This window comes from Oncorhynchus nerka, linkage group LG10 (genome assembly GCF_034236695.1).
Source record: "Oncorhynchus nerka isolate Pitt River linkage group LG10, Oner_Uvic_2.0, whole genome shotgun sequence".
Taxonomy (NCBI): domain Eukaryota; kingdom Metazoa; phylum Chordata; class Actinopteri; order Salmoniformes; family Salmonidae; genus Oncorhynchus; species Oncorhynchus nerka.
The window spans coordinates 91,024,663-91,096,751 of NC_088405.1; the positions used below are offsets into that span (position 1 = coordinate 91,024,663).

The 72,089-nt window shown below is 44.1% G+C and overlaps 1 protein-coding gene and 1 pseudogene across 2 annotated transcripts; both read left to right on the top strand.

Annotated features, from left to right (window-relative positions):
- Positions 1-31,652: 31,652 nt before the first annotated feature.
- On the top strand, positions 31,653-34,989 carry LOC115121177 (beta-2 adrenergic receptor-like). Of its 2 annotated transcripts, none has more exons than XM_029650215.2 (2): positions 31,653-31,816; positions 32,027-34,989. In XM_029650215.2, exon 2 carries the CDS (start codon positions 32,040-32,042, stop codon positions 33,267-33,269), a length of 1,230 nt encoding a protein of 409 aa, XP_029506075.1. In that variant the 5' UTR covers positions 31,653-31,816; positions 32,027-32,039; the 3' UTR covers positions 33,270-34,989. The 2 variants fall into 2 exon arrangements, with proteins under 2 accessions (XP_029506075.1, XP_029506074.1); XM_029650214.2 differs by having other exon boundaries at positions 32,030-34,989.
- Positions 34,990-58,876: 23,887 nt separating this feature from the next.
- The window catches only part of LOC115117996 (actin-binding LIM protein 3-like), a 183,982-nt pseudogene continuing 170,769 nt past the window's right edge, over positions 58,877-72,089 (top strand).

Consider the following 72,089-nt stretch of genomic DNA (forward strand, 5'->3'; position numbering starts at 1 on the left):
AACGAACAGCGTGGCAGGTAGGCATTGAGCGAACCTGGGTCGCTGGCGTGAAAAGCCAACACCCTACACATCGCACCAATAGGGTTTGCCCACTTGGTGGGAATTGTAACGTTGCTCATATAGCGAGGGTCTTTATAATATTCTGCCTAGAACAAGATCATTTAACGGTATCTCTGAGGGACCATTGAATGAATCTGTGGTGCCCTTGAACCACATATTTCAACCACAACTGTTGTTCTAAGGCTCTTCTGTTCTCAATTATACAGCAACTCAGACAAATAACTGCCTCTGTAAGAGAAAGTCTATACAACGCTGTACTGTTGTCCCTCCAAACAAGACAACAGTGTTTGGCAGAACAAAAACATGTTGGTTAGAGCAGAGACAGATAGCCCCCTGAGTGTACTTATTGATTAAATAGCTAATGATATTTGCATTAGCATTTAAAAGAGAATAAGTCATGTCAAGACTGGGTGTGGGAAACCACACTGAGATGGCTGAGAATCCAAAACTATTCAACTGTTTTATGAACTTAATGTGACATTAAATAAACCCATTAACCTCTTGGTCTCTGCTGAATTAGCACAGCTGTTCCTCCAACCAGCCTGACTGCACAACCTTTCCAGTGTTGACATTTCATAGGTAACCATCAGCCACAAAAGACAACTCCACTGGGAAAGAGACAAGCCAGGGAAAACACTATGAAAAAACGATTTCTTAAGGACAGTAATTTACTTATCTCCTTCCTCAACCCCCTCGGAGCAGGGTTAATAAGAGGAGGGTAATTGGTTGCCTAACAAATCAGACTGTGGTACCTGTAGTTACACAGTCTGAGATGAATGCCATTCATTTGTTTGGAATATTTACTCTCATAAGCTCTGCCAGTTATCTGTGCTGTTGATTCTTTTTGTGGGTGGGAATTGGAGAGAGAAAATATTATTAAACCGATTTTTCCGTTACTGAAAGCCTTTGGTTAGTTATATCTTGAAGATACATACTGAGACATGCATTTTAAAGTCAGTTTAATAATACTTACGTGTGGATATTTCGTCTCAAATTTCGAACCACAAAAGGACGAAATCAGAGGACAACGTGTAGAATAAGTAAAATTCCAATTTAATTTTATTCAAAATTTGCGACAGACAGTTGACATATAGGTTTTTGTCAACATAAATGTACGTGATTCACAGTCAGCTCCAAAAGTATTAGGTGACACAACTAGTGACACATTTGTTGTTGTTTTGGCTCTATACTGCAGCACTTTGGATTTGAAATGGTAAAGTACAGAGTGTCATCTTTAATTTGAGGTTATTTTCATTCATATCGGGTTAACTGTTTAGAAATCAGAGCACTTTTTTGTACATAGTCACCTCATTGTAGAGGACCAAAAGTATTGGGACAAATTCATACATGTTCTAAAGCAGTCAAAAGTGTAGTATTTGGTCCCATATTCCTAGCATGCAATGATTACATCAAGCTTGTGACTCTACAGACTTGTTGGATGCATTTGCTGTATGTTTTGTTTCAGATTATTTTCTGCTCGATTGAAATTAATCTTAAATAATGTATTGTGTCATTTTGGAGTCACTTTTATTGTAAATAAGAATAGAATATGCTTCTAAACATTTCTACATTACTGTGGATGCTACCATTGATTACGGATAGTCCTGAATGAATTGTGAATAATAATGTGTGAGAAAATTACAGACACACAAATATCATAGCCCCAAGACATGTTGACCTCTCACCATTACAATAACAGGGGAGGTTAGCATTTTTTTTGGGGGGTATGACATTTATGGGGGGACTATGTGCTGTCATTTCTAAATGATTTAGCCAATATGGATGAAAATACGCTGAAATTAAACGGCCAGTCTACACTTGAACTTTATTGTATATTTCAAATTCAAAGTGTTTGGAGTACAAAGCCAAAACATCTGAAAAATTGTTTTGGAGCTCACTGTATGTTGTCCACGGGACAGCATAGGAAGGTTGGGGCTACTTCTGCTGCCATGTGTTAAAACATGACAACCAGAGAGTCTACAGACCACAACAACAAGCCTCTGGGCCGGATGAGCATTGGGGCCACAGAATGGAACAGTCTTTTCTTCAACATAGCTGTTACGGATACAAGTATCCTGTGTGTGTATCCTGTGTGTGTGTGTTTCTTTTCTCTCCTTCTCCCCTCACAGGTGAAAATCATCACTCCCCAATCAGTCACCAATCATCAATCAGAAGACACACCTCCTCCTGTTTCCTACCCAATCACCATTCCTTTCCCTTTGTTTAAAAACCCTATCAGTTGTTTTGCTGTGGAGCTCAATCTCTCTGTAAATGCCATGTCTGTAGGTCTCGCTGTTGCGCTCTCTCTTTGTGTATTAACCTCTCTTTTGTTTGAGCACCTCCATAGCATTTTGTCATCACATGTGAGTATTGTTTTGGTTATGGTGTGTGTTTGTTTGCTGGTGGGAAAAGGGGGAACAAGACAAGTCGCCCATGGGCATACACTACCCGTAGGTAAACTTTGTTAAATACACTAGTTAGAACTGGGCGGACCACCCACTGTATTTTTGGTTAGTTAGCTGTTGTTAAAGTAGGCTAGTCTAGCTTAGGGGTGTTTTTGAATACTTATTGTTTCTTTCCTTGGGTCCAGCTCAGCCCCTTTTCCTGCCCCCCCCCCCCCATTACCGTGTGTTTTACAATAGATCCTGAGTTTGACGGTAGATTTCAGTTGTCGTGGTTATTTCGTTCTCACTTTGTCACTGTTATAAATTGCATGAGTTATGTTATGGGTCTCATTACCATCCCCCCCTAGACTGTCGGGCCAAAAGGGATTCGTAACATAAGTGGGGTGGTGGGGTTATGGTATGGGTAGGCTTACGTTACGGACAATGAACACATTTGCAATTTGAATGCACAGAGATACTGCGACGAGAACCTGAGGCCCATTGTCGTGCCATTCATATTCTGCCTTCACCTCATGTTTCAGAATGATAATGCACGCCATGTCGCAAGGATCTGGACACAATTCCTGGAAGCTGAAAATATCCCAGTTCTTCCATGGCCTGCAAACTCAGACAATGCACCCATTGAGCATGTTTGGGATGCTCCGGATCTACGTGTACGACAGCGTGTTCCAGTTCCCGCCAATATCTAGCGACTTCGCACAGCAATTGAAGGTGGTGTAGGACAACATTCCACGATCAACAGCCTGATCAACTCTATGTGAAGGAAATGTCTCGATGCATGAGGCAAATGGTGGTCACACCAGATACTGACTGGTTTTCTGATCCACGCCCCTACCTTTTTTTTGGGGTATCTGTGACCAACCGATGCATATCTATATTACCAGTCCTGTGAAATCCATAGATTAGGGCCTACTTATTTCAATTGACTGATTTCCGTCTATGAACTGTAACTCAGCAAATTGTTGCATGTTGCATTTATATTTTTGTTCAGTGTAGTATTTTGTGTCAGGGTTGCTGATGGGATCAAACAGCTTTCATCATTTGGGGTGACAAGGTAGCCTAGTGGTTAGAGCGTTGGATTAGTAACCGGAAGGTTGCAAGTTCAAACCCCGGAGCTGACAAGATATCAATCTGTCGTTCTGCCCTTGAACAGGCAGTTAACCCACTGTTCCTAGGCTGTCATTGAAAATAAGAATTTGTTCTTAACTGACTTGCCTAGTTAAATAAATGTCAAAAAAAAATTGGGCTGTGATAGCCATTGATAACAGACTGCTATTTTGCTATTTAGCCATAAGCAGCAGATTACGTGGCAATACTTTCATTCTTTACTTTCTTAGTTCTCGACTTGGAAGTCGCCTGTATCTCCTAAACTCACATTGCATAATGGGGCAGTCCAAAAGTGATTTTCCAGTTGTTTTGTAGGACATTCCCACACTGAGGTCAAAATAACACTCTGAAATTGTAAAAAAAAATGATGTTAATGCCCTTTTAGTGTAAAAGCTTTTTGAAAAGAAGTGGAATTTCAACCTGTTCAAGTGGGATGGTGTTTTTGACCCACAGCATGACATCACCATCTGATCTGACTATTCTGACCAATGACCAGTCATTTATTTGCATATGTATCTTCCTACTTTGAATGGGTAAGCGGGGTAGGCTCTAGAGTGTAGCTAAGTGATAATGCCCGAGAAGACGGTTGTTTGGAGGATATATTGGCATTCGGAAAGTATTCAGACCCCTTTCACTCTTTCCACATTTTGTTACGTTACAGCCTTATTCTAAAATTGAATAAATTGTGTTTTTTCTATCCCCTCATCAATCTACACACAATGACCCATAATGACAGAGCAAAAACAGTTTTTTAGAAATGTATGCAAATAACAAAAAAACAGAAATGTCACATTTACATAAGTATTCAGACCCTTTACTTAGTACTTTGTTGAAGCACCTTTGGCAGTGATTACAGCCTTGAGTCTTCTTGGGTATGATGCTACAAGCTTAGCACACTCTGTATTTGGGGAGTTTCTCCAATTCTTCTCTGCAGATCTCAAGCTCTGTCAGGTTGGATGGGCAGTGTCTCTGCACAGCTATTTTCAGGTCTTTCCAGAGATGTTTAATCAGGGTTTAAGTCCGGGCTCTGGCTGGGCCACTCAAGGACATTCAGAGACATGTCCCAAAGCCACTCCTGCATTGTCTTGGCTGTGTGCTTAGGGTCGATGTCCTGTTGGAAGGTGAACCTTCTTCCCAGTCTGAGGTCCTGAGTGCTCTGGAGCAGGTTTTCAACAAGGATCTCTCTGTACATTGCTCTGTTCATCTTTCCCTCGATCATGACTAGTCTCCCAGTCCCTGCCATTGAAAAACATCCCCACAGGATGATGCTTCCACCACCATTCTTCACTATAGGGATGGTGCCAAGTTTCCTCCAGATGTGACGCTTGGCATTCACGCCAAAGATTTCAAACTTGGTTCCATCAGAATCACTATATAATATTATTTATCATGGTCTGAGAGTCCTTTAGGTGCCCTTTGTCAAAAAACTGAGCAAGAGAAAAAGTACATTAGTGTCTAGTTTGAGAAACGGAAGCCTCACAAGTCCTCAACTGGTAGCTTCATTAAACAGGACCCGCAAAACACCAGTCTCAACGTCAGCACCTCCCTCTGCAACTGAATCCTGGACTTTCTGACTGGCCGCTCCCAGGTTGCAATGGTAAGCAACAACACGACTGCCACGCTGATCCTCAACATTGGGGCCCCTCAGGGGTGTGTACTTAGTCCCCTAGCTGTACTCCCTGTTAACCCACGACTGCGTGGCCAAACACGACTCCAACACCATAAAGTTTTCTGACGTCACCGACAACGATGAGACAGTCTATAGGGAGGCGGTCGGAGACCTGGCAGTGTGGTGCCAGGACAACAACCTCTCCCTCAATGTGAGCAAGACAAAGTGGTTAGTGTTGGGCCAGTAACCGAAAGGTTGCTAGATTGAATCCCCATGCTGACAAGGTACAAATCTGTCGTTCTGCCCCCGAACAAAGCAGTTAACCCACTGTTCCGCGGTAGGCCTTCATTGTAAATAAGAATTTGTTCTTAACCTTTATTTAACAAGGCAAGTCAGTTAACTTAAACAATGTGCTGCTGCTCTACATGCATCCACTATGGACTAACAGGCATCAGGGGAGTGTGTCAATGCTCTGAAACAATGAGGAATACTTTCTAGTAATACTGGTTTTATCACTGTAGTATACCAGAGCACATTTTGTTTTGAAAGATCAGTACGCTAGGAACATAAGCATGGCTCCTCAGGCTATTCCTAAACTTCACTGCTAGCGTATATTCTTTCCTATTCGCCCAATCATCACATCTACTTGTGCATAAATCACCACGCGTTCTGTTTAATGTTACATGTCACAAATATTTCCATTCCTTGGTGTCCTTTAAAGAAAGGCCACCTGAACACAGTGTAAACTCTACTACATCTTGAATCGGGATTTCACCATGGGAAGCCCCACCTAATGTGAGGAAATAACAGTATAAACAGTGTGTACTTTACATTTTTCATCCGATGTTTACAGTTCACCTCCTTTAAAATATGTCCCATTGTGGTGTTATCCTGAGTCTATTGTAGGCATAGTTGGTTAGTCATATCATCCACTCAATGCAAACGTCTGGCAACATTTTGCCAAGAGCAAAGTGCTATTAAAACTGCCACCACTACTGATTTGTTGATCATCCAAACTAGACCAAGATATGATGAACAAATACTTAGAAAGTTGGCTCATCTTTTTATGGTCTGAGTTGTCTGTAAACCATGACAGTGGTCGGTAAAACCTCCCCACTCCCCAGTTAACCCCCTCCCAAACCCTCCCAAAACAAACAGCATGATTTATTTCTATATGGTGACTACTGTGTGGTATACCTGCTGGGTCAAGGATAGCACCTGACCTTTGATGTTCTCCCTCAGTGCTTTGGAGGCAGCGAAGCATGTGGTAATAAAAAATGGTAATTTATCTCTAAGGTGTGCTAGGTGATAAGGAGATGGTAGACTGTGTGTGTGTCAGAGCTGCTGTGAGGGGGGGGGGGGGCAGTGGAATGTGCTGAGCCAGATTAGGGAGGAGAGGAATAGTCTTCTGACAGGTGGAATTGCTCTGTGATGTTCTATCCCCAGATAGAGAGATGAGACCAATAACAATGCTAATCCTTTTGGGTTTTATAAACTGGAATAATGTATTAAATATGTGGGGGAAATAAAAACAAAAAACTGAAATAAACAATGGTGGCACGGAGATGGACTTTAATATCATATTAAAAACGCATACAGATTTAGCATATTTCTAAAAGTTTGGAAAAGTACTTTGTGTTGAACACAACAGTTTGGAAAAGTACTTTGTGTTGAACAAAGGTTAGTTTGGTAACACAACAAAGCATGATTGTGGTGACGCAAGGTTGTGAGAATTCAAAAATAGCTATTTCAATTTCTATTCAAATTCCATAGGTATCAGAATGGGTCAAACACAGCAATTTACTGAGGCTTGTTACTTGAGTAATCAGTGTCATCCAGAGGGGTGAAAATGATTAGGGTACTAAAGCCTCTCTGCCTGGACCAGAGGGCTGGAGCACAGAGGGAAACACAGACTGGATCAAGTAGCAGCTAATTAATTAATTAATTAACAGCTCACGAATTGATCCAAAATGGCGTGGCAGTCAGACATCTTTGTCTTCGTGTCCCTTTTTTTTCTTTGCATATTTTTTATATTATTCTTAACCTCAACTTCAACATACTCTCCTACAATCAGCTAGCGGTCATCAGTTAACCTTAAGCCCGGACATCTCTAGCCAGTCTGCACACCGCGATTCAAATCAGAGCATATCGGACTTATTTTTCTCCGGATTCCTACCGCAAGAGCTGAACCTTTTCACCTGGATCATCGCAGCTAGCTAGCTGCTATCCGAGTGGCCACTCCTGGCTAACGTCTCTGTCCCGAAGCACAAACCAATTAGCCTGGAGCTAGCCTTTGCTAGGATCATCTCCCGGCTAGCCGAAGAGGTCCATCAGCCACTCCTTGGGCTACAATACCTATTTTGCCAATTGGCCTGGACCCCTTTTACTGCCGACACGGAGCCTCGCCGATCCATCACGACTGGACTACCAACGTAATCTGCCCGAGGGGGGTTTTCAACTGGCTCCTCCGTCGCGACGTCTCGAATGCCCATGTGCTAGCCATGTGCTAGCCGCTAGCTGTCTGAATCGTTGTCTCCAGCCCGCCAAGCTACTCACTGGACCCCTATGATCACTCTGCTACGCATGCCTCTCCCTAATGTCAATATGCCTTGTCCATTGCTGTTTTGATTAGTGATTATTGCCTTATTTCACTGTAGAGCCTCTAGCACCGCTCAATACACCTTAGCTAACCCTTTAGTTCCACCTCCCACACATGCTGTGACCTCACTTGATTTAAATTATGTTTCTAGAGACAATATCTCTCTCATCGTCACTCAATGCATAGGTTTACCTCCACTGTATTCACATCCTACCATGCCTTTGTCTGTACATTATGCCTTGAATCTATTCTACCATGCCCAGAAACCTGCTCCTTTTACTCTCTGTCCCGAACGTACTAGACAACCAGTTCTTATAGCCTTTAGCCGTACCCTTTCCTACTCCTCCTCTATTCCTCTGGTGATGTAGAGGTTAATCCAGGCCCTGCAGTGCCTAGCTCCACTCCCATTCCCCAGGCGCTCTCATTTGATGATTTCTGTAACTGTAAAAGCTTTGGTTTCATGCATGTTAACATTAGAAGCCTCCTCCCTAAGTTTGTTTTATTCACTGCTTTAGCACACTCTGCCAACCCGGATGTCCTAGCCGTGTCTGAATCCTGGCTTAGGAAGACCACCAAAAACCCTGAAATATCCATCCCTAACTATAACATTTTCTGACAAGATAGAACTGCCAAAGGGGGTGGAGTTAGCCTGCAGAGTTCTGTCTTACTATCCAGGTCTGTGCCCAAACAATTTGAGCTTCTACTTTTAAAAATCCACCTTTCCAGAAAGAAGTCTCACCGATGCCGCTTGCTATAGACCACCTTCTGCCCCCAGCTGTGCCCTGGACACCATATGTGAATTGATTGCCCCCCATCTATCGTCAGAGCTCGTACTGTTAGGTGACCTAAACTGGGACATGCTTAATAACACCCCGGCCATCCTACAATCTAAGCTTGATGCCCTCAATCGCACACAAATTATCAATGAACCTACCAGGTACAACCCTACATCTGTAAACAAGGGCACCCTCATAGATATCATCCTAACCAACCTGCCCTTCAACCAACCAACCTGCCCTTCAATCAGGATCTCAGCGATCACTTCCTCATTGCCTGTGTCCGTAATGGGTCTGTGGTCAAACGACCACCCCTCATCACTGTCAAAAGCTCCCAAAAATACTTCAGCGAGCAGGCCTTTCTAATCGACCTGGCCCGGATATCCTGGAAGGATATTGACCTCATTCCGTCAGTAGAGGATCCCTGGTTTTTCTTTAAAAGGTCTTTCCTCACCATCTTAAATAAGCATGCCCCATTCAAAAAATGTAGAACCAGGAACAGATATAGCCCTTGGTTCACTCCATACCTGACTGCCCTTTACCAGCAAGGAGAGCTACAGTCCTGTAGGTTTTCACTCCAAACCTGTTCCTAGAGAGCTAGTTAGTTACAACTGGGGTTGGAGCGAAAACCTACAGGAGGGTAGCTCTCTAGGAACAGGGTTGGAGCGAAAACCTACAGGGGGGTAGCTCTCTAGGAACAGGGTTGGAGTGAACCTACAGGAGGAGAGCCCTGTTCTATACTGATTTGAGTTCACATGCATTATCAGGTGAGGTAGGAGGGGATGAAACATAATTACATTTACATTTAAGTCATTTAGCAGACGCTCTTATCCAGAGCGACTTACAAATTGGTGCGTTCACCTTAAGACATCCAGTGGAACAGCCACTTTACAATAGTGCATCTAAATCTTTCAAGGGGGGTGAGAAGGATTACTTTATCCTATCCTAGGTATTCCTGAAAGAGGTGGGGTTTCAGGTGTCTCCGGAAGGTGGTGATTGACTCCGCTGTCCTGGCGTCGTGAGGGAGTTTGTTCCACCATTGGGGGGCCAGAGCAGCGAACAGTTTTGACTGGGCTGAGCGGGAACTGTACTTCCTCAGTGGTAGGGAGGCGAGCAGGCCAGAGGTGGATGAACGCAGTGCCCTTGTTTGGGTGTAGGGCCTGATCAGAGCCTGGAGGTACTGAGGTGCCGTTCCCCTCACAGCTCCGTAGGCAAGCACCATGGTCTTGTAGCGGATGCGAGCTTCAACTGGAAGCCAGTGGAGAGAGCGGAGGAGCGGGGTGACGTGAGAGAACTTGGGAAGGTTGAACACCAGACGGGCTGCGGCGTTCTGGATGAGTTGTATGGGTTTAATGGCACAGGCAGGGAGCCCAGCCAACAGCGAGTTGCAGTAATCCAGACGGGAGATGACAAGTGCCTGGATTAGGACCTGCGCCGCTTCCTGTGTGAGGCAGGGTCGTACTCTGCGGATGTTGTAGAGCATGAACCTACAAGAACGGGCCACCGCCTTGATGTTAGTTGAGAACGACAGGGTGTTGTCCAGGATCACGCCAAGGTTCTTAGCGCTCTGGGAGGAGGACACAATGGAGTTGTCAACCGTGATGGCGAGATCATGGAACGGGCAGTCCTTCCCCGGGAGGAAGAGCAGCTCCGTCTTGCCGAGGTTCAGCTTGAGGTGGTGATCCGTCATCCACACTGATATGTCTGCCAGACATGCAGAGATGCGATTCGCCACCTGGTCATCAGAAGGGGGAAAGGAGAAGATTAATTGTGTGTCGTCTGCATAGCAATGATAGGAGAGACCATGTGAGGTTATGACAGAGCCAAGTGACTTGGTGTATAGCGAGAATAGGAGAGGGCCTAGAACAGAGCCCTGGGGGACGCCAGTGGTGAGAGCGCGTGGTGAGGAGACAGATTCTCGCCACGCCACCTGGTAGGAGCGACCTGTCAGGTAGGACGCAATCCAAGCGTGGGCCGCGCCGGAGATGCCCAACTCGGAGAGGGTGGAGAGGAGGATCTGATGGTTCACAGTATCGAAGGCAGCCGATAGGTCTAGAAGGATGAGAGCAGAGGAGAGAGAGTTAGCTTTAGCAGTGCGGAGGGCCTCCGTGATACAGAGAAGAGCAGTCTCAGTTGAATGACTAGTCTTGAAACCTGACTGATTTGGATCAAGAAGGTCATTCTGAGAGAGATAGCGGGAGAGCTGGCCAAGGACGGCACGTTCAAGAGTTTTGGAGAGAAAAGAAAGAAGGGATACTGATAATTAAACATGAACAACTATGGTGTGGTGTTATATTATGTATTATAAACTGGGTGGTTCTAGCCCTGAATGCTGATTGGCTGACAGCCGTAGTATATCAGAGTATTTTCACTACAGTGAAAATGGTTAACTTTGTTAAAGCAAGGCCCCTGAATTCTCGTGTATTTTCTGCACTATAGGCAATGATATGGGCAGCGACCATGTAACGGTTTTATAACATACAGATGTGCGCTGGTTATCAAGGGTGTCAAAGTCTTGACGTGTTTTTAAAAATGTATTTAGAGACGAGTTTAAAGTTTTCTTTACTGACCATAATTTTCACTTGCCTGACCGCTTGCATGATGAGGAGTTTCTCACACGACTGGCCTGTCTGGGTGATGTTTTTTCTCGCCTGAATGATCTGAATCAAGGATTATATTCAATGTGCGAGACAAAATTGAGGCAATGATTAAGAAGTTGGAGCTCTTCTCTGTCTGCATTAACAAGGACAACACACAGGTCTTTCCATCATTCTATGATTTTTTGTGTGCAAATGAACTCAAGCTTACGGACAATGTAAAATGTGATATAGCGAAGCACCTGAGTGAGTCGGGTGCGCAATTACGCAGGTACTTTCCCCAAACGGATAACACAAACAACTGGATTCGTTATCCCTTTCATGCCTCCAGTCCACATAACGATATCTGAACAAGACATCCTCATCGAAATTTCAACAAGTGGTTCTGTGAAAATTTGATTTAATCAGAAGCCACTGCCAGATTTCTGGATTGGGCTGCGCTCAGAGTATCCTGCCTTGGTAAATCGCTCTAAGACACTGATGCCCTTTGCAACCACATACCTATGTGAGAGTGAAAACTAAATACATGCGCAGACTGTGTGTGAAAAATGATGTAAGACTGAGACTCTCTCCAATACAACCCAACATTGCAGAGTTATTTGCATCCTTTCAATCACACCCTTCTCATTAACCTGTGGTGAGTTATTCACAATTTTCAATGAACAAATAAAGTTTCATATGTAAGATGGCGAAATAAAGAGCAAAATGTTGTGACAAAAACTCACACTCATTCTTATGTTTAATAAATGTATTGTATAGAGTGTGTGTGGCAGGCTTACAATAATGTCAAAAAACAACATTTGAGAGTGCGCTGACCCTGGTGCTAGAGGGGGTACGCAACTGGAGGTCGAATGTTTGAAGGGGTACGGGACTATACAAAGTTTGGGAACCACTGCTACAGACCATAACACTATTTAGCCTTGTGAAACTAAGCGTGAGAGCAGTGATCAGTCAGATTGGCCAGCCCTGTGGCTACTATAGATGACCCACACAGTATCTATATGTTATTAAGAATGATATTTTCTGATGATTATTCCCTATTGGAATTTGGCCTCTAGGTACTCTCTGTAAGACCAGAGTTCACCTTAAAGCAGGTCTCAGTAACGGGTATCTGGGCCTCTGATCCATAAAATCGTCCATGGTTGTCCTTAAGCGATTATGATTTTTCAAATTTATAGTCTATTCAACCCCAAGGTCAACACCTTGATTTAATGTTTTGGCACCGGGGCACGGAAGGCTGAAACAGCGAACAGATAAGGCAATAGGTCAGCCCTCTCCGCTGGAGGCTGGGAGATTAGCTGTGAACCTCTTAGAGTAACGTGTCTGTTTTCCCATTCGTCTGAGTATGTATGTCTGTCTATTAAACCTTTAAATATAGAAGCTGTTCATCTTATATTTCCCATGAAGCATTTCTCCACACCTTGACCAGTTGTCAATTCCTGCTGCGAGTAGGGTGGGCTTCTCATCGCCTGAGGACACGTGACTGAAGAGGTGAGTGCTTTTTTCATATTTATTTAGAATGATATGAATTTGATATAGTCGCGTCATCTCACATGCAAGAGAACATTTCGCCACAGCTTAACCATTTTCTTTGATAAAGAGAAAACAATAGCTTTAAAAATCCATAAATGTATAATTATTGTGCAACTTATAGGCTTCATTGAGGTTGTTTTCATTATTTTAGGCGATCTGGCATGAGTATATAAATACAAGCTTTATGGCCTAACTGTACACAAATAGCCTACACATCAATTGCCAAAATGGATTTGGGAACGGGCAGAAAAAGTTAAAAGTCGATCCACGGAGGCAAAAAGGACTACGTCTGAATTGAATTCAATAAGAGAAAGGCTGTGAGATGGAGAATTTAAAGTAAAGAGAAACGAGGTCCAGAACAGTAATGTCTGGGAAAGATTAGGTGAAGTGGTGAAAGAGGATTATAGTAGTGCTGGATATGTTGAGTGTGATGATTGTGAGGCGCTATACAAATTCTACAGTCACAAGATGGGGACTTCAAATAGGCCTTGGCACATCAAGGGGACTGTATCCTACTGTTCAGATCTGTTAAATGGAAACTGAAATCTGGACACCGACTCTAGGTTTATAACCTCCCACATAGCCTTAATATTAACTCCTGCACAATTAACCATTTATTTATTTAAGCATTTATTTCAGTAAAATGATACACCGATTGTACAGTTCTTGCAGTAAAATGATACACCGATTGTACAGTTCTTGCAGTAAAATGATACACCGATTGTACAGTTCTTGCAGTAAAATGATACAACAAATGGAAGCCAACGTTTGACTCACAAATAGGAGTGGAGAAATAGGATTGATTTCTTTCAGCATCTTGATAGAATGAGAATGCTCAGTCAGATACCGTCTGTAGAGGTGCTGTCTTTATCAGCATCATAAAAGCTGAAAGTATTTCAACCACATAAAATGTGCATCCAAGCCAAACTGAAATCTTGTTGGGTCGTTTGTTGGGTCATTTTCACAACTGACATCATTTGGAAATGTTCACTTCGTCACATATAGTTGGCTGGTTGCGGACGGGTTAGTAGCAGGTGAACTAACAACTAACAGACCCGCACACCCATATAAGGCCCTAAATATTGTCAAAGACTCCAGCCACCCAAGTCATGGACTTTTCAGCACGGCAAGCGGTGCTGATGTACCCAGTCTGGAACCAACAGGTTCCAAAACAGCTTCTATCCTCAAGCCATAAGACTGCTTGCTAAATAGTTAACCAAACAGTTTCCAGGACTATCTGCATTGATACTTTTGCACTAACTCTTCTGACTCATCACATATACTGCTTCTACTGTTTATTATCTACCTTTATTATCTACCTAGACACTATATATACAAATGTATGTGGACACCCCTTCAAATGAGTGGATTCAGCTATTTTAGCCACACCCGTTGCTGACAGGTGTATATAATCGAGCACACAGCCATGCAATCTCCATAGACAAACATTTGCAGTAGAATGGCCTGACTGAAGAGTTCAGTGACTTTCAAAGTGGCAACGTCATAGTATTCCATCTTTCCAACAAGTCAATTCATCAAATTTCTGCCCTGCTAGAGTTTCTACAGTCAACTGTGTTATTGTGAAATGGAAATGTCTAGGAGCAGCAACGGCTCAGCCACGAAGTGGTAGGCCACACAAGCTCACAGAACAGGACCGCTGAGTGCTGAAGCACATCTGTCCTCTGTTGCAACGCTCACTACCGAGTTCCAAATTGCCTCAGGAAACAATGTCAGCACAACAACTGTTCATCGGGAGCTTCATGAAATGGGTTTCCATGGCAGAGCAGCCGCACACAAGCCTAAGATCACTGCGCGCAATGCCAAGCGTCGGCTGGAGTGTAAAGCTCGCCGTCATTGGACTCTGGAGCAGTGGTAACGAGGAGTGATGAATCACACATCACCATCTGGCAGTCCGACAGAAGAATCTGGGTTTGGCGGATGCCAGGAGAACGCTACCTGCCCCAATGTATAGTGCCAACTGTAAAGTTTGGTGGAGGAGGAATAATGGTCTGGGGCTGTTTTTCATTGTTTGGGCTAGGCTCCTTAGTTCCAGTGAAGGGAAATCTTAATGCTACAGCATACAATGACATTCTAGACGATTCTGTGCTTCCAACTTTGTGGTAAGGCCATACATATCCTGTTGCAGCATGACAATGGCCCCGTGCACAAAGCGAGGTCCATGGAGAAATGGTTGGTCGAGATCGGTGTGGAAGAACTTGACTGGCCTGCACAAAGCGAGGTCCATACAGAAATGGTTTGTCGAGATCGGTGTGGAAGAACTTGACTGGCCTGCACAAAGCCCTGACCTCAAACAAATTTGTGATGAATTGGAATGCCGACTGCGAGCCAGGCCTAATCGTCCATTGGAACGCCGACTGCGAGCCAGGCCTAATCGTCCATTGGAACGCCGACTGCGAGCCAGGCCTAATCATCCATTGGAACGCCGACTGTGAGCCAGGTCTAATCGCCCAACATCAGTGCCCGACCTCACTAATGCTCTTGTGGCTGAATGGAAGCAAGTCCCCGCAGAAATGTTCCAACATCTAGTGGAAAGCCTTCCCAGAGGAGTGGAGGCTGTTATAGCAGCAAAGGGCGAGGACCAACTCCATATTAATGTCCATGATTTTGGAATGAGATGTTTGACGAGCAGGTGTCCACATACTGTTGTGTATGTACATACAGTATCTACATCACTTCCCTCTTACCCCTGCACATCGACTCAGTACTGGTACCTCATGTATTTATTTATTTAGAGCAACTTACAGTAGTGAATGCATACATTGTCATATTTGTTAATACTGGTCCCCTGTGGGAATCAAACCCACAACCCGGGCATTTCAAGTGCCATGCTTTACCAACTGAGCCACACGGGACAATACTTAGTCAAGTTATCGTTACAATTATTTTCTATTGTTTTTCTATTTTTCTCTTTGCATTGTGTAGCCCGTAAGTTAGCGTTTCACTGTTTAGTCTACACCTGTTGTTTATGACGCATGTGACAAATACAATTTAATTTGACATATTGAGCATCAAAGTTTTCACATCTCAGATCTCAGAAATGTTTTGTAGTGAATTCTTCTTTCATAACCAAGTAAGGTTCTCATCTCAAAGGTAGCTAAAGTATGAATATCCTCAGACGTTTGTAAATCAGTTTTTTTGGGGGGGGGGGGGGGGGGTGCAATCACAGAGAGAACTTTATGGTTCTGAAGATATCAATCTGGGTTCAGCTATAAAGTTCTATCACACGCTACTGAATACGACATGTTCAATTTTTAAGACAACTGTAGCTGTTTGAATACATACATGATAGAATAACACTATTTTACCAACAAAGAGTCAGAACACATCATCAAATACATTAAGAAATATATTGTTGGTTAAGGGCTTGTAAGTAAAGCATTTCACAGTAATGCCATTTACCTGTTGTATTCAGCGCATGTGACAAATTCCATTTTGATTATGATCATCAGACCAATTACTGTCATCGCTGAACAACAATGTGACAACATCATTTACTCAGACATTTTCTGACAGTGTTGATTTTTTTGGCTTGCCAGCCATTATTGCTGCCTAGACAAGCCTAGACCATACCTAGAGGGAGATTGCAAAGACGTGTTCTGATTGGTCCGTCTGTATTTGTCCAGGCTTGTGATTGGATTGCAGATAGAAAACCTTTCAGTTTAAAAAATGTTTCACTTAAATGTATTTTTTATAAAAATGTAAAGATTAAATGAGATCTAGTCCCAAGGTCTCTAAACGCTAAATCACCTTGTGCTTTAGTTTGTCTGCTTTCTGTTATGCATGCCTATACAATACAATACAATAGGGCAGGGTGTAATGTGATCTCAATTCCTCTCGTCGTTTCCCCAATTCCTCTCGTCGTTTCCCCATGTGATTGTGTGTGTGTGACAAGGGGAAGATGGCGAGAGGGACTGGGTGTGGTGGCTCTCAGGCCTCTCTCTAGGAAGTGTGACTCTCCTCCCAGCTGGCCCTGACCTGTAGGGAGCAGAGGAATACCAGAGGAAAACAGATGTCACTTGACCTCACCTTCAACTGTTTTACATCCTATTTATGTCCTCCGTGACTGGTGATGGCCCACACCAGACCCCACATCTGCTAGATCACAGCTTTACAATATATTAGGCATTACATTTCCATGTTTGACAGATTTATTGAGTGTTTTCATAGATGCGTTCGTTTGTATACAGTCAAATGTGTTATGTTTTGTCAATATATATATATATATATTTTTTTTTGTCAAGAGTGGTCGTATATTTTAAGTTTGGAGAGAAATGTTTTCCTATTTGAGAACCTTGTTTAGCCATACTCTTTCCTGCTTCAGCACTGAAATCCACCACCTTCTGGCATTTGTGATACAACTTTGCTGTGTGTGCTTTATATTTGATGATATTTGCACCAAAATGCATATTTTCTATTCATTTCCTGGAACCGATAGTGTTTTGTTTTATAGGGCTTATTAACAGAGGAAACTATCATGAAATTGTAAGGAAAAAAATACATATTATTGAAGATCATTGAAGTAGGTCTGATAACAATACGGAGCATAATCCAATTAAACATTTTCCCAAAGACTATATTACTACCTAAATGTACGCTTGTATTGACAGAAAAACATGTGAGAACACTGAAACATTTCACAGTTCAACAACCTTGGGGGCTGTTTTTCGGGATCGATTTTCAAAGAAAAACAGTGTGTGAACAGAAAGATCTCCTCCCGGTGGTGGACTGCCCAGAACAGAATGATGGAGAGGAGTCGTGGATGGCCTCTGCTCCCAAAAGGAGTAATGGTAAGTAAGTATTGACAGAGTGGAGAACAGACATATGAATGGAGACAGAGAGACTGAAGAAAGACAGAGAGCTCATTCCGCAGGTCATGTCTGTGTCATCTATGTGAATGATGTGGTAATTTACTGATTCCCACTGATAGATAACCCCACCGCACAGAGATGTCAGTCAGTTCAACGTATGGTTTTGTTTTACATTTCATTGAGTTGTCAACTGACGTGAATTCAATGTGAAATCAACTAAGCATTTCACCATGTCATTGGATTTAGGTGGAACAAAAATGTGATGAAAAACCCTGAAAAGCTGTGATGTTGATGACTTTTTTTCAAATACGTTTTGATTCAATGTCATCACATAGATTTTTTTGGGGGGATAAAATTACGTGGAAACAACATTTATTTAACCAGTTTTTGCCCAGTGGGAAGTGAGGAAAGGCGCTGGAAATTGCATGGACAGAGGTAGACAGAAAGCCCCTCACTTCCTAATAAATGCCTCGATCACACCAACAGCGTCATTGCGCAAAATGGTACGCAGCATCATCTGGATATGTGTGAAGCAAAAGTCCAACATTCACCTTCTGTTACCATTTCTGTCGAGCCGTCTACGCATACAATTTGACGCATATGTTCAATAAATGCAATGCTGCAAGGCAAACGTAGCGTTCCACTGGTAATGAATGTACTTCCTGGTGTACCAAAACGCAACGACGCTATTGGTCTAATCGAGGCGTTTACTGTCAGTCACAGAATAAGCAGTGTGTCTCAGCCTGTGGCTTGATCATTTTTTATTTATACTATTAATTTAGTCAATCGGACAAGTATGCATCTCACGCTCTGATGCATTAATAATTCATGTTCCAATACGGCAGTCTTAGACGGACAGAGAGCTGCGACTGATTGAGAATGGAGTTCTCTCTGCCTCAGGGTTATTCGCACAGGGACTGTAAGCACTCACGTACCAAGGGGGAGGGGGGTAATAGAGAGAGGGCAGAAAAGAGAGCGAGGGGGGCAGAGAGGGAGAGAGAGGGGGCAGAAACGAGAGAGAGGGGGGCGGAGAGGGAGAGAGAGGGAGAGGGAGGAGAGAGAGGAGAGGGAGAGAGAGAGGGGAGAGGGAGAGAGCTATTGAGAGAGCTCTACTACCAGTGTTCAGAATGGCAGCTCAGAGATCACACTTCCATTCTTGACGTTCTCTGGGTAAACATAAAAAATAAGTAGTGTAATGTCCAGATGACATTGAGGAAGAGGTACTAAACTCAGCAAAAAAAGAAACGTCCTCTCACTGTCAAATGCGTTTATTTTCAGCAAACTTAACATGTGTAAATATTTTTATGAACATAACAAGATTCAACAACTGAGACCTAAACTGAATAAGTTCCACAGACATGTGACTAACAGAAATGGAATAATGTGTCCCTGAACAAAGGGGGGGTCAAAATCAAAAGTAACAGTCGGTATCTGGTGTGTCCACCAGCTGCATTAAGTACTGCAGTGCATCTCCTTCTCATGGACTGCACCAGATGTGCCAGTTCTTGCTGTGAGATGTTACCCCACTCTTCCACCAAAGCACCTGCAAGTTCCCAGACATTCCTGGGAATGTCCTGTAAAAGGGACATTTCTTTTGTTGCTGAGTTTATAATGCAGTGTGCCAGTATTGACCAATGTATGTGGCACAAGGGACATTTCTTTTGTTGCTGAGTTTATAATGCAGTGTGCCAGTATTGACCAATGTATGTGGCACAAGGGACACATTTGTTTGTTACTGTGGGGATAGTAATTACCCTCTGATCCAACAGGTCCCAGATGTGCTCAATGGGATTGAGATCTGGGCTCTTCGCTGGCCATGGCAGAACACTGACATTCCTGTCTTGCAGGAAATCACGCACAGAATGAGCAGTATGGCTGGTGGCATTGTCATGCTGGAGGGTCATGTTAGGATGAGCCTGCAGGAAGGGTAGCACATGAGGGAGGAGGACGTCTTCCCTGTAATGCACAGCGTTGAGATTGCCTTCAATGACAAGCTCAGTCCGATGATGCTGTGACACACCGCCCCAGACCATGATGGACCCTCCACCTCCAAATCGATCCCGCACCAGAGTACAGGCCTCGGTGTAACACTCATTTCTTCGATGATAAACCTGAATCCGACCATCGCCCCTAGTGAGACAAAACCGCGACTCGTCAGTGAAGAGCGTTTTTTGCCAGAACTGTCTGGTCCAGTGACGGTGGGTTTGTGCCCATAGGCGACATTGTTGCCGGTGATGTCTGGTGAGGACCTGTCATACAACAGGCCTACAAACCCTCAGTACAGCCTCTCTCAGCCTATTGTGGACAGTCTGAGCACTGATAGAGGGATTGTGTGTTCCTGGTGTAACTCGGGCAGTTGTTGTTGCCATCCTGTACCTGTATCTCAGGTGTGATGTTCAGATGTACTGATCCTGTGCAGGTGTCGTTACACGTGGTCTGCCACTGTGAGGATGATCAGCTGTCCGTCCTGTCTCCCTGTAGCACTGTCTTAGGCGTCTCACAGTACGGACATTGCAATTTATTGCCCTGGCCACATCTGCAGTCCTCATGCCTCCGTGCAGCATGCCTAAGGCAATTTCACGCAGATGAGCAGGGACCCTGGGCATCTTTCTTTTGGTGTTTTTCAGAGTCAGTAGAAAGGCCTCTTTAGTGTCCTAAGTTTTCATAACTGTGACCTTAATTGCCTACCGTCTGTAAGATGTTAGTGTCTTAATGACCGTTCCACAGGTGCATGTTGATGTTCATTAATTGTGGGAAACCGTGTTTAAACCCTTTACAATGAACATCTGTGAAGTTATTCGGATTTTTACGAATTATCTTTGAAAGACAGGGTCCTGAAAAAGGGATGAGTAAGATGGATAAATAAAGAGCAAATGATTGATTATTATAATATTATTATTTGTGCCCTGGTCCTATAAGAGATCTTTGACACTTCCCACTAGTTGGGTTGTGACAAAAACAAATTCTTAAGTTTAATAAATGTATAGTTTAGTGTGTGTGTGTGTGTGGCAGGCTTACAATTATGGCACAAAACAACATTTGAGTGTGCGGTGACCCTGGTGCCAGAGGGGGGTACGCAGCTGGAGGTTGAATGCTTGAAGGGGACTATAAAAAGTTTGGGAACCATTGCAACAAGCCTGTCTCTTTGAATCTACTGCAGCACTAACCGCTCAACTGGAGTGACTCAGATGGCATCAAAGGAAGGCCATACTCCAGAGCTAATCGCACAAGGTTCATGAAAATCTCCTTCTTTGGTAACATGGCATTCACATAAATGTAATGTCCATTCCGTCACCTACTGTACGGGTAGTCAACTGTAGACAAATGACATCATACAAAGTGCAAAAATGTATAATGATAAATCAAAAAAACATCCCATTACTTTGGTCACTGTCCAATCCAAATCAAATCTCAGGGGCCTGGGGGGACAGACGACATCTTCTTTCAGTATTCCCTGCAGTGCTTCGGCTGTTAATTCCTGAAGACCAAAAACCTTTCACCCACACCTTCAATTAAGTCCAGTTTTTTAGACTTCTTGTTTGTTTGGGCAATTAATCACATCTGCAATAAATGCCACAAAATCCACATTCTTTCCAATCAATGTATCATCCCTCAACTTTTGAGCGAAATTCTGAACTGGCTGCGGGTCATCCACTGCCATAGCTTTCTCATCTCCACTTGCTGTGGGAAATGTTTGTAACAGGTGTCTTTCAGCGCCAGGTGTCTGTAATTGCCAAATTAAGGGAATGGCTTTTGGTATAAAAGCTGTGTGTGGTCTCTCATTCGGGAGATCTAGTTTTCTGTGTGCAGACTGGCGGGCCATGGGAAGATGGCATGTGTTTTAGGGTTGTAATATTTGTATTGCTTTGGCCAGAAGATCTGAAACATAGTATCATTGTGATACCTAGTGGAATATTATGAGGCTGTAACGACATAACCATGTTTATCAAACGACAATCTTCAGAGCGCTAGGTGTTTGATGTTGTGGAGACCGACGTGCCCAAGAACAAGCTTGCATTCAATTGCTGAGCTAACAAAATGTTTTGTCGTATTATTTCTGGCCTGATTATTCCCGTGATGTAAAGAACCTGTGCATTTTTTAGTTTATCCCTGAGGACCTCGAGTATGAAAAAAGTGGCTTATTATTGGCTACAGGAATGGTTCTTTATGTGTAAATCCCCCATATTCCACATTGATGGAGGACCAGGTCTCATGATTACAAACTTCACTTCGCTCTTTTGAATCTGAGTTTCCCATGGTTACATAACTGTAACTGCCTTGAGTAATTGAGGTCTGGAGATCTACAATGGTCCTGGAGTAGTGTAACGGATGTGAAACGGCTAGCTTAGTTAGCGGTGTTCGCGCTAAATAGCGTTTCAATCGGTGACGTCACTTGCTCTGAGACCTTGAAGTAGTGGGTCCCCCTTTGCTCTGCAAGGGCCGCGGCTTTTGTGGAGCGATGGGTAACGATGCTTCGTGGGTGACTGTTGTTGATGTGTGCAGAGGGTCCCTGGTTCGCGCCCGGGTGTGGGCGAGGGGACGGTCTAAAGTTATACTGTTACAGTAGCCTACAGTAGGAAGTCATAACCTGAAAAGGGTTCTAAGAGCTTAGAAACACGTCTTCTACTGATAAAACATTGCTTATGGATAATGTTTCTGACAGATTTTGCCTGATCCATAGATGGTGATGCTTAGCAGCTGCTTTGTAAATGACGTTTTCTCAGCGGCATTAGGATGAATCCAAGTAAGTCATGGAAGTTAAACCTTTCTGCTCTCTTTGACTATCTATTTAAAAATCATCCACATTTTCCATATCACTTCTTCAACGTTACGTGCTAGTTCTCTAAACGTTGTTATTCAGGATTGTAAAATATTTGTCTAACAAACTATCCTCTCTACCTATCTTTTGCACATAGCGGTGGTACTAACTGGAAGGAAATGACTCTGTCCGTTTACTGCCTGGTCCACTCTGGAAATATCAGAGATCATTCATAAGAGACGATGCTTGGGTCAAGGCCAGGAACCCAGGCTTGGGCCCGGACTAGGAAGCTTTTAAGCAACTGAGGTATCATTGTGTAAGACGAATCAGAAAGGCTGAATCTGATTATGATGTAACCGCTCTATAAATTCTGTCACAGGATTGGTTAACTCTTGAGGTTCCTAGGATCTACACCAAGCAAGGTCAATTTGATTTTAATTTGAATGCACCGTATTGCTGGAACAAAACTCGAAATACATTTCATCTTGATGTTCTGATGCCGTTCGGCAGTTTAAAGTATTGATCAGGGACTTATTTGTGGAGAAATGTAACTGTTTTCCTGGGTGATTTGAGATGTTTTATTTGCGCTTTCCATTACTGCATTTTAGAATGTGTGGCACATTTGTAAATGAGACCTAAGTCTCAATATGTCTTCGCTGTTAAAATACAAAAAATACATATCTTGTCTCTATAGATATTAGGTATTTTATTATAGCTAACCTGACTTCACCTGCGTCATGGCAACAGACCCGCTCAGCATACACTGTGCATTCTCCTTAGCCCCGGCCGGATTTGAACCCTGCAACACAACCCGAAACACAAATGAAAGTCAGTGTAGTTGGAAATGAACCAACATTCCCCACATCCTTCATGTAAACACTTAGTGTGAACATCTAACATTTCTACAGACCAACTGTTTACGGAAGTGCCGTCCTGACGTACCACATCCAGGACTGCGGCTTAACAAGCCAGTGTTAAACCCTGATGGCCTTTCAATGAAGAGCCGGATTCAAAATCAACAACATCCGTGTCACTTTGTCTCCGATGTGTTAAAAGCTTGTTTTCATCACCATGTGGTCCATTACTGCTTTTGTTTTTCTGGGCTGGTGGTTTTTCTTGTTTTGTCAAATGGATACAAAAGTGTCATCTTCCTACAGGCCATATTCATAATATTTGAATAATGAAAGTAAAATATGTAAAAGGGGATGTTTGGAGGCAGTTGTTTACCTGGTTAGCTTTGATGATTATAGGATAGAGATGGACTACTGAGTATCTACCAAGAAAATAACTAACCCTATATTGATCCAAATATACCTTTGTGAAAAACAGATCCAAAGCAGTTGTGAAGATTCTCAGTGAATTTGTCTGACTTGGATGATGGCGCCGGAGGAGAAGGCTGCCGTCTTGTAGGCTCTTACCAACCATGCTATTTTGTTTTTTTGCGTTGTTCGTAACATACTTTGTACATAATATTGCTGCTACAGTTTCTTATGACAGAAAATAGCTTTTGGGCATCAGAACTGGGATTACTCACCTCAGATTAGACAAAGAGTTTTTATTCAATGAGTCGGATGGGAGGAGATACTACAGACACCCGGCCAGGCCCATTTCCCCGTCATTCGCTGGAGAAGGAAACTGAGATTTTGCGGAAAAAGTTCAGGGTGCCTTGTGAGGATCAGGCGACGAGTGGCTAGTCTGCCTTTGCCTTCTGTCCTGTTAGCTAATGTTCAATCACTGGAAAATAAATGGGATGAACTGAAAGCACAAATATCCTACCAACGGGACATTAAAAACTGTAATATCTTACGTTTCACTGAGTTGTGACTGAACGACGACATTAAGAACAGACAGCTGGTGGGTTAAACACTCTATCGGCAGGATAGAACAGCGGCCTCTGGTAAGACATGGGTCCTGAGATCATCAAAATGTTTTACAGCTGCACCATTGAGAGCATCCTGACGGGTTGCAACACTGCCAGGTACGGCAATTGCTCGACCTCTGACCGCAAGGTACTACAGAGGGTAGTACGAACGGCCCAGTACATCACTGGGGCCAAGCTTCCTGCCATCCAGGACCTCTGCCACCGCCTGGTATAGAGGAAGGCCCTAAAAATGATCAAAGACCCGCCTAGTCATAGACTGTTTTCTCTGCTACAGCACTGCAAGTGGTACCGGAGCACCAAGTCTAGGTCCAAGAGGCTACTAAATAGCTCCTGAACAGGCCCGCTATTGTTTATTTTTACTGCTGCTATTTTATTTCTTATTTTTGGGGGGGAGTATTTTCTTGGTGAAGGGCTTGTAACTGTATCCTGTTGTATTCGGCAAGTGACAAATAAAATTGCATTTGATTTGAGTTTCAGTGAAGGCTCTTATCCTCCATCCTTTCTACATAAAAGTCATTCGGCTCAAATCGGTCCTGAAATGGTTATCTGGAAGGAGCAAGTCCATCATTTCATTTGTTAAGTGGACCAGTCTTCCTGATTTGCTTTGGAGCACAGAAGGCTTTTATCTATAATTGACTGGAGTGCGTCTGACTATTTTCATCACTTCATCGCTTTTGAAACCACGTCTCCACTGTACCAATAAGAAATGAATCAGGTGGGAGCAAATGTTACCTTCCTTCCATGGGGACAAAGCAGATGTATGTCCATCACTGCTACTGTGGAGACGGAGACGGTCTGAACAGGATTTCCTCCCTCGCGTTGTTTCCTTCATCTCGCCACATACAGCCTCTAAAGTTAGTCTGCGATTTGTTCTCCAACAAAACGGCAGCTCAGCCACTTGTTTTAGTTGGGGAAATGTTTTAGTATACAGCTGGGGAAATGTTTTAGTATACAGCTGGGGAAATGTTTTAGTATACAGCTGGGGAAATGTAACCCCTGACATGCTCTAAATGCAAGGACTTACAGTGTGTAGATATTTTTTCTCCCCAATTTCAATCTTGTCTCATTGCTGTAACTCCCTGAAGGCCACGCATCCTCTGAAACCTGCCAAACTGTGCGTCTTAACACCCGCCCGCTTAACCCAGAAGCCCCACCAATATGTCTGAGGAAACACACTGTTCAACTGACGACCAGGGTCAGTCAGCCCGCCACAAGGAATTGCTAGAGTCCAAAGAGCCAAGTAAAGCCCCCTGGCCAAACCCTCCGCTAACCCGGACCATGCTGGAACAATGCTGCGCTGCCCTATGGGACTCCTGATCATGGCCGGTTGTGATACGGCCTGGGATCGAACCCAGGTATGTAGTGAGGCCTCTAGCACTGCGATGAAGTGCATTAGACCGCTGTGCCACTCGGAAGGCCCTCACAAGATGGCTTCATGTTATTGTTTTAACGTTGGAGGGAAAAAACCTTATTTAACACGCTGTTTGGAGGATTCAAAGTGGAGCATTCAATTAAATTATGAGGAGAAGGAAGACTAAACTGAGGCAGCTCATAAATTAACTTCATTCTCTAGAAGCAACTACCATCTCAATCAGCTCACATGACATACAGGAATTTATAGACGCTCATCAGGCATTACTAATCAACTCCAATTTCCGTAATCAGTTTCCGTTGCAAGACACAATGAATACACCCCCGAATCAAATCAAATCAACTGTATTTATATAGCCCTTCGTACATCAGCTGATATCTCAAAGTGCTGTACAGAAACCCAGCCTTAAACCCCAAACAGCAAGCAATGCAGGTGTAGAAGCACAGTGGCTAGGAAAAACTCCCTAGAAAGGCCAAAACCTAGGAAAGAAACCTAGAGAGGAACCAGGCTATGAGGGGTGGCCAGTCCTCTTCTGGCTGTGCCGGGTGGAGATTATAACAGAACATGGCCAAGATGTTCAAATGTTCATAAATGACCAGCATGGTCAAATAATAAAAATCACAGTAGTTGTCGAGGGTGCAGCAAGTCAGCACCTCAGGAGTAAATGTCAGTTGGATTTTCATAGCCGATCATTAAGAGTGTCTCTACCACTCCTGCTGTTTCTAGAGAGTTGAAAACAGCAGGTCTGGGACAGGTCCGGTGAACAGGTCAGGATTCCATAGCCACAGGCAGAACAGTTGAAACTGGAGCAGCAGCACGGCCAGGTGGACTGGGGACAGCAAGGAGTCATCATGCCAGGTAGTCCTGAGGCATGGTCCGAGGGCTCAGGTCCTTAGAGAGAAAGAGAGAATTAGAGAGAGCATACTTAAATTCACACAGGACACCGGATAAGACAGGAGAAGTACTCCAGATATAACAAACTGACCCTAGCCCCCCGACACATAAACTACTGCAGCATAAATACTGGAGGCTGAGACAGGAGGGGTCAGGAGACACTGTGGCCCCATCCGATGATACCCCCGGACAGGGCCAAATAGGAAGGATATAACCCCACCCACTTTGCCAAAGCACAGCCCCCACACCACTAGAGGGATATCTTCAACCACCAACTTACCATCCTGAGACAAGGCCGAGTATAGCCCACAAAGATCTCCGCCACTGAACAACCCAAGGGGGTCGCCAACCCAGACAGGAAGATGCCGTCAGTGACTCAACCCATTCAAGTGACGCACCCCTCCTAAGAGCACCAGTAAGCCAGTGATTCAGCCCCTGTAATAGGGTTATGGGTTATTATGAATCCATTATGAATACACCCCTGAATCCCAAATCCCAGATCAAGCCAAGCCAAGCTTACCTTGGCTTGGCTAAGTGAAAATAAAAGGGGGAAAAATACAACAAAATATAGCTAGCTCTTTGTCTTGCTGCTCTTTTCATTTTGAAGGAATTAATCTGTTAGCTATTATATTTCTCTGAGTCAACTACTCACCACCTTTTATGCACTACAGTGCTAGCTAGCTCTAGCTTATGATTTTAGTACTAGATTAATTCTCTGACCCTTTGATTGGATGGACAACATGTCAGTTGTCCTAGGTTTTGTATTGAAGTCAATGTACGGAAACTAGCTGTACTCCGTGGTACCCTTCAGAGTGCTGTTGAGGCTACTGTAGACCTTCATTGCAAAACAGTATGTTTTAAACTATTTATTTGGTGATGTGAATATATTTAGTATAGTTTTATTTAAAAAATAATAACTTTCATTATTTTTATTTTAGCGAAATTCACTGAGGAGGATGGTCCTCCCCTTCCTCCTTTGAGGAGACTCCACTGCCAACCACCCTCCTTTAGTATGAGATATATGCCTGAGAAAACAGGCAGGCTCTCCCTCTCTCCCTCAGCAGGAACCAGGGTTAAGCTGCACCACTTCCCCTGGACAATAACAGTCCCTCCACGTCTCATCACTCTGACCTTACACGGAGGTTGTGTCCAAATTGGCACACTCTTCACTATATAATGTTCTACTTCGACCTGGGCCCATAGGGTTCTGATCAAAATAAATGCACTGTGTAGGGAATAGGGTTCCATTTGGAACCAGCTGACAGTCTATCAGAGTGCATGTGCCCTGCTGTCTGCTGGGTGTCTCCTTCCTGTGGAAAGGACCTCAGTAAACCCTTTCATTTCCTCTTTGCCGCCTAATGAACCTTTCCAGAAGCTGCTGCTAACGTGCAACACTGGTGGAGTTGTTTTGAGAATGGGGATGAAGCCTTAGCCTCATCGTTACACTGGATGTTGTAGATGTGTCTCCTGGGTTAGATCACAGAGCTCATGCCACTTGGCTCTTAGTCACAGTAAAAATGTCTCTCATAGGCAGGATGCAGTTATACAGGGGTGCAGATACTGCAAAAACTGTGCTGTCACTTCACGAGAAACTGCATCTGGTGCGATATTTACAGTAAACTGTGCTGTCACTTCACGAGAAACTGCATCTGGTGCGATATTTACAGTAAACTGTGCTGTCACTTCACGAGAAACTGCATCTGGCTCGATATTTACAGTAAACTGTGCTGTCACTTCACGAGAAACTGTATCTGGAGTGATATTTACAGTAAACTGTGCTGTCACTTCACGAGAAACTGTATCTGGAGTGATATTTACAGTAAACTGTGCTGTCACTTCACGAGAAACTGTATCTGGAGTGATATTTACAGTAAACTGTGCCGTCACTTCACGAGAAATTGCATCTGGCGCGATATTTACAGTAAAGGCAGGTTATTGTAGTACTACATAAATAAGTGAATTCACTGTGTTTATTGTGTTGTCTACAAAGTGGTTGACACAATCTATGCATTTTTGCATATGACGTATAATGAAGTGCTTATGTTCAATTGCATGTATTTTCTTCATTACTGGTTCCATCTGAGCGTGAACAGGATATAATGAAAGAGAATGTAGTTCCATGATCAGAAGAAAGTGCCTCTAAACACTAACGTCACTAAATACTGAATGAGGTGTAGATCCATGTAGCCTGTTCTCTCTCTCCCCTGTCACAGTTCTTCTCTCTCCACGGTCACAGTTCTTCTCTCTCCACGGTCACAGTTCTTCTCTCTCCACGGTCACAGTTCTTCTCTCTCCACGGTCACAGTTCTTCTCTCTCCACGGTCACAGTTCTTCTCTCTCCACGGTCACAGTTCTTCTCTCTCCACGGTCACAGCTCTTCTCTCTCCCCGGTCACAGCTCTTCTCTCTCCACGGTCACAGCTCTTCTCTCTCCACGGTCACAGCTCTTCTCTCTCCACGGTCACAGCTCTTCTCTCTCCACGGTCACAGTTCTTCTCTCTCCACGGTCACAGCTCTTCTCTCTCCACGGTCACAGCTCTTCTCTCTCCACGGTCACAGCTCTTCTCTCTGCACGGTCACAGTTCTTCTCTCTCCACGGTCACAGCTCTTCTCTCTCCACGGTCACAGCTCTTCTCTCTCCACGGTCACAGTTCTTCTCTCTCCACGGTCACAGTTCTTCTCTCTCCCGGTCACAGTTCTTCTCTCTCCCCGGTCACAGCTCTTCTCTCTCCACGGTCACAGCTCTTCTCTCTCTCCCGGTCACAGCTCTTCTCTCTCTCCCGGTCACAGCTCTTCTCTCTCCCCGGTCACAGCTCTTCTCTCTCTCCCGGTCACAGCTCTTCTCTCTCCCCGGTCACAGCTCTTCTCTCTCCACGGTCACAGCTCTTCTCTCTCCACGGTCACAGCTCTTCTCTCTCCACGGTCACAGTTCTTCTCTCTCCACGGTCACAGCTCTTCTCTCTCCACGGTCACAGCTCTTCTCTCTCCACGGTCACAGCTCTTCTCTCTCCACGGTCACAGTTCTTCTCTCTGCACGGTCACAGCTCTTCTCTCTCCACGGTCACAGCTCTTCTCTCTCCACGGTCACATCTCTTCTCTCTCCACGGTCACAGTTCTTCTCTCTCCACGGTCACAGTTCTTCTCTCTCCCCGGTCACAGTTCTTCTCTCTCCCCGGTCACAGCTCTTCTCTCTCCACGGTCACAGCTCTTCTCTCTCTCCCGGTCACAGCTCTTCTCTCTCTCCCGGTCACAGCTCTTCTCTCTCCCCGGTCACAGCTCTTCTCTCTCTCCCGGTCACAGCTCTTCTCTCTCCCCGGTCACAGCTCTTCTCTCTCCACGGTCACAGTTCTTCTCTCTCCACGGTCACAGTTCTTCTCTCTCCACGGTCACAGTTCTTCTCTCTCCACGGTCACAGTTCTTCTCTCTCCACGGTCACAGCTCTTCTCTCTCCACGGTCACAGCTCTTCTCTCTCCACGGTCACAGTTCTTCTCTCTCCACGGTCACAGTTCTTCTCTCTCCACGGTCACAGTTCTTCTCTCTCCCCGGTCACAGTTCTTCTCTCTCCCCGGTCACAGCTCTTCTCTCTCCACGGTCACAGCTCTTCTCTCTCCACGGTCACAGCTCTTCTCTCTCCACGGTCACAGTTCTTCTCTCTCCACGGTCACAGCTCTTCTCTCTCCACGGTCACAGTTCTTCTCTCTCCACGGTCACAGCTCTTCTCTCTCCACGGTCACAGCTCTTCTCTCTCCACGGTCACAGCTCTTCTCTCTCCACGGTCACAGCTCTTCTCTCTCCACGGTCACAGCTCTTCTCTCCCCGGTCACAGTTCTTCTCTCTCCCGGTCACAGTTCTTCTCTCTCCCCGGTCACAGTTCTTCTCTCTCCACGGTCACAGCTCTTCTCTCTCCACGGTCACAGCTCTTCTCGCTCCACGGTCACAGCTCTTCTCTCTCCACGGTCACAGCTCTTCTCTCTCCACGGTCACAGCTCTTCTCTCTCCACGGTCACAGTTCTTCTCTCTCCACGGTCACAGCTCTTCTCTCTCCACGGTCACAGTTCTTCTCTCTCCACGGTCACAGCTCTTCTCTCTCCACGGTCACAGTTCTTCTCTCTCCACGGTCACAGCTCTTCTCTCTCCACGGTCACAGCTCTTCTCTCTCCACGGTCACAGCTCTTCTCTCTCCACGGTCACAGCTCTTCTCTCTCCACGGTCACAGTTCTTCTCTCTCCACGGTCACAGTTCTGTACTGTATGTCCTGAGACACAATGCAAATCAAACAACTATTTTTGGGGGGTAGGGTATGTAAAACACAAATATGCTACTGTGTTCATTTGTTTAAGTGTGTTTCTACATAAAACCAGATCTATGTGGTGGAGCTAGCCATGCAGTCAGTTAATGATAATATAATATATGCCATTTAGTAGACGCTTTTATCCAAATTGACTGACAGTAGCGCGTGCGTACGTTTTCATATGGGTGGTCCCAGCGGGAATCAAACCCACAATCTTGGCAGTGCAAGTGTTCCACCAACTGAGACACAGACAACCACAGATAATCTACTATAGCTTATGTCTCTGTTTTCAGTTGGAATATGGTTGAGATTCAGGTCAGGAAGTGTGAAAGAGGTCTATTGACATCACATGACATAATTATGCTCTGCATGACAACCCTATAGAACAGTATGTAACTGTAGGTTGTCCATATACGTTGCTCTGTTTGTTGTGTTTGTCTCCAGCAGAGTTATCTGCAGAACTATTATGTTGCTAGGTGAACAACCCTTTCCTTTTCAAAGCATTTTCAAAACAAAGGCCAGGATGCAGAATTTGGAGTGAAAGTTCAATTACTTAATTTCTAATCACCTTGTCCAGTGTGTTGTTGCCAAGAGTGAAGGTAGATTTTTAGATTTTTTTGGAACAAAATAATAATCTAGTATGGTTGATTTAATGACGTACAGCTTTTATCACGATCACAACAGCAGTTTCTTTGATTTATCTGATTACATTTTTACAAATATTTTCCTTTACAAATATTACAGATAAAAACAAAGTTACATAATGTTAATTTGACTTGATTCTGTGGAAAAACATGACTGTGTTTAAAGGGAACTGTTATTCACTTCTCCTGTGGTCTGCCTGCCTGCTGATTGGCTGCTGCCAGAGTGTGATGTCATTCTTGCCTGCTATAAGAGCACTGACTAGGTCGGGAACAACATTCAACAGTGACAGAGTGGTGTTAGAACACAGAGCCAGTGGGACTGTTAATGTGTGTCACACGGTAAAAGAGGAAGGGAGAACATTTCTAATGAAGTATAAACACCTAATTGGAGCTGCAACGTATTTTTATCCAAAAAAGGAATACTTTTAGATTTATGGGAGACCAGGAGAACATTTGGAGGTTGGTAAACTACTTCAAGATTAAGTATTCAATTAAATTGCCTCTAAGAAATCTTGGATGAAATTACTCAGAATTGATCGATCCTCACTCATGCTTCCTACCTTGACTTTATACACATTACATTTACACTAGCTTATAAACCTATATGGTTTATTCTTTGTTTTATGGGTATCTTCGACAATACGTTTCTTCTTATCTAATCTCTTCAAGCAGCCCATAGATCATGGAGAATGTGAGCACGTCTGCCTTGTTCAACCTATCGGACCTACCAGTGGAGATGAACTCGTCGTCTCACCAGTGGTCTTACTCGGAGTACAGCGAGGCCGAGGCAGTGCTGCTGGGCATCATCATGGCCCTGCTGGTTTTGGCCATCGTCTTTGGCAACGTGCTGGTCATCACCGCCATCGTGCGCTTCCAGCGGCTGCAGACCGTCACCAACATGTTCATCACGTCTCTGGCCTGTGCTGATCTGGTCATGGGCCTGCTGGTGGTGCCCTTCGGTGCCTGCTACATCCTCCTCAACACCTGGCACTTTGGCAGCTTCCTGTGCGAGTTCTGGACGGCGGCAGACGTCTTGTGTGTGACGGCCAGCATTGAGACGCTGTGTGTGATCGCGCTGGACCGTTATCTGGCCATCACATCGCCGCTGCGCTACCCATCCCTGCTGACCAAGCACAAGGCATGCGTGGTGGTTGTGACGGTGTGGGGCGTGGCCGCCCTAATCTCCTTCCTGCCAATCCACATGAAATGGTGGGTGTCTGACGAGCCCGAGGCGCTCAGCTGCCTGGAGAACGCCCACTGCTGTGACTTCAACACCAACGCAGCCTACGCCGTTGCCTCCTCCGTCGTCTCCTTCTACATCCCACTGGCGGTCATGGCCTTCGTCTACGGACGCGTCTTCCAGGAGGCCAGGAAGCAGCTGCAGAAGATACGTGGCAGCGAGGGACGGTTCCACGCCCAGATTATCAACAACAACAAGGGGCAGGATGGTGGGGGAGGAGGAGGAGGTGGGAACGGGAAGAGGCCAAAGTTCTGTCTGAAGGAACACAAAGCCCTGAAGACGTTGGGGATCATCATGGGAACCTTTACTCTCTGCTGGCTGCCATTCTTCGTGCTCAACGTGGCGGTGACCATCTGGAAGGTGGACAACATTAAAATGCCATTCAGGATATTGAACTGGATAGGATACGCCAACTCAGCGTTCAACCCCCTCATATACTGCAGGAGCCCTGAGTTCAGGTACGCCTTCCAGGAGATTCTGTGCCTAAGAGGGACTGCTTTCCCCACTAATGAATACATATACAGAGGACACAGTTTGCAGGTTAGCCCTAAGGATAAGCCAGGCAGCTCTATACATGATACTGGGACCATGGAGCTGAGTATTGGCTCTCGGTCTAGTGTCCCCAACACAAAAAGGAATTGCAATAAACCTTCACTTGCCTCCATTGTCTGAATCGCAGGTTGTTACCAGTGGACTGGTCTTTCTCGTTTAGTCAGACCTGGTGAGCAGACATGGGATAGGAAAAGACATGTGAATCTATTTCCATACTTAAATGTGTTACTATAAGAATATTGTTCTAGTAATGTGTAGGTTATTACATGTCTGTTATATGTTTCATCTTAATATTGAACAGTCTGAAAAAGACTTAGGAAGTATTGTTTGTGTACGTGATCATGTGTACGTGTGGTTTGTAGACATGAGTATGTACACATGTCATGTACTCTAGTGCTTGTGTCTGTGTGTATTTCAACACCAGGGTTCAGGTACTAAGTTCATGTCTCCAGTTTGGTTGCACAAAAAAAAAAAAAAAATCTACCTCATTAGCATTGTTTTTGATTCACCTCCATCTCAAAGAGCTTCAAGAACAAATCATTATAATCTGTTTGTATGAAAATGAATAATGTTGTCTGTCAGTTGAACTGGCTGTTCTTTGCTGGGAGTGGTCTGAAAGACATGGAAAGGCCAGGGTAGGAAAGGTCCAGAGAATTAAGAGATCAAATTAGGGTTCTACAGTAATATATGTCCCTCCCACTTGTGCCAGCCCTCTGTCTGTAACACATTCCATATTGATCTGGGTCTCTCCCAGGGGCTTCTGTCTGTCTGTGGGATTCTGAACGCTCCCTCGGCCACGGCCCACAAATCCAAATCTCTGACGAGTGACGGCAGGTGCATATCATCACAGGCAGGCACTATTACCAGCTGCACCGCACCCAAAAACATTTAAACAAACGCTCACGCTGCTCTGTCCCACTCCCTCCAACCACCACCTTCAATACCTCAACCTTCACCTTCTCTACAACACCATTTAATAAGTGTGGTTACATACGCATGTCCTGCCGCCCCAGAGACGGTGTGTAAGGACACACAGACAGACAAGCCTCAATAACCCTTGCAAGCACGGTATAGGTCAGAGCAGCAGTACCTTAATGCTGGGTAGTATGACCACCATTGTACGTCATTCTGACACCAATACCCAGCCAGTACATTTAGACTGTAAAGTTATATTTAGTGATTGCTTTTACACTCTACCTTGCTGCTTCTCTGTGTTATTAGTTGTTAATGGCGACCGTGGGAACGGGTTGGTTGTTGTTGTTGTGCTGTTCTCCGCTGTTGCTCTAGTGTTTCAAGTTGTATTTTTGAGGAGGTTTTATTTATTTATTTATTTGCTGTTGTGAAGCTACAGTGTTTACAGAGATTCCTGGACAAGCTGTCTGATTTGGGAGACAAACAGAATGTAGTAATAGATATACGCAATGTACTAACATAGCGAAAATATAAGGAAATGAACCACTACAGTAAGGGAGAGTGGGGGAAGTTGAGCCACCCTTCGTTTCTAGGAAACACAACATTAATCATGTGAGCAGATATTTAGGTGGAGGTCATCATTTCATGGAGTCTGTGAAGGAAGAAACCACAGAGAAAAAGAAAGTTAGTTCCCCCCAAAAAAACGATTTTCACAAAGTCAAATATATTGTCTTAAAGGTTTCATGATGCTTTTATCTAAACCAAGGTTTTAAGACTTTTATACATCTGTTGGGGTCTCTATAGGTTTCAATATGAGGTCCTAAACCTAGCATTAAAGTGCATCCTTGTAGCTGTGGGGGCTAATAAAGACTAAATGTTTGCCTCGGGGTACATTGAGCCAATGGCCACTATACCCCCATTCAAATGATGATTGCATTTGGTCAGTTTTATGCGTAGTATTTCTGCAGTGTGTCTTACGTTTGAACTCAACATTGTTACAGAGCAGACATTATCATGCCCCGTTTATACAAACAGAAAACAGGCTCTGGAGAGCAGCCAAGAAAATGAGAGAAGGGATGAAGTCCATTTGAACAGCAGCAAGGGATGAACAAATAGACGGAATAACACTGAAGAGGTACATTAACAAAAAAGACTATTAACATGTATCTGTGTGAAAGGGAGGCTATGATAGAGTAGCAGAGACACACCAGGTCCTATCTGATGACATGGAGTCTGAGCTTGATAAAGAGAGGCTTTGACAGAGTAGCAGAGACACACCAGGTCCTATCTGATGACATGGAGACATAAAGAGAGGCTAGTCTCAGCAGGTCCTATCTGATAAAGAGAGGCTATGATAGAGTAGCAGAGACACACCAGGTCCTATCTGATGACATGGAGTCTCAGCTTGATTAACATATCAAGAATCTCACAGACCAGTTTCATGGGCTTTAGTAGCCTTTAATGTAGAGAACTGCCTACGAAACAACCTCCCTTTCCCAAACAACTGGTCGACAAATGGAAGGGTAAGTGATATTGAAAAGATAGATCTATATCTTAATGTACACCCCCATTCCATGAATTAAACTTTGACCTACCAGCACTATCACCCACTGTCACAGGATACCATCACCCACTGTCACAGGACACCATCACCCACTGTCACAGGATACCATCACCCACTGTCACAGGATACCATCACCCACTGTCACAGGACACCATCACCCACTGTCACAGGACACCAACGCCCACTGTCACAGGACACCAACGCCCACTGTCACAGGACACCATCACCCACTGTCACAGGACACCATCACCCACTGTCACAGGACACCAACACCCACTGTCACAGGACACCATCACCCACTGTCACAGGACACCAACACCCACTGTCACAGGACACCAACACCCACTGTCACAGGGCACCAACACCCACTGTCACAGGACACCAACACCCACTGTCACAGGACACCATCACCCACTGTCACAGGACACCAACACCCCCTGTCACAGGACACCAACACCCACTGTCACAGGGCACCATCACCCACTGTCACAGGACACCAACACCCACTGTCACAGGACACCAACAGGACACCAACACCCACTGTCACAGGACACCAACACCCACTGTCACAGGACACCAACACCCACTGTCACAGGACACCATCACCCACTGTCACAGGACACCAACACCCACTGTCACAGGACACCAACAGGACACCAACACCCACTGTCACAGGACACCAACACCCACTGTCACAGGACACCAACACCCACTGTCACAGGACACCATCACTCACTGTCACAGGACACCAACACCCACTGTCACAGGACACCAACACCCACTTACCCCAATGCGGCTTAACTTACTCTGTCCCTATTTTCAATTTACAACTTGCCCCATAGCCAGGAATCCACTTTTTTTGGACAAGCTATGTTTTCAAAACTCTATGTAGATATCTTTTTTTTTAGAAAGAATACTACATTTCTCTTGAGGTGTGATGCTGAATGTAAAAAAAATGTCTCAACTTACCCCACTCTCCCCTATATCTTTTGCAGAATTTGCACATATTCTTGTCGAAGAATGATCAAATGTAAGATTGGAACTTGCAGATGTTCTAGGTAGGTAGGTAGGTGGTTGGGTGGGTGGGTAGGTAGGTAGGTGGTTGGGGTAGGTAGGTAGGTAGGTAGGTAGGTAGGTGGTTGGTTGGGTGGCTAGGTAGGTAGGTAGGTAAGTAGGTAGGTAGGTAGGTGGTTGGTTGGGTGGCTAGGTAGGTAGGTAGGTAGGTAGGTAGGTAGGTAGGTAGGTAGGTAGGTGGTTGGGTAGGTAGGTAGGTGGTTGGGTGGGTGGGGTAGGTAGGTAGGTAAGTAGGTAGGTAGGTGGTTGGGTGGGTAGGTAGGTAAGTAGGTAGGTAGGTGGTTGGGTAGGTAGGTAGGTGGTTGGGTAGGTAGGTAGGTAGGTGGTTGGGTAGGTAGGTGGGTAGGTAGGTAGGTGGGTGGGTAGGTGGTTGGGTGGGTAGGTAGGTAGGCAGGTAGGTAGGTGGTTGGGTAGGTAGGTAGGTGGTTGGGTAGGTAGGTAGGTAGGTGGTTGGGTAGGTAGGTGGGTAGGTAGGTAGGTGGGTGGGTAGGTGGTTGGGTGGGTAGGTAGGTAGGTAGGTAGGTAGGTGGTTGGGTAGGTAGGTAGGTGGTTGGGTAGGTGGTTGGTTGGGTGGGTGGGTAGGTAGGTAGGTAAGTAGGTAGGTAGGTGGTTGGGTGGGTAGGCAGGTAGGCAGGTAGGTAGGTAGGTAGGTAGGTAGGTAGGTAGGTAGGTAGGTGGTTGGGTAGGTAGGTAGGTGGTTGGGTAGGTAGGTAGGTAGGTAGGTGGTTGGGTAGGTAGGTAGGTAGGTAAGTAGGTAGGTAGGTGGTTGGGTGGGTAGGTAGGTAGGTAGGTAGGTAGGTGGTTGGGTAGGTAGGTAGGTGGTTGGGTAGGTAGGTAGGTGGTTGGGTAGGTAGGTGGGTAGGTGGGTAGGTAGGTAGGTAGGTAGGTGGTTGGGTAGGTGGTGGGTAGGTAGGTAGGTGGGTTGGGTAGGTAGGTAGGTGGTTGGGTAGGTAGGTGGTTGGGTAGGTAGGTAGGTGGTTGGGTAGGTAGGTAGGTGGGTAGGTAGGTGGTTGGGTAGGTAGGTAGGTAGGTAGGTGGTTGGGTAGGTAGGTGGTTGGGTAGGTAGGTAGGTAAGTAGGTAGGTAGGTGGTTGGTTGGGTGGCTAGGTAGGTAGGTGGGTAGGTGCTCTCAGTGATGATGAACGCTGTAGGTGTCCTCAATTTTTTGCAGATTTTGTCCAGGTGTTACTGAAAAGAAACCTCTAAAGCACGCGATTCAGCCTGTAATGAACACCGCTAATGGTGTAGCTCACTTTTAGTGAAACATTAAAAAAATATTTTTACCTTTATTTAACTAGGCAAGTCAGTTAAGAACAAATTCTTACTTTCAATGACGGCCTCGGAACAGTGGGTTAACTGCCTTGTTCAGGGGTAGAACCACAGATTTGTACCTTGTCAGCTCAGGGGTTTGAACTTGCAACCTTCCGGTTACTAAAATGGTCTCATCATGCACTGACTGTAAATATTTAGAATGCTTCAAATGATTTGTTAGTGTATAGGTCTATACTAAACCCTGTTACTTTACAACTACTTAGATAACTAGTGATGTGTGTGTAGGTGTCAACTACTTAGATAACTAGTGATGTGTGTGTAGGTGACAACTACTTAGATAACTAGTGATGTGTGTGTAGGTGTCAACTACTTAGATAACTAGTGATGTCAACTAATTAGATAACTAGTGATGTGTGTGTAGGTGTCAACTACTTAGATAACTAGTGATGTGTGTGTAGGTGTCAACTACTTAGATAACTAGTGATGTGTGTGTAGGTGTCTGTCTGCTTAGATAACTAGTGATGTGTGTGTAGGTGTCAACTACTTAGATAACTAGTGATGTGTGTGTAGGTGTCAACTACTTAGATAACTAGTGATGTGTGTGTAGGTGTCAACTACTTAGATAACTAGTGATGTGTGTGTAGGTGTCAACTACTTAGATAACTAGTGATGTGTGTGTGTGTGTGTGTGTGTGTAGGTGTCTGTCTGCTTGTGCTGACTGTCTGAATATTTATTTATCCTTTATTTTGACAGGGAGTCATGCTGAGACCAAGGTCTCTTGTACAGATGAGCCCTGTACACACATCAATATACACATCAATATACACATCAATATTCACATCAATATTCACATCAATATTCACATCAATACATGAAAAGCAGAACACAATCATAGAAAACAAACACATTCTTCAGTACAAAGGTCCTCAACCAGCATTTTGAATTGCTTTAGAGGCACCAATTCATCGTGCCTCCCTTTAGATCGAAGGGATCCCCAGAGATAACCATCCATGAGCCCGCGTCTGGTATCTTGTAAGTTAACAATGAAGATAGGTATGGCGGACGTTTGTGCAAGAGGGCTTTATAAACAAAAAGAGTGCAATGCATCGATCTATGAGACTTCTACTTTCTGATACAGAATACAGTGATGTGTACTGAACCTATTGCCCATAATAAAACGTAGTGTGTCCAATAGCTTCTATACTGGCAGCTGCATTTATATGGACAATATCTTCATAGTCTATAACCGGTATGAATGTTGACTGAATAAATTTGTTTTCTCATATCTAATGAAAGGCATAACCTATTCCTATAAAATTCATGACCTATTCCATTTTAATTCTTCATTTCTTAACTAATTTGTCAACATACTTTTTGAAAGATAGCTTTTTCGTCCATCCAGATGCCCAGATATTTACAAGTTTTTTCGTCCATCCAGATGCCCAGATATTTACAAGCGGGGACACGGTCAATGAGGGCATCAACCAATGTACATATCCTGTATATTCGTGAATCATCATATCCATTATTACGTGGTTATGGAGAATAACATATACTTGGTTTTGCCTGCATTAAGTATGTAAGTACATACTTAGGTCAGAGTTCAGACAATGGTGCTTTGGAGGTCTGATTTCATAGGAAAACATGAGGTACTGTATGTGTTAACTCACTAACTCACCCTCTTTGTTATGGACACAAGGACACTTTTGATGTATGTACTGTAAATGTGAATAACGTATTATCCTTGCGTTGCAAAATGCTACCATGAATATATTGTGTATAACTTCAGACACGTAGCTACAAAAGTACGAGACATGGTCTTAGATATTTACATATCAAAATGATTTACTTCCACTGAAAACTTGTCATTTGCCAAATGAAATTACTGTACATTCTCAGAGTTAACAAAGGCAGAATATTTTACAGCTGGAAATGTTTTATTAGAAATAATATTTGCTAGAAATATCAGCAGTCAATTTTATTTAGTTAAATATTTATTTTCATGTCTGACATGCTAGGTCTGAGATGAAAGCCATTTGTGTCTGTTACGTTCTAAGACCTGGTTCTGTGTAGTGAGAGAGCACACTGCCCCCCTCTGGTGAGGCTGTTAACTGGAGCAGACAGGAGGATCCGGCAACACTGTTTAGAACCATATTTTACAGTCCAACGCTTATTCTCACCTCTGCTGCTCCCCAGCCCTTTTATAAAGACATCCTGTTGCTAAGGCCAGTGTCCTACATTACAGGACAGGACATTGCGCCTGGATTCCATGAACAACATGACATTTCATATGCCCACAGCTGTTGTGCACTGGGAAGCACTGAGGCAGGCGTGAGAAGGACTGACTGGTGGAGTTCGTCTACAGGGGGTTTCACACATCTCTTCTGACAAGGAGACGAGAAAGATGCAATGGAAACAGCTGTGTCCATGTTGGACAATAACACTCAATGGACTGAAGGGCAGCTCTTCTCTTTTGAACAGATGTAGATCTCTGTGGGAAGGAATGGTGCCTCTGGCCACTGATCAAAGAAACTGAGTTTACATTTCTCAATCTCTGCTGGCCTGATATGAGTCCCAATCTAATGCTCCAGGGAACGTGGCATTGCAGGTTCCACACTGTAGCTGTTGCCATGATGGTAAAACGATGTACAGTTTCAATTGCATACCTTCTAGTCATGTGAATCAATTCTGCAAGTGTAATGTATTTCAAACATTCTGTATGTGCTATTACCTTATAGAGCAGGGGTATTCAACCGGGGGTTCACGGACCCCTAGGGGCCCACAGAGGTGCTGCTGGGGGTCTGCAAAATATATATACAATTATATATATATTTGTAAAAATATTTTAATGAATGTCGTTAGCAACAACAGAATAAATAAAATTAGCATGTCATACCTACAGTAGAAATAGGAGAATATCTTATTTCTTATGAGGGTAATTGTATTTCTTAACTCCTAATATTGAGCGAATTACATTCATTAGAGCCAATTATACTCATGCACCTGCAAATGAATTAAATCAAAAATGTATTTGTCATATGCTTCGTATTTGACAGGTGTAAACTAACTGTGAAATGCTTACTTACTGACACCTTCCCAGCATAGCAGATAGAAACAAACAGAACATAATAACACAATGAATAAATAGACAACCAGTGTTGCTGGCTGCTGCTAAGTTTTCTTGACTTGGACATAAATGTTTTGCCATCACATGGCTAACCCTTGTTTAACCAGCTAACCAGCTGCTCTTAGTAAAGATGTGTTTGGAGTTACCTTTCTAACTAATAGGCTAGAGTTTACACTTCCTCTTCTAATTATAATGTGGGAAGGTCAAAATAATGAAACCATCTACCAAATGTATTAATTAAAAAATGTTTATTACTTCTTACTTCACCCGATGATAAGACATGTGATATATTTTGTTGCTAATGTACAGTACCATTCAAAAGTTTGGACACAGTTTTTCTTTATTTTTACTGTTTTCTACACGGTAGAATAATAGTGAAGACATCAAAACTGTGAAATAACACATGGAATCATGTAATAACCAGACAAGTTTTAAACAACTGAAAATATATTTTATATTTGAAATGCTTCAAAGTAACCACTCTTTGCCTTGTTGACAGCTTTGCACACTCTTGGCATTCTCTCAACCAGCTTCATGAGGTAGTCACCTGGAATGCATTTCAATTAACAGGTGTGCCTTCTTAAAAGTTCATTTGTGGAATTTATTTCCTTCTTAATACGTTTGAGCCAATCAGTTGTGTTGTGACAAGGTTGGGGTGGTATACAGAAGATAGCCCTATTTGGTAAAAGACGTCCATATCATGGCAAGAACAGACCCAGAGGTACCTCTGCTGCAGAGGACAAGTTCATTAGAGTTACCTGTCTCTCATGGGGACCGCCACAGGAAAGGAAGACCCAGAGTTACCTCTGCTGCAGAGGATAAGTTCATTAGAGTTAACTGTCTCTCATGAGGACCGCCACAGGAAAGGAAGACCCAGAGTTACCTCTGCTGCAGAGGATAAGTTCATTAGAGTTACCTGTCTCTCATGAGGACCGCCACAGGAAAGGAAGTCCCAGAGTTACCTCTGCTGCAGAGGATAAATTCATTAGAGTTTACCTGTCTCTCATGAGGACCGCCACAGGAAAGGAAGTCCCAGAGTTACCTCTGCTGCAGAGGATAAATTCATTAGAGTTACCAGCCACAGAAATTGCAGCCCAAATAAATCATAGGAGGGGGTCCCTGGGTCGCCGGTTTTCCTGGGAGGGGGTTCCATTGGTCGCCTGTTCCCTGGGAGGGGGTCCCTGGGTCGCCGGTTTTCCTGGGAGGGGGTCCCTGGGTCGCCGGTTTTCCTGGGAGGGGGTTCCATTGGTCGCCTGTTCCCTGGGAGGGGGTCCCTGGGCAAGAAATGGTTGAAGACACTTGTTGTAGAGCCACGGCTTCTTTCTGCATTGTTCCACTTTATCAGTGCGTGGGTCTGCTGCTGCTAGCCAGTGTTATGATTATTGTATATATTATCATAAACAGAAGTGTTTTATCTGGTAACTGGAGAGACCTGTACCACTGACCAAGAATACAATCTGGAGGTGACACATTGCCCATGCTGCATGTCACACAGTATGGTGAAAGTCATCTAGCACCATTCCCTGTTGTTCAAAATGATCTACTGTATCGGCATTGATGTTTTCTTAATTTTTTTACGGTGGTCATTGTGTATGTGTACATTTAGGTTGAACTAATGTGATATGGTATTTGTATTTAATAAATCATTTATTGTTCTTCAACGGTAATATATCCTTTTTTTTGCAGTTGTACGAATCTATTTGTATCTATCGGCAAACTAGACAGTCTTTTAAATACTGAGAAAAGTGTGCATGCACACACACACGTTGGCTGACTTTTGTGTGTCAACCTCTTATCAGTCTCAGTGGGGCATCAGCCAGTAACCCTAGGTAACCCCAGGTAACCCAGGACAATGAGAAGAGATTTTCTGGGAGTTCCCTGGTCTGCTATGTAGTAAATAGATCCAATCCAGCTAATCTACCCCACCTGCTGCCAGATTGTCTCACTCTAATACCCAGATCAAAGCACCAAGCCCAGTGCTTAACCAGAGCCTGTAGGCCTGGACACTAACCAGCAGGATTGTTGGCCAGGGCCATAGACCTGTAGCCACAATAGAGACCAGTGACAGACAGATCACACAGATGAAATATGACTGTAGTCCAATGTTTTGCATTTCTCTGCTCTGAGCTAATCATTAAGTTTGTATCAGATCCTCTGACTCATGGTCTTTGAGGAGAGTAATGTTCACCATCTGTTTACATGGCTGTCGGCCAGCTGTAGGGGATGGTAGGGGACTCGCTGCCCAGCCTGTAGCTATGCACTCCTTGCTTTTAGGCAGTTTGACTACATTATTTTTCCTACTGTGCTGTGGGTCATCTTGGATTATTTACCCAGCTGTTTATATCCAGGTTATGAGTTATGCTGAGAAAGATGAGATTAGTTGTAGTAGCTATCTACTGTACTATGTATAGTTCTCAATGTTAGTAAATGTTAGTTAGCAGATTATACAATAGCCCTGTCAGTGTTTTTGGGTGCCAAAGCAAAATGTCTGACACCAAGCCACCTGTAGACTATCAAAGACTAATGAGACAGTTAAACGACACCAACTGAACTCACACACCCTTACAATTAAAATCTGTTATGCTGTGCTTGACAACCGGTAAGGATGAGAGATACATATGGCTTGAATGGCTTATTCATCATTAAACAATAGTGAAATAGAAGCACTAGTAATAATAATACACCCATAATCAAACAGTCTATGACAGCTATTACGTGTGTCCCAGTGATGTCCCTCGAAATGACACAATTTCAAAGATACACTCATTTTCTCTTCATATTCTAGTCACTTCTTTATTGTCCTCTGAGGATTCTTTTACAGTATAATTATTTCATCTTGGAGTGATTTCTACTCTGGGAGTGATTCCGACAGCTGAGCCGTTCCCAGGACAGGGAGTTGGCTGGTGTTGATACAAGGTGGTGATAACAGGTGTCTCCAGCATCACGTTACCCTGGGCTCAGGCTAGGTTTAGACTGAAGTGTGTAAATAGACAGTCTCCCCAGGAGAACAGGTTCACACCACATCGGCTAAATGGATATTATAAAGATGGAATCAGACTAAAGCTGTGCCGCTGAATGCCCAATTTCATTCCATTGTTAGAGGCCGTGTACCAGCAGGTAAATAATTAATGAAAGGTGTGAGATATCCTGTTGAATCCCAATGATACTCTTACTTAGTGACGCTGATGTTGTGCTTGTTTTCAATGAAGCAAGAGCTGCAATCATTGTCGGATAGCTAATAATGTTTCCATTTATAGGCTGATAGGCCAATCAAATACTGAAGCCTACATCAGAGGTGATCACGGTGGTCTTTCTCCTATATCTGGATAACGTCCCACCATAGAGCTGTTAATGGATGCCATTAGACTGAGTATGTGGAGACAGGCCCCTGAAATCAGCTTTTGGTAGCTATTCTGGCAAGTCTCAGCAGCACGATGGTGCAGAGGCTGTTTGACAAGATATTTCATAGATGTTTAATGAAAGCAATCTGTTTTAGGGGCTTAACCGTGATTGGGCCCCAGCTGTGTAACCTCACCACTTCCTGGTATTACTGCAGATAAGGTCCACTCCCGTAGAGAATGTGTTCCTGAGATTCAGAGGGTTTTGTGTAAACTAAGGAATAAACGACACTGCTGGTCTTTGCTGTAGGCACTCATGTTCACTCATGTTCACTCTTCCCGGTCTTATGTAGGGGAGTGACGAGGATTCAGGAATGTAAAGGAATATGATAGGCCAGGTCCATTATCCAGCGAGAATGTTTCTACCTCTTTCCAACATCTGTTTCTTGTGTGATTTTTGCCTCTAAATAAGGGTTTGTCCGTCGTTTTAGGCAATTTAATTCTCAGATGCACTTCTTAGTGCAGTATCTTGTTTAATTTGTTTCCATGCAGTAACACTGTCCAGTTCTCCCTACTTTGAATAATGTATTTTTACACTATCTTATCTGCATTAATGATAAATTAGTTAACCTTGCTAACAGCACTGGTGGAGACCTGAGTCATCCACACATGGGAATCTGCAGAGATTCTTTTTTGTAGACCATGCTTCCTGTTGTGTTCCATCCCTAAGGCTCTGTTCAGAGTTGTTTTTGTTTGTCCTTATTAATGGCAAAATATTCACACAGAAATAGTAAGGTGAATGGTCCAGGGACTGATGTTACTGCCTCATGAGTTGGACACTAAATCCATACGTGTAAATCCAGCCTGGACCAAGATCTCCACTCCTGTCACAACACACTGTCCTCTCCCAACTGCTCCCTCTCTGTCATCCATCTATCATCTCTCTGTCATCCTTCTATCACCACTGTCATCCATCTATCATCTCTCTGTCATCCATCTATCAGCTCTCTGTCATCCATCTATCAGCTCTCTGTCATCCTTCTATCACCACTGTCATCCATCTATCATCTCTCTGTCATCCATCTATCAGCTCTCTGTCATCCATCTATCAGCTCTCTGTCATCCATCTATCATCTCTCTGTCATCCATCTATCAGCTCTCTGTCATCCATTTATCACCACTGTCATCCATCTATCAGCTCTCTGTCATCCATCTATCAGCTCTCTGTCATCCATCTATCACCACTATCATCCATCTATCATCTCTCTGTCATCCATCTATCATCTCTCTGTCATCCATCTATCAGCTCTCTGTCATCCATTTATCACCACTGTCATCCATCTATCAGCTCTCTGTCATCCATCTAGCATCTCTCTGTCATCCATCTATCAGCTCTCTGTCATCCATCTATCAGCTCTCTGTCATCCATCTATCACCACTCTGTCATCCATTTATCACCACTGTCATCCATCTATCAGCTCTCTGTCATCCATATATCAGCTCTCTGTCATCCATCTATCAGCTCTCTGTCATCCATCTATCACCACTCTGTCATCCATTTATCACCACTGTCATCCATCTATCACCACTCTGTCATCCATTTATCAGTACTGTCATCCATCTATCAGCTCTCTGTCATCCATTTATCACCACTGTCATCCATCTATCAGCTCTCTGTCATCCATTTATCAGCTCTCTGTCATCCATCTATCACCACTCTGTCATCCATTTATCACCACTGTCATCCATCTATCACCACTCTGTCATCCATTTATCAGCTCTCTGTCATCCATTTATCAGCTCTCTGTCATCCTTATATCAACTTTCAGGGGACCACATTTGGCTGCCAACCTGGTGGTTACTGTGATGCTGTCATCCTCAGTGCATTCCTCAGTAATGAAAGACTCCCAGAGTGGTCTCTGTGAAAGATTCCCACAGTGGTCTCTGTGAAAGACTCCCAGACTGTTCTCTGTGAAAGACACCCACAGTGGTCTCTGTGAAAGATTCCCACAGTGGTCTCTGTGAAAGACTCCCAGAGTGGTCTCTGTGAAAGACTCCCAGAGTGGTCTCTGTGAAAGATTCACATAGTGGTCTCTGTGAAAGACACCCACAGTGGTCTCTGTGAAAGACACCCACAGTGGTCTCTGTGAAAGACTCCCAGAGTGGTCTCTGTGAAACTGTCAATACAACCAATAAAAAAATATGGTCCACTATGGATAAATAAATCAGCAATTCTACAAGAAAAGAGGAGTGCACCAATGACATTCATTTATGGTTTGCTTATGTTTTTTTTACCCATTGGTGCTGTTTGGTGTTGCTGTTCAGTCGTTGAATAGTAAAACACCTGGCTTTAGTGTGTGTCAACATTGCTCCACGTAGACACTTAGTGTTAGAGAAACTGCTTACGTTTGCCGACTGTTGCTCTGTGTCTATTTACCATTGAGGAACATACAGCGTGTGCACGTGCCTGTCTGGGCAGTAGGTTTTATGGACCTACATGAATCATAGGCTTTAATTATGTGACTGCAAAAACGATGTTGTGATGGTAATAGGACCAAAAAATATGGCGTTAGACTGGTGCTGATTTCAGAGAGGAACACAATGTTATTTCACCCAATGTGCCTCAAATAAAGGGAAGGGAACATTGCAGAAAGAGGACATTTGTTCTAGTCTCCTCACTCAGTCCCACACTGACTCACTCTGACAACACAAATCTATTTTGTCATTCAGCAGGTAAAACATGATGATGTGTTCCATGAGAGTAGAGTTTATTGACGCACTCGGTGTGAGAGAATAAAAAAATTGAAAAATACCCATCAAAGCTGGAGATATCAGTTTATTAGCTGCATCTCAATCCAAAGCAATCGCCTATGTCTGCCATTTTGTCAGACCATGAGATTTCCCCGAAATGTCGGTCTTCTCACGAAAACGTCTGTACATGTAGTGTCCGAATAGTTTGGCCTAGACTCTCACAAACATGATGGTGTTCTCTGTTTTGCTCCACCACTACAGGTGACTCCCACAGGTGACTCCCACAGGTGACTCCCACAGGACTCCTCTGAAGGTAACCCATACAAACAAATGGAAGTGTGGAGGTCGTTTATGTGCCAACAAAAATAAGGGGTTAAATATCTGTCCAAAAAAACTAAAATATTTCCTGAACTTTCTTACATCTCCTAGATATAGGACATACTTCAAAATCTTATTCCTTATGATTTATTATTTGACTGTCATTTGCCATTTATAAATGCCTTATTCAATCCGTTTCTATGGACTATCGTAGTAAAAGACAAATTCAATATTTTTATCAAATATATATGTATATATATATAATTGGACACACCTACTAATTCAAGGGATTTTCTTAATTTTTTGTATTTTCTACATTGTAGAATAATAGTGAAGACATCAAAACTATGAAATAACACCAAGTACACCAACGCCAAGTACATCAACACCAAGTAACCAAGTGTTAAACAAATCAAAATATATGTTATATTTGAGATTCTTCAAAGTAGCCACCCTTTGTGTCACGGCCGTGGAACGAAGTAGACCAAAAGGGCAGCGTGGTGAGCGTGCTTACGTTTATTATAATGATGTCGCCAACAAACACAATAAACATAGAAACGACCGTGAAGCTGAACTGGGCTAAACGGGCCACTAACAAAGTCAACTACCCACACTGAAGGAAGGAAAAAGGGCTTCCTAAGTATGATTCCCAATCAGAGACAACGATCGACAGCTGTCCCTGATTGAGAACCATACCCGGCCAAAACATAGAAATAAAGAAACATAGAACACAAAACATAGAATGCCCACCCCACATCACACCCTGACCTAACCAAATAGAGAAAGAAAACAGCTCTCTAAGGTCAGGGCGTGACACTTTGCCTTTGCCTTCTCTCAATCAGCTTAATGTGGAATACTTTTCCAACAGTCTTGAAGCAGTTCCCACATATGCTGAGCAATTGATGGCTGCTTTTCCTTCACTCTGCGGTCCAACTCATCCCAAACCATCTCAATTGGGTTGAGGTTGGGTGATTGTGGAGGCCAGGTCATCTGATGCAGCCCTCCATCACTCTCCTTCATGGTCAAATAGCCCTGGAGGTGTGTTTTGTGTCATTGTCCTGTTGAAAAATGATAATCCCACTAAGCGCTAACCAGATGGGATGGCGTATCACTGGAGAATGCTGTGGTAGCCATGATGGTTAAGTGTGCCTGAATGAGTGGGCCTTGAATTCTAAATAAATCAGACAGTGTCACCAGCAAAGCACCCCCACACCAATAAACCTCTTCCTCCATGCTTCACGGTGGGAACCACACATGCGGATATCATCCGCTCACCCACTCTGCATCTCACAAAGACACGGCGGTTGGAACCAAAAATCTCAAATTCGGACTCATTAGACCAAAGGGCAGATTTCCACCAGTCTAATGTCCATTCCTCGTGTTTCTTGGCCCAAGCATGTATCTTCTTCTTATTGGTGTCCTTTAGTAGTGGTTTATTTGCAGCGATTTGACCATGAAGGCTTGATTCAACGCAGTCTCCTCTGAACAGTTGATGTTGAGATGTGTCTGTTAATTGAACTCTATGAAGCATTTATTTGGGCTGCAATCTGAGGTGCAGGTAACTCTAATGAACTTGTCCTCTGCAGCAGAGGTAACTCTGGGACTTCCTTTCCTGTGGCGGTCCTCATGAGAGACAGGTAACTCTAATGAATTTATCCTCTGCAGCAGAGGTAACTCTGGGACTTCCTTTCCTGTGGCGGTCCTCATGAGAGACAGGTAACTCTAATGAACTTATCCTCTGCAGCAGAGGTAACTCTGGGACTTCCTTTCCTGTGGAGGTCCTCATGAGAGACAGTTTCATCATAGCGCTTGATGGTTTGTGCGACGGCACTTGAAGAAACTTTCAAAGTTATTGAAATGTTCCGTATTGACTGACCTTGAAGTCTTAAAGTAATGATGGACTGTAGTTTCTCTTTGCTTATTTGAGCTGTTCTTGCCATAATATGGACTTGGTCTTTTACCAAATAGGGCTGTCTTCTGTATACCACCCCTACCTTGTCACAATACGAACGGGTTGGCTCAAACGCATTCAGAAGGAATGAAATTCCACAAATGTACTTTTCAGAAGGCACACCTATTAATTGAAGCTGGTTGAGAGAATGCCAAGAGTGTGCAAAGCTGTCAACAAGGCAATTTGTTTAACAATTCTTTGGTTACTACATTATGTTATTTCATCGTTTTGATGTCTTCACTATTATTCTACAATGTAGAAAATAGTAAAAATAAAGAAAAACCCTGGAATGAGTAGGTGTTTCCAATCTTTTGCCTGGTACTGTGTATCTTTATATATACCTAAAGGGGTCCTAAAATTCCAAATCAAATATCTACAGTGCCTTCTGAAAGTATTCAGACCCCTTGAATTGTTTTCACATTTTGTTAGGTTACAGCATTATTCAACAATTGATGAAATAGTTTTTCCCCTCCTCAGTCTACACACAATACCCCATAATGACAAAACAAATAGGTTTTTACACATGTTTGCAAATGTATACAAAATGAAAAACAGAAATATCACATTCACATAAGTATTCAGACCATTTACTCATTACTTTGTTGAATCGCCTTTGGCAGCAATTGGTTATGACGCTACAAGCTTGGCACATCAGTATTTGGGGAGTTTCTCCCATTCTCCTCTGCAATAAATGTCTCTCCTGGAAGGAGAAGGGAGGGGATGTATGTTTCATGATTAACTGTGATTGTGATAACATACAGGAACTCAAGTCCTTTTGTTCACCCGACCTAGAATACCTCACAATCAAAAGCCAACCTTATTACCTCCCAAGAGAATTCTCTTCAGTTATAGTCACAGCCGTGTATATTCTCCCTCAAGCCGATACCACGACGGCCCTCAAAGAACTTCACTGGACTTTATGCAAACTGGAAACCACATATCCTGAGGCCGCATTTATTGTAGCTCGGGACTTTAACAAAGCATATTTGAGGAAAACGCTACTGAAGTTCTATCAACACATTGACTGTAGTACTCACGCTGCTAAAACACTCGACCACTGCTACTCCAACTTCCTGGATGCCTACAAGGCCTCCCCCGCCCTCCTTTCGGGCAAATCTAATCACGACTCCATTTTGCTCCACCCTTCCTATAGGCAGAAACTCAAAAAGGAAGTACCCGTGCTAATGACTATTCACCTTCTGACATGTACCTGTGTGGTTCTTGGCTGAACATCGACTTGTGCTGCTTGAAACGCTGTCTACCCACCTTCTACCTGTGTGGTTCTTGGCTGAACATCGACTTGTGCTGCTTGAAACGCTGTCTACCCACCTTCTACCTGTGTGGTTCTTGGGCTGAACATCGACTTGTGCTGCATGAAACGCTGTCTACCCACCTTCTGACATGTACCTGTGTGGTTCTTGGCTGAACATCGACTTGTGCGGCATGAAACGCTGTCTACCCACCTTCTACCTGTGTGGTTCTTGGCTGAACATCGACTTGTGCAGCATGAAACGCTGTCTACCCACCTTCTACCTGTGTGGTTCTTGGCTGAACATCGACTTGTGCAGCATGAAACGCTGTCTACCCACCTTCTACCTGTGTGGTTCTTGGCTGAACATCGACTTGTGCAGCATGAAACGCTGTCTACCCACCTTCTACCTGTGGTTCTTGGTTCTTGGCTGACGCTGTCTACCCACTACCTGTGTGGTTCTTCGAACACTTGTGCAGCATGAAACGCTGTCTACCCACCTTCTACCTGTGTGGTTCTTGGCTGAACATCGACTTGTGCTGCATGAAACGCTGTCTACCCACCTTCTACCTGTGTGGTTCTTGGCTGAACATCGACTTGTGCAGCATGAAACGCTGTCTACCCACCTTCTACCTGTGTGGTTCTTGGCTGAACATCGACTTGTGCAGCATGAAACGCTGTCTACCCACCTTCTGATTCACTGTTATGCAAATCACTAGCAGCCGCAGAATCCTGCTTTTTCGTATGAGGGTCTTTTATTACTCCACAACAGGAAGTTGCTGTTCACTGGAGTAACTCAACTAAAGATATGAAGAGTTAGGTCATCTGATAAATGAAAAAAATAGATGATAGATTATCTGTTAAGATTAGCCAAATTAATTACATTACAACTGGTTCCACACACTTTTTATATTTGACCTTTTATCATTTTTATTGAAATGACTATGTACTAATGTCATTTTGACTTGATTCACCGAGGAGTTAAACGTAAATAGTGGGTCTGTCAGAGTTCATCTGTTAACTTGAGAGAACATTTTGTAATTTTAGTTTATAATTTTTGTTATTGTGATTAACTGCATCTTCTGAAAGCATTGAAAATACACTGAAAACATTGAAAATACAGCTAAAATTTACAATGCGATGTGAAAACAAGTTGACATTGAGGTTGAAAAAAAGTGTGCTTTCTCAATTTACCTAATTTCACTAACTGCTACTTTAGACAAAATGAAGACGTTAATATTCTTGCAATGTTTTTGTTGTATGAAAAAATCTTAAATTACAGTTCACTTTGAGCAAATTTGGACAGCACATCCTGTGATGACCTATTATTATCTTTTTTTTTTTCATTTGACAGCCCTAGTAATTGGAAATATTGTTTTGGTGGAAAGATGTAGAAGGTGTGATCTTTGTATGTGAAGCTGATGATGTGACCTGCCATTGTTGGTGTCGTATTCAGGGCCGGACGAACGCATTTAGGGCACCTATCTCCAGGGGCCCCCCCAACCTCCCAAAAAACACTTCATTCGGGGGGTTTGGGGCCCCCTGGAGGTCGGGGGCCCGTGGGCACGTGCCCTGCATGCCTGTTCGGTAATCTAGCCCTGTTATTAGCCTGATCTGAGACTCATCAACACTTTTCACAGTGTTGGGTTCATACCGTACATCAGAGAGTGTTGGGTCCATACCGTACATCAGAGAGTGTTGGGTCCATACCGTACATCAGAGAGTGTTGGGTCCATACCGTACATCAGACAGTGTTGGGTTCATACCGTACATCAGAGAGTGTTGGGTTCATACTATGCATTAGACAGTGTTGGGTTCATACCGTACATCAGAGAGTGTTGGGTCCATACCGTACATCAGACAGTGTTGGGTTCATACTATGCATTAGACAGTGTTGGGTTCATACCGTACATCAGAGAGTGTTGGGTCCATACCGTACATCAGACAGTGTTGGGTTCATACTATGCATTAGACAGTGTTGGGTTCATACTATGCATTAGACAGTGTTGGGTTCATACTATGCATTAGACAGTGTTGGGTTCATACCGTACATCAGACAGTGTTGGGTTCATACTATGCATTAGACAGTGTTGGGTCCATACTATGCATTAGACAGTGTTGGGTTCATACTATGCATTAGACAGTGTTCGGTTCATACTATGCATTAGACAGTGTTGGGTTCATACTATGCATTAGACAGTGTTGGGTTTATACTATGCATCAGACAGTGTTGGGTTCATACTATACATTAGACAGTGTTGGGTCCATACTATGCATTAGACAGTGTTGGGTTCATACTATGCATTAGACAGTGTTGGGTTCATACTATGCATTAGACAGTGTTGGGTCCATACTATGCATTAGACAGTGTTGGGTTCATACTATGCATTAGACAGTGTTGGGTCCATACTATGCATTAGACAGTGTTGGGTTCATACATCAGACAGTGTTGGGTTCATACATCAGACAGTGTTGGGTCCATACTATGCATTAGACAGTGTTGGGTTCATACTATGCATTAGACAGTGTTGGGTTCATACTATGTTAGACAGTGTTGGGTTCATACTATGCATTAGACAGTGTTGGGTTCATACCGTACATCAGACAGTGTTGGGTTCATACTATGCATTAGACAGTGTTGGGTTCATACTATGCATTAGACAGTGTTGGGTTCATACTATGCATTAGACAGTGTTGGGTTCATACTATGCATTAGACAGTGTTGGGTTCATACCGTACATCAGACAGTGTTGGGTCCATACTATGCATTAGACAGTGTTGGGTTCATACTATGCATTAGACAGTGTTGGGTTCATACTATGCATTAGACAGTGTTGGGTTCATACTATGCATTAGACAGTGTTGGGTTCATACCGTACATCAGACAGTGTTGGGTTCATACTATGCATTAGACAGTGTTGGGTTCATACTATGCATTAGACCGTGTTGGGTTCATACTATGCATTAGACAGTGTTGGGTTCATACTATGCATTAGACAGTGTTGGGTTCATACCGTACATCAGACAGTGTTGGGTCCATACTATGCATTAGACAGTGTTGGGTTCATACTATGCATTAGACAGTGTTGGGTTCATACTATGCATTAGACAGTGTTGGGTTCATACTATGCATTAGACAGTGTTGGGTTCATACTATGCATTAGACAGTGTTGGGTCCATACCGTACATCAGAGAGTGTTGGGTTCATACTATGCATTAGACAGTGTTGGGTTCATACCGTACATCAGAGAGTGTTGGGTCTATACCGTACATCAGAGAGTGTTGGGTTCATACCGTACATCAGAGAGTGTTGGGTCCATACCGTACATCAGAGAGTGTTGGGTTCATACCGTACATCAGAGAGTGTTGGGTTCATACTATGCATTAGACAGTGTTGGGTTCATACCGTACATCAGAGAGTGTTGGGTCCATACCGTACATCAGACAGTGTTGGGTTCATACTATGCATTAGACAGTGTTGGGTTCATACCTATGCATCAGACAGTGTTGGGTCCATACTATACATCAGACAGTGTTGGGTTCATACTATGCATTAGACAGTGTTGGGTTCATACTATGCATTAGACAGTGTTGGGTTCATACTATGCATTAGACAGTGTTGGGTTTATACTATGCATCAGACAGTGTTGGGTTCATACTATGCATTAGACAGTGTTGGGTCCATACTATGCATTAGACAGTGTTGGGTTCATACTATGCATTAGACAGTGTTGGGTTCATACTATGCATTAGACAGTGTTGGGTTCATACTATGCATTAGACAGTGTTGGGTTCATACTATGCATTAGACAGTGTTGGGTTCATACTATGCATTAGACAGTGTTGGGTTCATACCGTACATCAGACAGTGTTGGGTCCATACTATGCATTAGACAGTGTTGGGTTCATACTATGCATTAGACAGTGTTGGGTCCATACCGTACATCAGACAGTGTTGGGTTCATACTATGCATTAGACAGTGTTGGGTTCATACTATGCATTAGACAGTGTTGGGTTCATACTATGCATTAGACAGTGTTGGGTCCATACCGTACATCAGACAGTGTTGGGTCCATACTATGCATTAGACAGTGTTGGGTTCATACCGTACATCAGACAGTGTTGGGTTCATACCGTACATTAGACAGTGTTGGGTTCATACCGTACATCAGACAGTGTTGGGTTCATACCGTACATTAGACAGTGTTGGGTTCATACTATGCATTAGACAGTATTGGGTTCATACTATGCATTAGACAGTGATAGGACGCATCCTGATTATGAACCGTTCTCCTAAAGTGTGCACTTGCACACTGCCAGACATTGGATTGGAGGGGGTTTTTAGGGGGTAGGGAGTTTCCACCAATGTTAAATGCATGATGGGAAGTGTGCACAATCTGCAGTAGCTACATCCAGCTCTGGATTTATATATTAATAATATGTACTCATTGATTGTTGAAGAATATAACTTATAAATGACTCATGAGCTTAGTTCAACTGTCGTAGTCTATCAGAACCCAAAATATAGTTTCAGTCCATTGTTGGTAAACAAAGTCAATGTAAAGTGTTGTAAACAAACACTATATAGCTTTGAAACATGGACGGTCAGTCCTTGCATTCAGAGCTCTAGCTATGCTCCCGAGTGGCGCAGCGGTCTAAGTCACTGCATCTCAGTGATTGAGGCGTCACTACAGACCCTGGTTCGATTCCAGGCTGTATCACAACCGGCAGTGATTGGCCGGCGCACAATTGGCCCAGCGTCATTAGGGTTTGGCCGGGGTAGGCTGTCATTGTAAATAATAATTTGTTCTTACCTGACTTGCCTAGTTAAATAAAGGTTAAATAAAAAAATATATATTTCTTAAGCATGAAGAAAGTACAAACCTGCACTCACTGAACTATTCTATATACGTTTTAATGTATATTTTTGCAGCAGAGGTCAGAAAAACATATTTATTTCATAGAACTGTATGTAAATAATGTATGTAAATAATGAATGTAAATAATTTATGAACCCGGCTCCCGAGACCTTTTGTCACCACAAACATGAAATGAGCTGAGCACGCCAATTTCTCTTTCTATATTTCTTAAGCCACACCCCTCAGCATTTAACAAAGCAAGTGGGGGATTGTCCCTTCAAAGGGTGGCAAATCAGAATGCAGCCTTGTTCAGTCCAGTCCAGTGTCTCATCCTGATCAACACTGACCCCCTCTGGATCTAGGGGAGGCCTACTAGTGAAACCATCACGCATCAGTGTGTTCTCTACATCGAAAGGTGCACAGTGATTCATAATCAGTGCAAGCTGAGAGTGATTGATCTCTAACGTTACAGGGAGATCAACTAATGCATGTGGAGTGATTAGAAATGTAACAGTCACTTATTTTACTGTTACTATAGTGTTGAAATGAGGCAAGGGCAAGTAATAGAACTGACCAGGGTTTGAAGAGAAAGCATCTTTTTATTTTATGTTTATTTCACCTTTATTTAACCAGGTAGGTTAGTTATTTCACCTTTATTTAACCAGGTAGGTTAGTTATTTCACCTTTATTTAACCAGGTAGGTTAGTTATTTCACCTTTATTTACCCAGGTAGGTTAGTTATTTCACCTTTATTTACCCAGGTAGGTTAGTTATTTCACCTTTATTTAACCAGGTAGGTTAGTTATTTAACCTTTATTTAACCAGGTAGGTTAGTTATTTCACCTTTATTTAACCAGGTAGGTTAGTTATTTCACCTTTATTTACCCAGGTAGGTTATTTCACCTTTATTTAACCAGGTAGGTTAGTTATTTCACATTTATTTAACCAGGTAGGTTAGTTATTTCACCTTTAATTTAACCAGGTAGGTTAGCTATTTCACCTTTATTTAACCAGGTAGATTAGTTATTTCACCTTTAATTTAACCAGGTAGGTTAGCTAGTTCACCTTTATTTAACCAGGTAGATTAGTTATTTCACCTTTAATTTAACCAGGTAGGTTAGTTATTTCACCTTTATTTAACCAGGTAGATGAGTTATTTCACCTTTAATTTAACCAGGTAGGTTAGTTATTTCACCTTTATTTAACCAGGTAGATGAGTTATTTCACCTTTAATTTAACCAGGTAGGTTAGTTATTTCACCTTTATTTAACCAGGTAGATGAGTTATTTCACCTTTAATTTAACCAGGTAGGTTAGTTATTTCACCTTTATTTAACCAGGTAAATGAGTTATTTCACCTTTAATTTAACCAGGTAGGTTAGTTATTTCACCTTTATTTAACCAGGTAGATGAGTTATTTCACCTTTAATTTAACCAGGTAGGTTAGTTATTTCACCTTTATTTAACCAGGTAGATGAGTTATTTCACCTTTAATTTAACCAGGTAGGTTAGTTATTTCACCTTTATTTAACCAGGTAGATGAGTTATTTCACCTTTAATTTAACCAGGTAGGTTAGTTATTTAACCTTTATTTAAGCAGGTAGATTAGTTATTTCACCTTTAATTTAACCAGGTAGGTTAGTTATTTCACCTTTATTTGACCAGGTACGTTAGTTGAGAACAAGTTCTCATTACAACTGCGACCTGGCCAAGATAAAGCAAAACAGTGCGACACAAACAACAACACAGAGTTACACATGGAGTAAACAAGTGTACAGTCAATAATACAATAGAAAAAAATAAAGTCTATATATAGTGTGTGCAAATGACATGAGGATGTAAGGCAATAAATAGGCCATAGTAGCAAAGTAATTACAATTTACAGATTAACACTGGAGTGATAAATGAGCAGATGATGATGATGTGCAAGTAGAAATACTGGTGTGCAAAAGAGCAGAAAGGTAAATAAAAACAATAAAGTAGGTAGATTGGATGAGCTATTTACAGATAGATATCATCTAAATGGTTAGTGCAATCTGGAATCCTTGGGACGTCCCTATCCTAAACCCTAACCTTAACCCTTAACCCCTACCCTAACCATAACTGTGACCCTAACCCTAACCTTAACCCCTACCCTAACCCTAACCTTAACCCCTACCCTAACCCTAACCTTAACCCCTACCCTAACCTTAACCCCTACCCTAACCATAACTGTGACCCTAACCCTAACCTTAACCCCTACCCTAACCTTAACCCCTACCCTAACCATAACTGTGACCCTAACCCTAACCTTAACCCCTACCCTAACCTTAACCCCTACCCTAATCTTAACCCCTACCCTAACCATGACTGCGACCCTAACCCTCATCTTAACCATTTTACATGTCAACTTCAATTGACATCAATTGGGGCGGCAGGGTAGCTTAGTGGTTAGAGCGTTGGACTAATGACCGGAAGGTTGCAAGTTCAAACCCCCGAGCTGACAAGGTACAAATCTGTCGTTCTGCCCCTGAACAGGCAGTTAACCCACTGTTCCTAGGCCGTCATTGAAAATAAGAATTTGTTCTTAACTGACTTGCCTAGTTAAATAAAGGTTAAAAAAAAAAAAAAAAAAAAAAATGGGGTAGGGATGTCCCAAGGATCTCCGATAGCAATGACTGTATTTAAATGACCACTAGTGTTGCCAACTATATTTAGCGAGTATTCAGACCCCTCTAACAACACATTTTCAAAAAAGCGAATAGCGACAAATCCAAAATCTTTTTCTGGTGTTATTGGAGACTTTTGTAAGACTGACGTGAAAGCGCAGCAGTCCCTCCCAGCTGCAGTCAGAGCAGGAGATGTTCACCCCTCCCAGTCTAGACTGCAAACGAATCGTGCATGCTGGAAGCCATGTAATAATTATTTAAATAATGATGAGGAAAAACTGTAGGTTGCCCAAATCTTGGAGTTTAATAGACATATTTATTTTACAATCTTCTCTTTTTAGTCATACATGTGGCTAGGACTTAGGAAGCCCAGTAAGGAAGCCCAGTAAGTATCCTAAGCTTAACTCTACATTAACTATTTTTTAGGTTCTGATAATTACAAAAAGGCACATTTGCATACTACCTGGGAGGACCGTTTCCATGTCACTCAGACACCCACATGTAGGCCTATCCTTCCTGCCAATGAAACGTAGCAGACAACCTCGTTCCTCTTAAATTGAGTTGGGTAAAAAGCATGTTGGACCACTGCTCGGCGCTCGCGTACCATTTCGGTCCACCGCTCCATCCTGCCACTGCGCTCAGATCCGGTCATCCGAAAAGCTTCTACTCACCAGAGCGCATTGACAGCAGCGATGTACAAGTAGCCTACTACCATCGAAAGCGCAGCCTCGTTACTGTATTCCTCAGAAGAAAGGATGCGGTGACGATGGAACAAGACAGAGCAGCTCTGTAGTAGCCTACTGTACAACAATTCCAATCCGGATTTACATGAAATCCCCAACTGTCTCTACCAGAGCATTGTTGTAATCCGCTTCTGAACAGAGGGAACACCCCGTCTTTTCCAATCAGGTTTCAGATTGATTCTTCACCTTGCTTAGAGAGGATAGGCACCCTGGACTGTATTCGGAGCTGAGAGAAGGCTGAGGAGTTTGGAGCTGCTCTGAGCTGAAACCCTAAAAATTAAATATGCCAGACTCGCTCTAGTATTTTTCATTATTTTTGTTTTATTTTCTACCTATTACACAGCAGGACATGGTGCATATGACAACTGTATTTATCCAGTAACCTAATAGTTATCCCTTTTCAAATGCCAACTCAACAATGAACTCTAATGGTAAGTAGCCTAATACTTCCTGTTATAATTTGTAATGATGTTTTTCATTACATTCTTTTACCTTTGTAAAGAAAGTGAATTCAGAGAAAGGCATTGAACCTTCATACAGGTAAAAAAGGAAACTTAAGTTACTAAACCTGATTTTGCAGTATTTACTGTGGCAATGTATGTGGGTGTAACCTACTAGAGAACAAGGCTCAGTGGTGCTTTAGGTTGCCTAGTGAGGGGAAGTGGAGGTATGGAATTGTTGTGTAGGGGTTACACTCAGTACTGTAACACCTGCACATTCTAAATGACCCTCACCTCACCTTCTCTCTCTCTCTCTCTCTCTCTCTCTCTCTCTCTCTCTCTCTCTCTCTCTTTCACTCTCTCTCTTTCTCTCTGTGTGTCTCTCTCTCTCTCTCTTTCACTCTCTCTCTTTCTCTCTGTGTGTCTCTCTATCTCTCTCTTTCACTCTCTCTTTCTTTCTCTATCTCTGTCTCTCTGTGTGTCTCTCTCTATCTCTCTCTTTCACTCTCTCTCTTTCTTGCTCTCTCTCTAACATGTACACAGACAAACCCACTCAATCAGTTCAATTGTTTATTTATATATTTCACATCATCTTACTCAGGTGGATTTGTCTCAAAGTGCTTCAGTGTGCTAGACTGTGGGGTGGGACAAGGTGTAGCCATATCCTATGATTGAACTACTTGACACTCACACTGAGATTCATCTTGGGAGAGATTTCTCGCAATTCCGAATGGAGGGGGGTGGTTTTAGTGGTGGAATTATCATCAACAAGCCATGCAGGTTTAGTAAGACCCTCCTACATCCAAATCAACAGCAGGGAACCGGCTTGGGATGGTTTAACCTCTAGCAGACGGCTTGGGATTGTTTAACCTCTAGCAGACGGCTTGGGATGGTTTAACCTCAAGCAGAAGGCTTGGGATGGTTTAACCTCTAGCAGACGGCATGAGATGGTTTAACCCCTAACAGACGGCTTGGGATGGTTTAACCTCTAGCAGACGGCTTGGGATGGTTTAACCTCTAGCAGATGGCGTGGGATGGTTTAACCTCTAACAGACGGCTTGGGATGGTTTAACCTCTAGTACACGGCTTGGGATGGTTTAACCTCTAGCAGATGGCGTGGGATGGTTTAACCTCTAACAGACGGCTTGGGATGGTTTAACCTCTAGCAGATGGCTTGGGATGGTTTAACCTCTAGCAGATGGCTTGGGATGGTTTAACCTCTAGCAGACGGCTTGGGATGGTTTAACCTCTAGCAGACGGCTTGGGATTGTTTAACCTCTAGCAGACGGCTTGGGATGGTTTAACCTCTAGTAAACGGCTTGGGATGGTTTAACCTCTAACAGACGGCTTGGGATGGTTTAACCTCTAGCAGACGGCTTGGGATTGTTTAACCTCTAGCAGACGGCTTGGGATGGTTTAACCTCAAGCAGGCGGCTTGGGATGGTTTAACCTCTAGCAGACGGCTTGGGATGGTTTAACCTCAAGCAGGCGGCTTGGGATGGTTTAACCTCTAGCAGGCGGCTTGGGATGGTTTAACCTCTAGCAGGCTGCTTGGATGGTTTAACCTCTAGCAGACGGCTTGGGATGGTTTAACCTCTGTCAGACGGCTTGGGATGGTTTAACCTCTGTCAGACGGCTTGGGATGGTTTAACCTCTAGCAGGCGGCTTGCGATGGTTTAACCTCTAGCAGACGGCTTGGGATGGTTTAACCTCTAACAGACGGCTTGGGATGGTTTAACCTCTGTCAGACGGCTTGGGATGGTTTAACCTCTAGCAGGCGGCTTGCGATGGTTTAACCTCTAGTAAACGGCTTGGGATGGTTTAACCTCTAGTAAACGGCTTGCGATGGTTTAACCTCTAGTACACGGCTTGGGATGGTTTAACCTCTAACAGACGGCTTGGGATGGTTTAACCTCTAGCAGACGGCTTGGGATGGTTTAACCTCTAGCAGACGGCATGAGATGGTTTAACCCCTAACAGACGGCTTGGGATGGTTTAACCTCTAGCAGACGGCTTGGGATGGTTTAACCTCTAGCAGATGGCGTGGGATGGTTTAACCTCTAACAGACGGCTTGGGATGGTTTAACCTCTAGTACACGGCTTGGGATGGTTTAACCTCTAGCAGATGGCGTGGGATGGTTTAACCTCTAACAGACGGCTTGGGATGGTTTAACCTCTAGCAGATGGCTTGGGATGGTTTAACCTCTAGCAGATGGCTTGGGATGGTTTAACCTCTAGCAGACGGCTTGGGATGGTTTAACCTCTAGCAGACGGCTTGGGATTGTTTAACCTCTAGCAGACGGCTTGGGATGGTTTAACCTCTAGTAAACGGCTTGGGATGGTTTAACCTCTAACAGACGGCTTGGGATGGTTTAACCTCTAGCAGACGGCTTGGGATTGTTTAACCTCTAGCAGACGGCTTGGGATGGTTTAACCTCAAGCAGGCGGCTTGGGATGGTTTAACCTCTAGCAGACGGCTTGGGATGGTTTAACCTCAAGCAGGCGGCTTGGGATGGTTTAACCTCTAGCAGGCGGCTTGGGATGGTTTAACCTCTAGCAGGCTGCTTGCGATGGTTTAACCTCTAGCAGACGGCTTGGGATGGTTTAACCTCTGTCAGACGGCTTGGGATGGTTTAACCTCTGTCAGGCGGCTTGGGATGGTTTAACCTCTAGCAGGCGGCTTGCGATGGTTTAACCTCTAGCAGACGGCTTGGGATGGTTTAACCTCTAACAGACGGCTTGGGATGGTTTAACCTCTGTCAGACGGCTTGGGATGGTTTAACCTCTAGCAGGCGGCTTGCGATGGTTTAACCTCTAGTAAACGGCTTGGGATGGTTTAACCTCTAGTAAACGGCTTGCGATGGTTTAACCTCTAGTACACGGCTTGGGATGGTTTAACCTCTAACAGACGGCTTGGGATGGTTTAACCTCTAGCAGACGGCTTGGGATGGTTTAACCTCTAGCAGACGGCTTGGGATGGTTTAACCTCTAACAGACGGCTTGGGATGGTTTAACCTCTAACAGACGGCTTGGGATGGTTTAACCTCTAACAGACGGCTTGGGATGGTTTAACCTCTAGCAGACGGCTTGGGATGGTTTAACCTCTAACAGACGGCTTGGGATGGTTTAACTCTCTTGGGATGGTTTAACCTCTAGCAGGCGGCTTGGGATGGTTTAACCTCTAACAGACGGCTTGGGATGGTTTAACCTCTAGCAGACGGCTTGGGATGGTTCAACCTCTAGTAAACTTGGGATGGTTTAACCTCTAGAAGACGGCTTGGGATGGTTTAACCTCTAGAAGACGGCTTGGGATGGTTTAACCTCTAGTAAACGGCTTGGGATGGTTTAACTCTGTCAGATGGCTTGGGATGGTTTAACCTCTGTCAGACGGCTTGGGATTGTTTAACCTCTAACAGACGGCTTGGGATGGTTTAACCTCTGTCAGACGGCTTGGGATGGTTTAACCTCTAGTAGATGGCTTGGGATGGTTTAACCTTGGGATGGTTTAACCTCTAACAGACGGCTTGGGATGGTTTAACCTCTAGCAGGTGGCTTGGGATGGTTTAACCTCTGTCAGATGGCTTGCGATGGTTTAACCTCTAGCAGACGGCTTGGGATGGTTTAACCTCTGTCAGACGGCTTGGGATGGTTTAACCTCTGTCAGACGGCTTGGGATGGTTTAACCTCTAGCAGGCGGCTTGCGATGGTTTAACCTCTAGCAGACGGCTTGGGATGGTTTAACCTCTGTAAGACGGCTTGGGATGGTTTAACCTCTGTAAGACGGCTTGGGATGGTTTAACCTCTAGCAGGCGGCTTGCGATGGTTTAACCTCTAGTAAACGGCTTGGGATGGTTTAACCTCTAGTAAACGGCTTGCGATGGTTTAAGCTCTAGTACACGGCTTGGGATGGTTTAACCTCTAACAGACGGCTTGGGATGGTTTAACCTCTAGCAGACGGCTTGGGATGGTTTAACCTCTAGCAGACGGCATGAGATGGTTTAACCCCTAACAGACGGCTTGGGATGGTTTAACCTCTAGCAGACGGCTTGGGATGGTTTAACCTCTAGCAGATGGCGTGGGATGGTTTAACCTCTAACAGACGGCTTGGGATGGTTTAACCTCTAGTACACGGCTTGGGATGGTTTAACCTCTAGCAGATGGCGTGGGATGGTTTAACCTCTAACAGACGGCTTGGGATGGTTTAACCTCTAGCAGATGGCTTGGGATGGTTTAACCTCTAGCAGATGGCTTGGGATGGTTTAACCTCTAGCAGACGGCTTGGGATGGTTTAACCTCTAGCAGACGGCTTGGGATTGTTTAACCTCTAGCAGACGGCTTGGGATGGTTTAACCTCTAGTAAACGGCTTGGGATGGTTTAACCTCTTTGGGATGGTTTAACCTCTAGCAGACGGCTTGGGATTGTTTAACCTCTAGCAGACGGCTTGGGATGGTTTAACCTCTTGGGATGGTTTAATCTTGGGATGGTTTAACCTCAGCATGGGATGGTTTAACCTCTAGCAGGCGGCTTGGGATGGACCTCTAGCAGGCTGCTTGCGATGGTTTAACCTCTAGCAGACGGCTTGGGATGGTTTAACCTCTGTCAGACGGCTTGGGATGGTTTAACCTCTGTCAGGCGGCTTGGGATGGTTTAACCTTAGCAGGCGGCTTGCGATGGTTTAACCTCTAGCAGACGGCTTGGGATGGTTTAACCTCTAACAGACGGCTTGGGATGGTTTAACCTCTGTCAGACGGCTTGGGATGGTTTAACCTCTAGCAGGCGGCTTGCATGGTTTAACCTCTAGTAAACGGCTTGGGATGGTTTAACCTCTAGTAAACGGCTTGCGATGGTTTAACCTCTAGTACACGGCTTGGGATGGTTTAACCTCTAACAGACGGCTTGGGATGGTTTAACCTCTAGCAGACGGCTTGGGATGGTTTAACCTCTAGCAGACGGCTTGGGATGGTTTAACCTCTAACAGACGGCTTGGGATGGTTTAACCTCTAACAGACGGCTTGGGATGGTTTAACCTCTAACAGACGGCTTGGGATGGTTTAACCTCTAGCAGACGGCTTGGGATGGTTTAACCTCTAACAGACGGCTTGGGATGGTTTAACCTCTAACAGACGGCTTGGGATGGTTTAACCTCTAGCAGGCGGCTTGGGATGGTTTAACCTCTAACAGACGGCTTGGGATGGTTTAACCTCTAGCAGACGGCTTGGGATGGTTCAACCTCTAGTAAACGGCTTGGGATGGTTTAACCTCTAGAAGACGGCTTGGGATGGTTTAACCTCTAGAAGACGGCTTGGGATGGTTTAACCTCTAGTAAACGGCTTGGGATGGTTTAACCTCTGTCAGATGGCTTGGGATGGTTTAACCTCTGTCAGACGGCTTGGGATGGTTTAACCTCTAACAGACGGCTTGGGATGGTTTAACCTCTGTCAGACTTGGGATGGTTTAACCTCTAGTAGATGGCTTGGGATGGTTTAACCTCTAGCAGACGGCTTGGGATGGTTTAACTCTCTTGGGATGGTTTAACCTCTAGCAGGCGGCTTGGGATGGTTTAACCTCTGTCAGATGGCTTGGGATGGTTTAACCTCTGTCAGACGGCTTGGGATGGTTTAACCTCTAACAGACGGCTTGGGATGGTTTAACCTCTGTCAGACGGCTTGGGATGGTTTAACCTCTAGTAGATGGCTTGGGATGGTTTAACCTCTAGCAGACGGCTTGGGATGGTTTAACCTCTGTCAGACGGCTTGGGATGGTTTAACCTCTGTCAGACGGCTTGGGATGGTTTAACCTCTAGTAGATGGCTTGGGATGGTTTAACCTCTAGCAGACGGCTTGGGATGGTTTAACCTCTAGTAGATGGCTTGGGATGGTTTAACCTCTAGCAGACGGCTTGGGATGGTTTAACCTCTGTCAGACGGCTTGGGATGGTTTAACCTCTGTCAGACGGCTTGGGATGGTTTAACCTCTAGCAGACGGCTTGGGATGGTTTAACCTCTGTCAGATGGCTTGGGATGGTTTAACCTCTAGTAAACGGCTTGGGATGGTTTAACCTCTAACAGACGGCTTGGGATGGTTTAACCTCGGGCAGGCTTTGGGGTGAATTAATATTCCTTCAATCAATCAATCAATCAGTCATTGATGGGTGGGGTATGATATTGGTTTGTGTTTATTCATTGATCTCGGTGTTAATGAGTGCGCTTTCTGGTCTGGGATTTGTCCGTGCAAATATTACGCAGAATGCCTTGAGGAAAATTGATGGAACACTACAAAGACACCTTTTGAATGTGAATCATTTCTCATTGTTAGTAACGATCTCCTGCCTCTACATAACTGTTGCCTGTAAATTCACAATATAACTTTAGCATTTACAGATATTTCTAGTAACATCTTTCTAGCATTTACTCGGATCTATGAATGATCGTGTGTTGTGTTCTCTTGACAGTTTAGAATAGATTATAGATTCAATCTCCTGTGTTCCCCCTGCTGGAGAAAATTTCATCATGCCAAAATATTGTTCTCTGGTGCTGTGGTGAAACGGCAGCCAAACAAGAGGATTAAGCAGCGCTCCTGCAGCCTAGTCCTGGCCTGGTCTGACTGACTGGCTGACTGACTGGTTGCTGCAGCCTAGTGCTGGCCTGGTCTGTCTGACTGACTGACTGGTTGCTGCGCCCTAGTGCTGGCCTGGTCTGACTGACTGACTGGTTGTTGCAGCCTAGTGCTGGCCTGGTCTGACTGACTGACTGATTGCTGTGCCCTAGTGCGTGCCTGGTCTGACTGACTGACTGGTTGCTGTAGCCTAGTGCTGGCCTGGTCTGACTGACTGGTAATCCAGCAGGTTGCTGTTGCAGCTAGCACGTGCCCCTGCGCCTCATGTTACAATCGCTCTATTTTGGCCCAATGTCATCTCTGGAATTATTTTGGTGTGCAGCTGACAAGCAAAAAGAGAGTGTCTTTGTGTCTGTGCCACCTCTACCACATATACACCTACACCTGGTAATGTTATCATTCAGCAAAGCAGGTGGTTAGAGTAAGCCACTGCCAGGGCTGTACTCTAGCAAAGTGTATGACCTCAATATCAATGTGCATATATGGATATATGTTCCACGTCAGCTGTAAGCCAGCTGTTTTAGGCTAGTCTCTCTGTTGATCATCTTTTTCTATGATTCCAAGGGTCCTTAAGAAAACTGAAAAAACACAGAAAAGTTCCACATTAACAGCATTTCTTAGACACGACTATTATCCCAATTGTAACAAATACTCCGGGAGTCAGGAAGCAGGTGCAGAAGGTGAATTTAATAAAGAAATGATACAGATGAACAAACATGAGAAGCATACAGAACGTGAGAGAAAACAATACTACCTAATGACTGCCGTCAACTGAGGGGCTAAATAAAGTAATCACGGAGAAAATGATAACCAGGTGTGCGTAATGATGGGGAGCAGGTGTGCGTAATGATGGGGAGCAGGTGTGCGTAATGATAGTTGCCAGGGCCTGTGGTTAGTAGACCGGTCGACGTCGAGCGCCGGAGGAAGGGAGCAGGTGTAGGTGTAACACCGTGTCTGATGGGATTGTGTAAAACTGCTTTTTCATAGAAAGCTGTCTCCATTGGTGGTCAGTCCCTTTGGTGTGGTAATAACAAACGTGTTAAAAGCACATCAGTAGCTGCTAATAGCCTGCTATTCATAATATCAGTCATGCTTGTCCAGACCAGGGGGGGGGGGGGGGGGGTAATAACAACGCGCCACTCTTTAACCATACTGACTGGGATTTTATTTTAGTTCTGTTTAGTATTAGTAAGGAAAAGAATCGAGTGGTGCATCATGTTTGACGCCGATAGCTAGCCCTGATCTCTCTGAATGGGCATGCAATGTCATCCCAGATTGCACATGACATTATGACACACTTCAGAGGGAGCCACAAACTGCTCACTGTGTACAGTAAGTATGCTGCCTCCCCATTTATCTTTCTCTCTCTCCATCTCTCTCTATATCTCTCTCCCTTCTTTCTCTTACTCTCTCTCTCGACACATATCAACACCATCATCCCAGACAACCCACTCCAATTCGCATTCCTCCCCAACAGATCCACAGATGACACAATATCAATTGCACTTCCGACTGCCCTCTCCCACCTGGACAAGAGGGGAATTAACTATGTGAGAATTCTGTTTATAGACTACAGCTCAGCGTTCAACAGCATAGTCCCCTCCAAGCTCATCACCAAGCTAGGGATCCTGGGACTGAACCTCTCCCTTTGCAACTGGGTCCTGGACTGCATAACGGGCCGTCCCCAGGTGGTGAGGGTAGGCAACAACACTTCCACCACGCTGACCCTCAACACGGGGTCCCCTCAGGGTGTGTGCTTACTCCCCTCTTATACTCCCTTTTCACTCACGACTGCGTGGCCATGCACGACTCCAACACCATCATCAAGTTTGCTGGCTTAGCAATGGCTGTAGGCCTGATCACCAACGGCGATGAGTCAGCATACAGGGAGGAAGTCATAGACTTAGCAGTGTGTTTCCAGGATAGCAACCTCTCCCTCAACGTCAGTAAGACCAAGGAGCTGATCGTGGACTACAGGAGAAAGAGGGGAGAGAACGCCCCGATCCACATCGACGGGGCTGTTGTGGAGCAGGTCGAGAGCTTCAAGTTCCTTGGCGTCCACATCACTAAGGACCTAACATGGCCCACACATACACGCACAGTCGTGAAGAGGGCACGACAGCGCCTTTTCACCAGCAGGAGGCTGAAAAGATTTGGTATGGGCCCTCGGATCCTCAAAAAGTTCTACAGCTGCACCATCAAGAGCACCATCACTGGCTGCATTACCGCTTTGTATGGCAAATACACCGCCCTTAACCGCAAATCACTACAGAGGGTGGTGTGGACAGCCCAGTACATCACTGGGGCCAAGCTTCCTGCAATCCAGGACCTCTACCAAAGAATCCAAGCCATAGACTGTTCACTCTGCTACCGTCCGGCAAACAGTACCGGAGCAATGGCTTTCGGACATACAGGCTCTGAGACAGCTCCTACCCCCAACCAATAAGACTGCTAAACAGCCAGACTGGTAAATATCCAATTAATGGTACCCTATCTATCTACACTGACTCTACGAACACTCACTAGACTCTATATACACACCATATACACACTCACTAGACTATATATACACACCATATACACACTCACTAGACTCTATATACACACTATATACACACTCACTGGACTATATATACACTATATACACACTCACTAGACTAAATACACACTATATACACACTCACTAGACTATATATACACACCATATACACACTCACTAGACTATATGCACACCATATACACACTATATACACACTCACTAGACTATATATACACACCATATACACACTCACTAGACTATATATACACTATATACACACTCACTAGACTAAATACACACTATATACACACTCACTAGACTATATATACACACCATATACACACTCACTAGACTCTAGTGAGTGTGTATAAACAAGACTCCCTAAATTTGACCAGCATATCGATTGCGCAACCAGGGGTGGTAAAACCTTGGATCATTGTTACTCTAACTTCCGCGACGCATATAAGGCCCTGCCCCGCCGCCCTTTCGGAAAAGCTGACCACGACTCCATTTTGTTGATCCCTGCCTACAGGCAGAAACTAAAACAAGAGGCTCCCACGCTGAGGTCTGTCCAACGCTGGTCAGACCAAGCTGACTCCACACTCCAAGACTGCTTCCATCACGTGGACTGGGACATGAAATGTATTGCGTCAGATGGAAATATTGACGAATACGCTGATTCGGTGTGCGAGTTCATTAGAACGTGCGTCGAAGATGTCGTTCCCATAGCAACGATAAAAACATTCCCAAACCAGAAACCGTGGATTGATGGCAGCATTCGCGTGAAACTGAAAGCGCGAACCACTGCTTTTAATCAGGGCAAGGTGTCTGGTAATATGTCCGAATATAAACAATGCAGCTATTCCCTCCGCAAGGCTATTAAACAAGCTAAGCGTCAGTACAGAGACAAAGTGGAATCTCAATTCAATGGCTCAGACACAAGAGGCATGTGGCAGGGTCTACAGTCAATCACGGACTACAATAAGAAACCCAGCCCAGTCACGGACCAGGATGTCTTGCTCCCAGGCAGACTAAATCACTTTTTTGCCCGCTTTGAGGACAATACAGTGCCACTGACACGGCCTGCAACGAAAACATGCGGTCTCTCCTTCACTGCAGCCGAGGTGAGTAAGACATTTAAACGTGTTAACCTCGCAAGGCTGCAGGCCCAGACGGCATCCCCAGCCGCGCCCTCAGAGCATGCGCAGACCAGCTGGCCGGTGTGTTTACGGACATATTCAATCAATCCCTATACCAGTCTGCTGTTCCCACATGCTTCAAGAGGACCACCATTGTTCCTGTTCCCAAGAAAGCTAAGGTAACTGAGCTAAACGACTACCGCCCCGTAGCACTCACTTCCGTCATCATGAAGTGCTTTGAGAGACTAGTCAAGGACCATATCACCTCCACCCTACCTGACACCCTAGACCCACTCCAATTTGCTTACCGCCCAAATAGGTCCACAGACGATGCAATCTCAACCACACTGCACACTGCCCTAACCCACCTGGACAAGAGGAATACCTATGTGAGAATGCTGTTCATCGACTACAGCTCGGCATTCAATACCATAGTACCCTCCAAGCTCGTCATCAAGCTCGAGACCCTGGGTCTCGACCCCGCCCTGTGCAACTGGGTACTGACTTCCTGACGGGCCGCCCACAGGTGGTGAGGGTAGGCAACAACATCTCCTCCCCGCTGATCCTCAACACGGGGCCCCACAAGGGTGCGTTCTGAGCCCTCTCCTGTACTCCCTGTTCACCCACGACTGCGTGGCCATGCACGCCTCCAACTCAATCATCAAGTTTGCGGACGACACAACAGTGGTAGGCTTGATTACCAACAACGACGAGAAGGCCTACAGGGGAGGAGGTGAGGGCCCTCGGAGTGTGGTGTCAGGAAAATAACCTCACACTCAACGTCAACAAAACTAAGGAGATGATTGTGGACTTCAGGAAACAGCAGAGGGAACACCCCCTATCCACATCGATGGAACAGTAGTGGAGAGGGTAGCAAGTTTTAAGTTCCTCGGCATACACATCACAGACAAACTGAATTGGTCCACTCACACTGACAGCGTCGTGAAGAAGGCGCAGCAGCGCCTCTTCAACCTCAGGAGGCTGAAGAAATTCGGCTTGTCACCAAAAGCACTCACAAACTTCTACAGATGCACAATCGAGAGCATCCTGGCGGGCTGTATCACCGCCTGGTACGGCAACTGCTCCGCCCTCAACCGTAAGGCTCTCCAGAGGGTAGTGAGGTCTGCACAACGCATCACCGGGGCAAACTACCTGCCCTCCAGGACACCTACACCACCCGATGTTACAGGAAGGCCATAAAGATCATCAAGGACATCAACCACCCGAACCACTGCCTGTTCACCCCGCTATCATCCAGAAGGCGAGGTCAGTACAGGTGCATCAAAGCTGGGACCGAGAGACTGAAAAACAGCTTCTATCTCAAGGCCATCAGACTGTTAAACAGCAATCACTAACATTGAGTGGCTGCTGCCAACACACTGTCATTGACACTGACCCAACTCCAGCCACTTTAATAATGGGAATTGATGGGAAATGATGTAAATATATCACTAGCCACTTTAAACAATGCTACCTTATATAATGTTACTTACCCTACATTATTCATCTCATATGCATATGTATATACTGTACTCTAGATCATCGACTGCATTCTTATGTCACTAGCCACTTTAACTATGCCACTTTGTTTACTTTGTCTACATACTCATCTCATATGTATATACTGTACTCGATACCATCTACTGTATGCTGCTCTGTACCATCACTCATTCATATATCCTTATGTACATATTCCTTATCCCCTTACACTGTGTATAAGACAGTAGTTTTGGAATTGTTAGTTAGATTACTTGTTGGTTATCACTGCATTGTCGGAACTAGAAGCACAAGCATTTCGCTACACTCGCATTAACATCTGCTAACCATGTGTATGTGACAAATAAAATTTAATTTGATTTGATATACACACTATATACACACTCACTGGACTATATATACACTATATACACACTCACTAGACTATATATACACACCATATACACACTCACTAGACTATATGCACACCATATACACACTATATACACACTCACTAGACTATATATACACACCATATACACACTCACTAGACTATATGCACACCATATACACACTATATACACACTCACTAGACTATATATACACACCATATACACACTCACTAGACTATATATACACTATATACACACTCACTAGACTAAATACACACTATATACACACTCACTAGACTATATATACACACCATATACACACTCACTAGACTATATATACACACCATATACACACTCACTAGACTATATATACACACCATATACACACTCACTAGACTATATATACACTATATACGCACTCACTAGACTCTATATACACACCATATACACACTCACTAGACTATATATACACTATATACACACTCACTAGACTAATATACACACTATATACACACTCACTAGACTATATATACA

Excerpts from the sequence above, each read along its gene's own strand:
- LOC115121177 (XM_029650215.2), top strand. The coding sequence starts at position 32,040 with ATGGAGAATGTGAGCACGTCTGCCTTGTTCAACCTATCGGACCTACCA.